The sequence below is a fragment of the Urtica dioica genome, chromosome 10 (genome assembly GCF_054948205.1).
Source record: "Urtica dioica subsp. dioica isolate 48M chromosome 10, U.dioica_male_clone48M_v1_H2, whole genome shotgun sequence".
NCBI lineage: Eukaryota > Viridiplantae > Streptophyta > Magnoliopsida > Rosales > Urticaceae > Urtica > Urtica dioica.
In genome coordinates, this window is record NC_142765.1 from 7,126,410 (window position 1) to 7,197,557 (window position 71,148).

General features: G+C 37.6%; 5 protein-coding genes and 1 long non-coding RNA gene across 7 annotated transcripts; 3 read left to right on the forward strand and 3 right to left on the reverse strand.

Annotated features, from left to right (window-relative positions):
• The first annotated feature begins 20,177 nt into the window (after positions 1-20,177).
• LOC149383331 (transcription factor GTE10-like) lies at positions 20,178-25,464 on the forward strand. The gene is made up of 11 exons (XM_089628397.1): positions 20,178-20,577; positions 20,988-22,360; positions 22,472-22,520; positions 22,648-22,806; positions 23,033-23,100; positions 23,180-23,354; positions 23,443-23,523; positions 23,614-23,729; positions 23,802-23,868; positions 23,985-24,115; positions 24,510-25,464. The coding sequence occupies exons 2-11, from the start codon at positions 21,128-21,130 to the stop codon at positions 24,804-24,806; spliced, it is 2,376 nt and encodes a 791-aa protein (XP_089484523.1). The 5' UTR covers positions 20,178-20,577; positions 20,988-21,127; the 3' UTR covers positions 24,807-25,464.
• Positions 25,465-29,166: 3,702 nt separating this feature from the next.
• PDE312 (Nucleic acid-binding, OB-fold-like protein) lies at positions 29,167-36,229 on the forward strand. The gene is made up of 13 exons (XM_089628862.1): positions 29,167-29,678; positions 30,228-30,537; positions 30,802-30,861; positions 30,968-30,997; positions 31,460-31,533; positions 31,884-31,965; positions 32,129-32,202; positions 32,354-32,417; positions 33,152-33,244; positions 33,621-33,797; positions 33,976-34,026; positions 34,668-34,822; positions 35,564-36,229. Exons 1-13 carry the CDS (start codon positions 29,215-29,217, stop codon positions 36,003-36,005), a joined length of 2,076 nt encoding a protein of 691 aa, XP_089484988.1. The 5' UTR covers positions 29,167-29,214; the 3' UTR covers positions 36,006-36,229.
• A 932-nt stretch (positions 36,230-37,161) lies between these two features.
• LOC149383333 (3-oxoacyl-[acyl-carrier-protein] reductase 4-like) lies at positions 37,162-40,032 on the reverse strand. Its single transcript, XM_089628977.1, has 11 exons — positions 39,758-40,032; positions 39,504-39,649; positions 38,874-38,927; positions 38,674-38,754; positions 38,545-38,590; positions 38,379-38,473; positions 38,244-38,276; positions 37,955-38,089; positions 37,771-37,864; positions 37,587-37,669; positions 37,162-37,490 (listed from the first exon to the last, which is right to left on the reverse strand). Exons 1-11 carry the CDS (start codon positions 39,900-39,902, stop codon positions 37,458-37,460), a joined length of 945 nt encoding a protein of 314 aa, XP_089485103.1. The 5' UTR covers positions 39,903-40,032; the 3' UTR covers positions 37,162-37,457.
• A 3,982-nt stretch (positions 40,033-44,014) lies between these two features.
• On the reverse strand, positions 44,015-47,787 carry LOC149383334 (3-oxoacyl-[acyl-carrier-protein] reductase, chloroplastic-like). The gene is made up of 8 exons (XM_089629128.1): positions 47,522-47,787; positions 47,279-47,412; positions 46,507-46,560; positions 46,255-46,332; positions 45,143-45,277; positions 44,933-45,011; positions 44,569-44,841; positions 44,015-44,493 (listed from the first exon to the last, which is right to left on the reverse strand). The coding sequence occupies exons 1-7, from the start codon at positions 47,646-47,648 to the stop codon at positions 44,813-44,815; spliced, it is 636 nt and encodes a 211-aa protein (XP_089485254.1). The 5' UTR covers positions 47,649-47,787; the 3' UTR covers positions 44,015-44,493; positions 44,569-44,812.
• A 606-nt stretch (positions 47,788-48,393) lies between these two features.
• Positions 48,394-56,124, reverse strand: LOC149383335 (uncharacterized). 2 transcript variants are annotated; one of them, XM_089629487.1, is made up of 8 exons: positions 55,270-56,124; positions 54,900-55,064; positions 54,596-54,694; positions 54,376-54,471; positions 54,166-54,285; positions 49,853-49,999; positions 49,391-49,723; positions 48,394-49,007 (listed from the first exon to the last, which is right to left on the reverse strand). In XM_089629487.1, exons 1-8 carry the CDS (start codon positions 55,822-55,824, stop codon positions 48,747-48,749), a joined length of 1,776 nt encoding a protein of 591 aa, XP_089485613.1. In that variant the 5' UTR covers positions 55,825-56,124; the 3' UTR covers positions 48,394-48,746. The 2 variants fall into 2 exon arrangements, with proteins under 2 accessions (XP_089485613.1, XP_089485612.1); XM_089629486.1 differs by having other exon boundaries at positions 48,399-49,007; positions 54,376-54,477.
• LOC149383336 (uncharacterized) lies at positions 50,980-53,655 on the forward strand. The gene is made up of 4 exons (XR_016301901.1): positions 50,980-51,207; positions 51,855-51,967; positions 52,335-52,428; positions 53,404-53,655. It is a non-coding gene; the product is annotated as an uncharacterized LOC149383336 (long non-coding RNA).
• Positions 56,125-71,148: the final 15,024 nt, after the last annotated feature.

Genomic DNA, 71,148 nt, shown 5'->3' on the forward strand with positions numbered 1-71,148 from the left:
AATTAGAATATAATATTATTAAAATTAGAAATTAATATTATTAGAATTATAATTAGAATTAGAAATTAATATTTCATATTAAAATATTTTTAATATACAAGCAACTAATACGAGTTTGTTCGCTAATATAAAAATATACAAGTGCAACTATTTTCGTTGTTGCATATAAAACTTATCTATAGAGGAATTTCCTCTTCCTCCAAATAAGTTGCCTCCGCGGCCACTACTGATGCTTCCTCCTCGGCCATTGCCGCTACCGCTAGGACGATCACGCTGAAACTCCGCAGAACCTGGCGTTTCATTATCAGCCATTGCCGCTGATGTCGGCGTAGGGGAAGCCTGAGTATGCATCTGTGTAAACGAAAGCAACTGTCGCTGCATCTCTTCCATCTGCATTTGTTGTGCCGCCATTTGAGCTTGTTGTGCTGCCAACTGAGCTTGCAACTCGGTATACAGTACTGGATCGACGCGTGACTGAGGTGACGAACCAGACGAGCTTCCATCTTGAGCTCGAGCCACACTCAAAGCTTTTAAAGTAAAACTAGTTTTTACTAACCTAGACAAGAGCATGTGCATGTAAATAAAAACTAATATGAGCTATAAAATTTACTAACCTTTCTTGAAGCTTGAACCTTGTAGAAGCTTTTGGAAAGTTGCAACGCTCGTCTCCACTCGCAGCACGTCTCTCTTTCTTTCCTCGGCAACTCGAGCAACCACGAAAGTTTCTATCACTAAATCACTCGAAAAGAAGGAATCAGTGAGTGGGCACTTTTAAACACTACGACTTAAGAACGAGTCTCAAAGTCGCAGAGCTAAAGACTAGGTCGAGTGAGGACCTAGGTGCCAAGACAAGAGAAAACCGAAAATAAACTAGAGAGAGAGAGAAGAGGACTTCGGCCAAGTTCTAGAGAGAGAGTCTCTCAAATCTCTTAAACTTGGATGAATCAAATGTGAGGAAATGAGGCTCCTATTTATAGGAGAGGTCTTACCTTCAATAAGGTAGTTTCCTCTTCTATAGAATATCACATATTCATGAGCAAAATAACCCTTATTTCTCATTCCTTTTGGGCGCCCAAGGCAGCCTTCTAGAAGGCTAGGATTTGTTTCCTTTTTTGTTCCTTGGCTTGCCTATATCTCTCTTGGCCGAAATACCTTGTGCATCCTTATGCAAATTTGTTTCCTCTTTTTCTTTTGGCAAGTATCTAAATACATTTATGCACAAAATAATTTCCCTTTCTCTTTGGGTAGTGTTGGGCGCCTATGGCTTCTAGAAAAGGCTTCTAGAATTTTCTTCACTTGTTCATGACAACACAAGAAAAAGCCCATTTAGAATTTTCAATAAAATTCTTATGAAATGAAATTAATTCACAAGGCCCAATGATCAAGTCTTGGCCGAGTGATATTAAGTCATCAAATGAACTTGTCAAAAAATTTATTGACATTCATTTCATCCTTTGTCTCAAAAGACAAATATACCCTTTTAACTATTTTCGTTCTTGTTTTGACTTAGCTTCCAGTTTAACTATTCCTATCGATGTGATTCGTGACAGTGACCTCATGGACCCAAATGAACAAAGCTTGAGCTAAACACTTGGACTCAAAAGTTCACAAACCTTTTCCAAGTTTAGCTTAATGCCAACTGACTCCACTAAAGAGCTGACACTGAAAATCTCTCGGTTCAAATGAATTTATTTTCTACTCAAGAATTCGACCTAATTATGATGAGCGGATCCACTGAATATTATCTATGTTTACCCTTCATGAATGTCATCAGCTAGTCGGGATTTACTAAATTACCATTTTACCCTTCTAGCTGTTATTTCCTCAACTCCTTTGTCGCTTGTGAATAAGTTAGAAACAATGTATTGACGAGGAGCTAACAAGTCACATTGTTTCATCCAAAAGAGTCAGGACTCAATTTGGACACTGGCCAGTTCATTTATTCACACTCCAAGGAACAAAGCATGAGGTGACATACATTGCATTTCAGCAATCTTGTACATGAATTCCATATCTATGAGAACTTCACAAAGTTACTCATGACAGACTCACAACTTAGTACTTCACCAATAGGCCTTGTTCGGAATCACATAGTGAGTCCGAACTTTGACTTTCTCAAATGAGAATACTAAGGTGTGAAATGGCATGTCTCATTTCAGGATTAAGGTAAGCATGATGCAATTCATACATAGTGACTTCGAGACATAAGAGGTTAAATGGTTTGTTCTTATATTGTCTCTAGAAGTGCACTGGTCAATTCAGTACCTTCGGAAGATACCTAGAAGAACTATAGAGTCCCCAACTCTCAATGCCTCATAACCAGACATCATAGATTCTTCTAACAATCATACTGAGGTCAATAGTCCTTTGACCCTAAGATTGCGAATATATCGTTTTAAGCAAACTACGAAGAGTTTGTTCATGCAAATCTACATTTGTCTCTTCGTAAGTTGTTAGGTTTGTTTATGGACTAAAAGACCAGGGTTTTATCATAAAGCTTCAGACAAGGAAGATTGAATGAACGTTTCAACTTTTTATTAATGAATAAGCAATTACAAGCAAGAGTCTTCGTAAGACTATATGACATCAAATGTACATAAATAGACACTACTACTCTTCTTGTGGGCACCATTGACAACAAACTCCCACTTGACTCAAAGAAGATGTGAGTAGTCCTACATGCCTAATCCCTCTAGAAGTTGGTCGAAGACCATGTTCGCTAGGGCCTTGGTGAATGGATCTGCCAGAGATCTACTTCACCTCCACGTCTCCGCGTTGCGCGATCTCTCGAATCAAATGGTATTTCCTCTCAATATGTTTAGAGCGCTTATGGCTTCTAGGTTCCTTTCAGTTAGCGACAGCCCCACTATTATCACAATAAAGGGTCATGGGCTTGTCGACGTTTGGAACAACTTCCAAATACTTAAGGAATTTTCTAAGCCATACAGCCTCTTTGGATGCTTCACAAATAGCCACATATTCTGCTTCCATTGTGGAGTCAGCAATGCAAGATTGCTTAATACTTCTCCACACAACAGCTCCACCATTAAGGATGAACACAGATCCCGAAGTGGATTTCCTGGAATCCTTATCCGCTTGAAAATCGGAGTCGGTATATCCCGTCATAGTCAGGTCAGTACCTGAGTATGTAAGCATCAAGTTCCTAGTTCTTCGAAGATACTTAAGAACATGCTTAACAGTAATCCAGTACTCGGGTCCAGGGTTTTATTGGAAACGGCTAACTACGCCAACGGCGAAACATATATCAGGTCTAGTGCAAAGCATAGCATACATGAGGCTTCCTACGGCAGAGGCGTAAGGAATCTTCCTCATGTCTTCAATCTCTTGTGCAGTCTTGGGAGACTGGTCCTTAGAGAGTGAAACTCCATGCCTAAAGGGTGTTTGACCCCTCTTGCAGTCTTGCATCGAGAAGCGATCCATCACCTTATCAATATAAGATGCTTGAGAGAGCGACAGGGTCCGGTTTTTCCTATCTCGAAAGATTTGGATTCCCAGAATGTACGCGGCTTCTCCTAGATCCTTCATATCGAATTGCTTTGCTAGCCAGACCTTAACCTCAGATAACTTACCCACGTCATTACCAATGAGTAGTATATCATCGACATATAGTACCAGAAACACAACTTTACCTTCGTGTATTAACTTGTAAACACAAGGCTCATCTATTGACTGTTCAAAGCCAAAGCTCTTTACAGTTTCATCGAATCTAATATTCCATGACCTAGATGCTTGCTTTAGTCCATAAATGGATTTAAGCAACTCACAAACCTTGGTCTCTTGACCTTTATCCACGAAACCGTCTGGTTGAGCCATGTAAATGCGCTCGTCAAGATTGCCATTCAGAAAGGCTGTCTTGACATCCATTTGCCAGATCTCATAGTCGAGAGCTGCAGCCATGTATAGGAGTATGCGGATGGATTTAAGCATCGCGACTGGCGAGAAGGTTTCTTCATAGTCAATCCCTTCTTGTTGGGTATAACCATTCGCCACAAGTCGTGCTTTGAACGTCTCGACGTTCCCATCAGGACCCCTTTTCTTCTTGTATATCCACTTACACCCTACGGGTTTAATCCCTTCAGGAAGGTCTACAAGTTTCCAGACTTTGTTGACATACATCGAGTGCATTTCAACTTTCATGGCGTCAAGCCAAAGGTTTGATTCAGAACAAGCCATCGCTTGGCTATAGGAAACAGGGTCATCCATGTCGGAGACGGCTACAAGAGAGTCTCCATAAGACATGTACCTGTCAGGCTTTTGAGTAGCCCTCCCACTACGTCTAAGTACTACTTGACGAGATTCTGATGAGTTAGGTTGTGTTTCAGTTGGGGTAAGAACAGTTCTTACAGATGAGGTAGAAGCTTCCTCACCCAACTTTTCTTCAAGCACAATTTTGCTTCTAGGTTTCGCATCCTTCATAAAGTCCTCCTCAAGGAAACGAGCATTCGTGCTAACGAAAGTCTTATCGTCCTCGGGACTATAGAAAGTAAAACCTTTGGTTTCCTTCGGATATCCTACAAACAGGCACAATTCTGACCTACTAGCCAACTTGCTAGTCTTTTGCCTCAGCACGTGTGCAGGGCAACCCCAAATTCGGATGCGGCCAAGATTCACTTTACGGCCAGTCCATCGTTCATAAGGAGTACCAGGAACCGTTTTGGACGGAACTTGGTTCAGAATGTAGGCGGCTGTTTCGAGGGCATATCCCCAAAAGGAAAGCGGGAGTGATGAGTAACTCATCATTGATCTAACCATCTCCATAAGAGTTCGGTTTCTTCTCTCTGACACTCCGTTTTGTTGAGGTGTGCCAGGTGCGGTAAGCTGAGAAGCGATACCTTCTTCTTTAAGAAAGTCATCGAACTCTCCAGACATATACTCACCACCTCGATCAGATCGAAGGGTTTTTGATCACTTTGCCAGTTTGCTTTTCCACTAAAGCCCTAAAGACCTTAAATACGTTAAAGGTCTCGGATTTGTGTTTAAGCAAATAGACAAACCCATATCTTGAGTAATCATCAGTGAAGGTAACGAAGTATTCGTATCCTCCACGTGCCTGTTGGTTGAGCGGACCACATACATCAGAATGTATTAGTTCCAGCAACTCAGTGGCTCTTCGACCCTTATCGGAGAAAGGTCGCTTAGTCATTTTTCCTTCTATGCAGGATTCACAAGTAGGTAGTGAACCTATTGCAGAGGCTTGGAGTGGACCATCCCTCACAAGCTCTTAATCCTATCTAGACTGATATGACCAAGTCTTAAGTGCCAGAGGTATGTTGATTTTGTTAGATCGGAGGATTCAGAAAGTTTGATCCTCTTTGGCTCCCTAATTAGATCGTTATCTATTTCGGTGTCTAAAAGAGAAGGTTGAGTGGGATAGATGTAGAAAAGAGCATTCTTCATACATGCATCAGTGACAAAAGAATTATCAGGAAACGAAATACGAATTCCATTCTTAATGAACTTTAAACAATAATCTTGCTCACGAAGACGAGCAACGTATATTAAGTTCTTCCCAAAGGTAGGAACAAAATAAACATTATTCAAGTTTAAAGTGCGGTCTTCAAAAGACAGCGTCACGGATCCCACAGCCTTCGCGGACACCAGGCTCCCATCACCCCATTTGAAACAGAACTCGCCTTCCTCTAAGCTTTTGGTTTTCTTGAAACCATTCAAGGAACAACAAATATGGTTAGTAGCAGCGGAGTCAAGAATCCACGTTGATACATTATCAGCTACTAAGCATGCTTCGGTAACTAGTACAATACTATGTTCCTTTGCTTTGAGATAGGCAGGACAGTTCCTTTTATTGGCTTAGTGAGGTCTCTTCTTAGTTCCAGAGGCGGAGGCTTTTTGCTCAGTAGCATGTGCCTCTCCTTGATTCCTCTTTCTCTTAGTGAGACCTACAGCAGTGTGAAGTTCCTTCATAAGCTTGGTAACAGTGTACTCTAGCTTGTTTATGGAGTAGTTCATCTTCGGAGGTATCAAGAGATGCGGGGAGAGTTTCTAAGATCATATCTATGATTTTCTTCCCATCAATCTCAGATCCTAGGATTTCCATTTTATTCAGAAAACTAATGATCAGTATCATGAAGTCTCCAACAGGAGTCCTAGCCTGCATATGACAGTTCATAAACTGTCGGACTGCTTGTAGCCTTGTTTGACGCCTTTGCCCTCCAAATATCTCAAGGAGATTGTAGAGCATTTCGGCGGCAGTCTCGATGTCACGATGTTGCTCTTTCAGCATATTGTTCATAGATGCCAAGATACAGCACCTCACAATCTCATCGGATCGAAGCCAGGCCGCTAAGGCGTCATTGTCCTCTTGAGTTGAATCATCATTCGACAGAGGAGGACACGGGGTGGTGAGTACCCATTTGTGCTTGTTAACGGTAGGTATTATGTCGAGGTTACGTTTCGAATCTATGTAGTTTTCGTTTTCGAGTTTGATCGAGGAAAGAAAGATTGAGAGATGTTTGCGGGACATAAAGCCTATTGAAGTTGAAACAAGATTATGATTAGTCTTTGGTTTAGGATTTAAGTTTTATTAAGACTTTTGTAAAATCCAAAGGTGTTATAAACCAAACGATAATTTACTCCCTCAAGAGAAGGCCGCAAAAAATCTCCTTTTATAAGTAAATGACACATCATTAATGCTAAGCCAAGATGTCAGTACATCATTTTGACTAGCCACCTTGTAAATTGGTTTGATCACTCACATCCTTTCGCAGAGCCTTAAGGAAGGATACTAGGGATTGAGCCTAAGTGTGCAACCAACCACTTAGTCCAAAAGATCAGCTTTGAAAAACAATCCCCCAAGGGGAGGCCTTGCCATCATTGCATCACTCTCGGACGTAGCTCATTGAGCAATGATCGAAGCAATAACGCCTTGGAGTACTCACATTTAAGTGAGGGTCGCAAGAGCGGCTCTTAGTCCCACGTTATTGCATCTTTCATTAGTGTTGGGGATCGCGGGTTACAAACAACGAGTATAACCCTCCCACTTAGTTTTTGGAGTTGGTTCATCGACTCTTATAAGTTCGGAAACAAATTTCCTAGTTAGAGAGTGACAGAGCGGACAACTAGAAGAGAATCCTAGATCGACATGTTCAGAGCAGTATTAGTGCATAAAGGCACAAGGGACATACTCGATCTTTTCCTATTTTCTATTTCGGGAAAGTGCGTGAGGGAAGTGTGAACTTCAACTCACTCGAACACTTGAAAGTTTGAGATTACACATCTTTTTATTTTTCGGTTTTGTCCACAAAGAGACCTCCCACTCAAAATTTCAAGAGCATATAGATTTTGAACATATGTGATATAGATATAGTTTTGAAAACATTTTGAAAACTGATTTGATTTGGATGACAAAATATTTTCAAGTTTGAAAGTGAAAACGGTTTTTCAAAATTCAAACTAGTTTTGTAAAAATTCAATTTCAATTAAACTTTCAAAAATCAAAACATTTTAATCTTACACATCATGTTTATAATCATATGAAAAACATTTTTGCTCAAGAAAGTTTTCTCATTAGAGTTCTATAACTCATGGTAGTGGGGTTTGAAAATCCGGATTTCTAAAAAACTGGAGTTTCAGACAGCCGCGCACCTCGGAGTAAAATCGCCATAACTGGCGGCTCCGATGTCCTTTTGAGCCGAAACCGGTGGCATTGGACAGAGGACAGACAGAGATTTAATTTGATTCAAGAATCATTAAATTTCGATTTCTGAGCAGAGAGTTATGCCGCTTTTAATGCGGGTTTACATTCCAGCTCGAAGAAAAAGAAATAAATTAAAGCTTTGTCCTTTTAGGTGCGAAAAAGAATCGAGTGTAACGGAACGTTTTATGAAGTTGTTTAAAGCTTTTATTTGTGTTTTATTAGCAGGGTAATAACATAGAATAAAAGAAAAAACAACATGCATAAAACGATTCAAGTAAATAAACGAAACTAGCAAGAAAATAAAACTAGTCACAAAATTTACTCGAAAAAACTCAAACCTTTAAAACACGTTTTTCAATATAAAAAATTAAAAACTTTTAGAACTGATTCTAATGTGTTTTAACATCATCCCAAACTCATAGAAAATCAACATGGTTTTTAATTTAAAGGCATGAGCAATAAATTAAAAAAAATCTAAGATTACAATTCTAACTTGTCACAAAATTAGTAAACTTTCGAAAACGATTTTCAAGCTCATAATTTAAAAACATGCACATGCATTCCTTTAACCTGGCTCTGATACCATTTGTTGGAATCGATCTAGGGTTTGAGAAAAAGTTTAACGCTTCGTTAAGCGGCGGAATTTTAAAAATTTTCTTTTAAAGTAAAACTAGTTTTTACTAACCTAGACAAGAGCATGTGCATGTAAATAAAAACTAATATGAGCTATAAAATTTACTAACCTTTCTTGAAGCTTGAACCTTGTAGAAGCTTTTGGAAAGTTGCAACGCTCGTCTCCACTCGCAGCACGTCTCTCTTTCTTTCCTCGGCAACTCGAGCAACCACGAAAGTTTCTATCACTAAATCACTCGAAAAGAAGGAATCAGTGAGTGGGCACTTTTAAACACTACGACTTAAGAACGAGTCTCAAAGTCGCAGAGCTAAAGACTAGGTCGAGTGAGGACCTAGGTGCCAAGACAAGAGAAAACCGAAAATAAACTAGAGAGAGAGAGAAGAGGACTTCGGCCAAGTTCTAGAGAGAGAGTCTCTCAAATCTCTTAAACTTGGATGAATCAAATGTGAGGAAATGAGGCTCCTATTTATAGGAGAGGTCTTACCTTCAATAAGGTAGTTTCCTCTTCTATAGAATATCACATATTCATGAGCAAAATAACCCTTATTTCTCATTCCTTTTGGGCGCCCAAGGCAGCCTTCTAGAAGGCTAGGATTTGTTTCCTTTTTTGTTCCTTGGCTTGCCTATATCTCTCTTGGCCGAAATACCTTGTGCATCCTTATGCAAATTTGTTTCCTCTTTTTCTTTTGGCAAGTATCTAAATACATTTATGCACAAAATAATTTCCCTTTCTCTTTGGGTAGTGTTGGGCGCCTATGGCTTCTAGAAAAGGCTTCTAGAATTTTCTTCACTTGTTCATGACAACACAAGAAAAAGCCCATTTAGAATTTTCAATAAAATTCTTATGAAATGAAATTAATTCACAAGGCCCAATGATCAAGTCTTGGCCGAGTGATATTAAGTCATCAAATGAACTTGTCAAAAAATTTATTGACATTCATTTCATCCTTTGTCTCAAAAGACAAATATACCCTTTTAACTATTTTCGTTCTTGTTTTGACTTAGCTTCCAGTTTAACTATTCCTATCGATGTGATTCGTGACAGTGACCTCATGGACCCAAATGAACAAAGCTTGAGCTAAACACTTGGACTCAAAAGTTCACAAACCTTTTCCAAGTTTAGCTTAATGCCAACTGACTCCACTAAAGAGCTGACACTGAAAATCTCTCGGTTCAAATGAATTTATTTTCTACTCAAGAATTCGACCTAATTATGATGAGCGGATCCACTGAATATTATCTATGTTTACCCTTCATGAATGTCATCAGCTAGTCGGGATTTACTAAATTACCATTTTACCCTTCTAGCTGTTATTTCCTCAACTCCTTTGTCGCTTGTGAATAAGTTAGAAACAATGTATTGACGAGGAGCTAACAAGTCACATTGTTTCATCCAAAAGAGTCAGGACTCAATTTGGACACTGGCCAGTTCATTTATTCACACTCCAAGGAACAAAGCATGAGGTGACATACATTGCATTTCAGCAATCTTGTACATGAATTCCATATCTATGAGAACTTCACAAAGTTACTCATGACAGACTCACAACTTAGTACTTCACCAATAGGCCTTGTTCGGAATCACATAGTGAGTCCGAACTTTGACTTTCTCAAATGAGAATACTAAGGTGTGAAATGGCATGTCTCATTTCAGGATTAAGGTAAGCATGATGCAATTCATACATAGTGACTTCGAGACATAAGAGGTTAAATGGTTTGTTCTTATATTGTCTCTAGAAGTGCACTGGTCAATTCAGTACCTTCGGAAGATACCTAGAAGAACTATAGAGTCCCCAACTCTCAATGCCTCATAACCAGACATCATAGATTCTTCTAACAATCATACTGAGGTCAATAGTCCTTTGACCCTAAGATTGCGAATATATCGTTTTAAGCAAACTACGAAGAGTTTGTTCATGCAAATCTACATTTGTCTCTTCGTAAGTTGTTAGGTTTGTTTATGGACTAAAAGACCAGGGTTTTATCATAAAGCTTCAGACAAGGAAGATTGAATGAACGTTTCAACTTTTTATTAATGAATAAGCAATTACAAGCAAGAGTCTTCGTAAGACTATATGACATCAAATGTACATAAATAGACACTACTACTCTTCTTGTGGGCACCATTGACAACAAACTCCCACTTGACTCAAAGAAGATGTGAGTAGTCCTACATGCCTAATCCCTCTAGAAGTTGGTCGAAGACCATGTTCGCTAGGGCCTTGGTGAATGGATCTGCCAGAGATCTACTTCACCTCCACGTCTCCGTGTTGCGCGATCTCTCGAATCAAATGGTATTTCCTCTCAATATGTTTAGAGCGCTTATGGCTTCTAGGTTCCTTTCAGTTAGCGACAGCCCCACTATTATCACAATAAAGGGTCATGGGCTTGTCGACGTTTGGAACAACTTCCAAATACTTAAGGAATTTTCTAAGCCATACAGCCTCTTTGGATGCTTCACAAATAGCCACATATTCTGCTTCCATTGTGGAGTCAGCAATGCAAGATTGCTTAATACTTCTCCACACAACAGCTCCACCATTAAGGATGAACACAGATCCCGAAGTGGATTTCCTGGAATCCTTATCCGCTTGAAAATCGGAGTCGGTATATCCCGTCATAGTCAGGTCAGTACCTGAGTATGTAAGCATCAAGTTCCTAGTTCTTCGAAGATACTTAAGAACATGCTTAACAGTAATCCAGTGCTCGGGTCCAGGGTTTTATTGGAAACGGCTAACTACGCCAACGGCGAAACATATATCAGGTCTAGTGCAAAGCATAGCATACATGAGGCTTCCTACGGCAGAGGCGTAAGGAATCTTCCTCATGTCTTCAATCTCTTGTGCAGTCTTGGGAGACTGGTCCTTAGAGAGTGAAACTCCATGCCTAAAGGGTGTTTGACCCCTCTTGCAGTCTTGCATCGAGAAGCGATCCATCACCTTATCAATATAAGATGCTAGAGAGAGCGACAGGGTCCGGTTTTTCCTATCTCGAAAGATTTGGATTCCCAGAATGTACGCGGCTTCTCCTAGATCCTTCATATCGAATTGCTTTGCTAGCCAGACCTTAACCTCAGATAACTTACCCACGTCATTACCAATGAGTAGTATATCATCGACATATAGTACCAGAAACACAACTTTACCTTCGTGTATTAACTTGTAAACACAAGGCTCATCTATTGACTGTTCAAAGCCAAAGCTCTTTACAGTTTCATCGAATCTAATATTCCATGACCTAGATGCTTGCTTTAGTCCATAAATGGATTTAAGCAACTCACAAACCTTGGTCTCTTGACCTTTATCCACGAAACCGTCTGGTTGAGCCATGTAAATGCGCTCGTCAAGATTGCCATTCAGAAAGGCTGTCTTGACATCCATTTGCCAGATCTCATAGTCGAGAGCTGCAGCCATGTATAGGAGTATGCGGATGGATTTAAGCATCGCGACTGGCGAGAAGGTTTCTTCATAGTCAATCCCTTCTTGTTGGGTATAACCATTCGCCACAAGTCGTGCTTTGAACGTCTCGACGTTCCCATCAGGACCCCTTTTCTTCTTGTATATCCACTTACACCCTACGGGTTTAATCCCTTCAGGAAGGTCTACAAGTTTCCAGACTTTGTTGACATACATCGAGTGCATTTCAACTTTCATGGCGTCAAGCCAAAGGTTTGATTCAGAACAAGCCATCGCTTGGCTATAGGAAACAGGGTCATCCATGTCGGAGACGGCTACAAGAGAGTCTCCATAAGACATGTACCTGTCAGGCTTTTGAGTAGCCCTCCCACTACGTCTAAGTACTACTTGACGAGATTCTGATGAGTTAGGTTGTGTTTCAGTTGGGGTAAGAACAGTTCTTACAGATGAGGTAGAAGCTTCCTCACCCAACTTTTCTTCAAGCACAATTTTGCTTCTAGGTTTCGCATCCTTCATAAAGTCCTCCTCAAGGAAACGAGCATTCGTGCTAACGAAAGTCTTATCGTCCTCGGGACTATAGAAAGTAAAACCTTTGGTTTCCTTCGGATATCCTACAAACAGGCACAATTCTGACATACTAGCCAACTTGCTAGTCTTTTGCCTCAGCACGTGTGCAGGGCAACCCCAAATTCGGATGCGGCCAAGATTCACTTTACGGCCAGTCCATCGTTCATAAGGAGTACCAGGAACCGTTTTGGACGGAACTTGGTTCAGAATGTAGGCGGCTGTTTCGAGGGCATATCCCCAAAAGGAAAGCGGGAGTGATGAGTAACTCATCATTGATCTAACCATCTCCATAAGAGTTCGGTTTCTTCTCTCTGACACTCCGTTTTGTTGAGGTGTGCCAGGTGCGGTAAGCTGAGAAGCGATACCTTCTTCTTTAAGAAAGTCATCGAACTCTCCAGACATATACTCACCACCTCGATCAGATCGAAGGGTTTTTGATCACTTTGCCAGTTTGCTTTTCCACTAAAGCCCTAAAGACCTTAAATACGTTAAAGGTCTCGGATTTGTGTTTAAGCAAATAGACAAACCCATATCTTGAGTAATCATCAGTGAAGGTAACGAAGTATTCGTATCCTCCACGTGCCTGTTGGTTGAGCGGACCACATACATCAGAATGTATTAGTTCCAGCAACTCAGTGGCTCTTCGACCCTTATCGGAGAAAGGTCGCTTAGTCATTTTTCCTTCTATGCAGGATTCACAAGTAGGTAGTGAACCTATTGCAGAGGCTTGGAGTGGACCATCCCTCACAAGCTCTTAATCCTATCTAGACTGATATGACCAAGTCTTAAGTGTCAGAGGTATGTTGATTTTGTTAGATCGGAGGATTCAGAAAGTTTGATCCTCTTTGGCTCCCTAATTAGATCGTTATCTATTTCGGTGTCTAAAAGAGAAGGTTGAGTGGGATAGATGTAGAAAAGAGCATTCTTCATACATGCATCAGTGACAAAAGAATTATCAGGAAACGAAATACGAATTCCATTCTTAATGAACTTTAAACAATAATCTTGCTCACGAAGACGAGCAACGTATATTAAGTTCTTCCCAAAGGTAGGAACAAAATAAACATTATTCAAGTTTAAAGTGCGGTCTTCAAAAGACAGCGTCACGGATCCCACAGCCTTCGCGGACACCAGGCTCCCATCACCCCATTTGAAACAGAACTCGCCTTCCTCTAAGCTTTTGGTTTTCTTGAAACCATTCAAGGAACAACAAATATGGTTAGTAGCAGCGGAGTCAAGAATCCACGTTGATACATTATCAGCTACTAAGCATGCTTCGGTAACTAGTACAATACTATGTTCCTTTGCTTTGAGATAGGCAGGACAGTTCCTTTTATTGGCTTAGTGAGGTCTCTTCTTAGTTCCAGAGGCGGAGGCTTTTTGCTCAGTAGCATGTGCCTCTCCTTGATTCCTCTTTCTCTTAGTGAGACCTACAGCAGTGTGAAGTTCCTTCATAAGCTTGGTATTTCCTCAACTCCTTTGTCGCTTGTGAATAAGTTAGAAACAATGTATTGACGAGGAGCTAACAAGTCACATTGTTTCATCCAAAAGAGTCAGGACTCAATTTGGACACTGGCCAGTTCATTTATTCACACTCCAAGGAACAAAGCATGAGGTGACATACATTGCATTTCAGCAATCTTGTACATGAATTCCATATCTATGAGAACTTCACAAAGTTACTCATGACAGACTCACAACTTAGTACTTCACCAATAGGCCTTGTTCGGAATCACATAGTGAGTCCGAACTTTGACTTTCTCAAATGAGAATACTAAGGTGTGAAATGACATGTCTCATTTCAGGATTAAGGTAAGCACGATGCAATTCATACGTAGTGACTTCGAGACATAAGAGATTAAATGGTTTGTTCTTATATTGTCTCTAGAAGTGCACTGGTCAATTCAGTACCTTCGGAAGATACCTAGAAGAACTATAGAGTCCCCAACTCTCAATGCCTCATAACCAGACATCATAGATTCTTCTAACAATCATACTGAGGTCAATAGTCCTTTGACCCTAAGATTGCGAATATATCGTTTTAAGCAAACTACGAAGAGTTTGTTCATGCAAATCTACATTTGTCTCTTCGTAAGTTGTTAGGTTTGTTTATGGACTAAAAGACCAGGGTTTTATCATAAAGCTTCAGACAAGGAAGATTGAATGAACGTTTCAACTTTTTATTAATGAATAAGCAATTACAAGCAAGAGTCTTCGTAAGACTATATGACATCAAATGTACATAAATAGACACTACTACTCTTCTTGTGGGCACCATTGACAACAATCCCGACATCCCAATCACGGCGTGGCCCGAGAACGTCATGCATCGCATACTCCTCTACGCGTTCGAGGCTCACCTCTTCGCCTCCCTCCTCCGCTTGTCGCAAAATATCTGCCACTTGGGCGTTGATTCGCGCCTTTACAAAAAACCAAATAAAATTATTATATAATTATTATTAAGTAATTAAATAAAGTAACTTACAAATTGTTGACTCCTGAAAGGCGTTGTCCAGTTGCCGTTAATATCTTGATGTTTTTTCTCCCACGTCGCTAATGCGGAGGACAATGTCCCATCCTCCTTCCTATGCAAATTTTAATCATCAAAATAAGACTAATGTGTCTAATGTTAATAAAAATTAAGCAACTTACGCTCTTCTATCGATGAGCGAAAAAAGGTATCGACCCTTGTCTGGCCTTTGTCAGCTTCTTCTTCGCATTTTGTCGGTTGCAGTCAGCCTTTGCCTGCGAGACATAAATTCATTTAATTCGATTCGATGAGAAAAAAAAATCATGTTCAACTCATACCTTATGTTCCAGTGTGTTGAACACCTCTATTGCCTTCAACCAAGCCTCGTGCGTATAGCCCTTTGGTGTTTCTTCTCTGGCGAGCTCTATTTACCCGCAAAACTTGTTGAAGAATCTAGATGATAACTTTGACTTTTGGTTGCGTCGCAACCGCTTCATTTCGCGAATGATAGTAGACTCTATTTCGTTGCGAATGCAATCAGCTGGCACTCTCTCGCCAGTTGCAGGATCCTCGTACACAAAACGGTACTCGTTATGGATTGCGATCATAACGGCCGTCACATGCTGAGGCTCGACTTCATTCCAGTCATTTGTGTGTGCTTGAAACGTCGCCTTGATCAAGTTTCCAAGATGGTTCGAGAAGGTGCCGATCAAGGGATTTTGCTCCCTGATGTCCTGGTAGAACATCATGTGTCGCCGATCGTAGCGAACTACATTCGCACCAGGAGTCCCTACCCCTGCTCTCGCTGACACGAGACCCTTCGTTGGTCCACGTGTGTTCTTCGATCCGGAGGATCCCGGCGTCTGTGGTGGATCCTCGCCTCCACCTGCTCCAGTCGACATCCTATAAGAAGAAAACAAAATTAGAAAACAAAGAAACGTGGACGACACCACGAAATTTTATTACAATGCCCTCACATATGACGGAGGAAAACCGTGGTTACATATTAGATAAATATTACTCATTCATCATCATCACTGCCTATAATGTTAGTATCTTCTATATCTACATCAACATCTTCTCCCTAAAAAACGATGTGTGCCTCATTATCCTCATCAAATTCTTGATCATCGTCAACGATACTGACTAGCTCAATTTCAGCGGTTTCGTGTCGATGATTCAGACCTTCGATGTTTGACAATTCTATTGTCAATGGGACCAAGGCTGATGTGGTAGGGTCAACTTTGGGAATGTCCCAAATCCCTCGATGATTGCATTCCTGAACAGTTTCCCAATCGCCACCTTTAACAAGATCTTGGATGTAGAACACTTGTTTCGCCTGAGTCGCGAGTACGAACGGCTCATTTGTAAACCACTCTTTAGCGGTATAAGAACTCGTCGCTCCAGTAATCTTATCAATATGCACTATTCGCCCTGTATTGTACTTGTCACCATACCAAATGCATTTGAATAATACGACACGATAGTTATGTCTATAGTTAAGCACGATGACATCTTCCATTCGTCCGTAGAAATTGTACTCATCCACGGGCACACATACACCACTGTTTTAAGTTATTCGTTGATTATCAGGACGACGAGTGATGAACTTCACGCCGTTAACAAAACAGCTCGGATATTGATGGGCGATTTCCAATGAACCGACAGACAATGCGTAGAGCTCTTCAGACACGTCAGAGCCACTAATTTTTATGTCATAAATCTGGTTCAAAACAAAGGAATTCTTAGCACTTTTAACTCTTTGAATTATTTGGTTTAAGGTTTAGGGTTTACCTTTTTTGCAAACCAGTCTTTGAATTCTTTTCTATGCGTTGCTTCGAGTTCATCATCTTTTCTATGTGCATCAACGAAACCAAGAACGACAAAGACGAAAACTCTTTGCATCCAGGGTACAATTCCGCTTCCAACTCGGCAAATAAGTCTTCCACTTGCTCCTCCGCACGCACCTCGCTCGGGGTCGGATCCGCAAAGTCGTCGAAATCCTCGTGGTCCATGATATCATGCAGGGCGTCGTGCAATCCTCCTACTCCTCTCTGATCAGTTCCAATGGGGTCTTCACCATGAGTAAGGACAAGGCGCTCGCCGTGATGATACCATTCTGTGTAGCCTGGGGTAAATCCATTGTCCAGGAGGTGATGCCTTACGACTCCGATGGCGTGCCATCTCACGTTGTTGCAAGACTTGCAAGGACAACGATATTGGCCATTTTTGTTCGGTTGTCTGCTTGCAATGCGGATAAACTCGTTAACCCCTGTTTTATACTGCAAGCTCAACCTCTCGTTCTCGGTAACCCAATCTCTACTTGGATTAGACATTGATTTCGCTGAACGAGAAAGACAACGAGAATTATTAATCAGCATTGAAAGTCCGATCTTACTAAAGGACCGAGAGCGAATTTAGAAGGAATGAGAGAGAGATTGTGAAAGGTATCTTATTTTTTTAAATTGGATTGTAGAAATTGTGGGAAAGATACTAAAGCGCCTCAAAATCCTGGAAACAATCCTGGAAAATGGATTGTTTTTTAAAATGGACTGTTTCTAGTGGATTTCGATTCTAATTGGTTCAAAACTCTACCGAAATTTTGGCAGAGTTTCCCCTATAATATTGTTAAACCAAAAACCTGCAAACTACTTTAAAAACATTTAAAATCTATCCAGAAACTATCATATTAATTAACTAAGTCCTAAACCGAGCCTCCGTGGTTCGGTCACAACATTTTATCAATATCTATAAAACAATCACTCAGTAATTAATTAATTACAATATCATAAACAACTAAACTAACAACTTATTAAACAATTTGATTTCCATTACAATTTCAATTTCAAAATAATATTTAATCTAAACTTTTACAATTACAATTAATTTCAACTAAACATTAACCTAAGCATATTACTAAACTAATTATAAACACTATATATATTAACAATTATAATTACATTAATTAATACATGTTACTAAACTAATTATAAATACTATATATATTAAACACATATATAGAATTTGAAACTAAACACACTAAATTACTAATTAAAACTAATTAATAATTATTAACACTAATTATATATGGTAATTAAAACATACTAATTACTAATTAAAACATAATAAACCATTTAAATTTTGTTTTTCTAATTAAAACTAATTAATAATTATTAACACTAATTATATATGCTAATTAAAACATACTAATTACTAATTAACACTAATTATATATATAATACTAATTATTAATATATATATATACACAAAAAAAATATTATACCTTAGGCGGCGGAGGAGATCGGACCGGCGCGGAGGAGCGAAGGCGGAGGAGAGGACCGGCGCGGAGAAGCGGCGCGGAGGAGCGAAGGTGGAGGAGAGGACCGGCGCGGAAGAGAGGACCGACGAGGACCGGCTGCGGAGGACCGGCCGGCGCGGAGGAGATGGCCGGCGCGGAGGAGCGGCTGCGGAGGAAAGGACCGACGGAGGAGGAGAAGACCGGTCTGAGAAGAGCGGCGCGCGGACTTGGACGTCGGAGAAGACTCGGAGAAGAGAGAGGGAGAGAGGGAGCGAGGTCGCAGAGGGAGGGAGAGAGGGAGGGAGAGTCGCAGAGGGAGGGAGAGAGGGAGGGAGAGTCGCAGAGGGAGAGAGAGAGAGAGAGGGAGGGAGAGTCGCAGAGGGAGAGAGAGAGAGGGAGGGAGAGTCGCAGAGGGGCCGTTGGGGCTGTTGTGAAGAAGATGAAGAAGACGCAGCTGTTTTAAAACTAACCCTAGTAATCATGTGCGACAAAGTCGCACCTGATACTCAAGTAGGTGCGACTAGTCGCACCTAAAAAAGATAATAGGTGCGACTAGTCGCACCTGAAAGTAAAAGAAAATTGATCAATTTTTATCACAAAGTTAAATACTTGATGGTGACTGAACGACATACTTCTCAAATTTTTTTAAACTTCTATAAATACTTTAAAATGACTGTGAAACGACCGTAAAGACCCAAATAATAACTTGAGATTTCATAAGGAAGTGATGGTGATCTCGACGACTCGGATGTAAAGATCATGTTGCACGTGAACATAGACTTTAAGGTCACTATTACATAAAAGCCTTTAAACGGAGTTCTGCACGAACAACGTTGTTATTAGCTAAATTCGGCTAAATACACTTATTTTTTTTAAAAATAGATAAATTAAAAAACTTTATCTTGTGGATGCAACTTAGTTGAAGAAATTAAACCTATGGATCTGACAATAACGAAGTGTTAATGAGTTATGCGGAGAAAAAAAATGGAATATAGTTATTCATAGCAATTGAAGAGAGAGAGAGAGAGAGAGAGAGAGAGAGAGAGAGCTATAAGAGGAAGAAGAGCTGGAGAGAGGGAATGAAGGCGAAAAATTAAAGTAAAGAGAAACAAATAAAAAAGGAAGAAATCACGAGAAGGGTAAAAAAAATATCTCACACGGCTCGTTTCAATATAGTGCCTTGATTACGGTTTTGGTTGGTTTTAGTTAACATATCCATTTACTAATATTTGCGTCCATTTCGCTTCTTTTTTTTTTAAATGGAAAATGACATAAACACTAATTTTTGTACCTTTTTTTTTCAAGTATAGCGTGTCTAACGTTTTTAATGCGAAAATAACATTCATAAATTTAAAACAATTTTCTTCTTTCTTGATGATTACAGTTTTTTTTTTTTTAAATTGATTTACTGTTTTGGGCTCCATTAACTTTAGTTGCGTTTTACAATTTCATTTAAAAGAAAAAAAAAAAACTATTTACCTTTTTTAAAAAATGCTATTTTTGAAAGAATTAAAAATAGCCACTCTTTTGAAAATGCTATGCTTAGAAAACGTTAGATTTGTAAGTTTCCGTTTTCTACAATGACGTAGCTCCCGTACGATGCTCCGAGCCCAACTCAATTTTGATCCAGGAAGGCCCATCTTGAGTTCTATTAAAAAAAAGGGTATTGTGTCCGTCCTTGCTGGCATTTATTGAAATTTAACACGTGTGAATCAAGCGTAATTCGTCCATGTCACATGTTTTTTTCCAAAGTCAAAGGCACGGGATTTGGTCGGCATTGCCCAGTAACTTCCTCTAATTTTCCATGAAATCTGTCTTTTCATTTTTCCAACGCGCTGAGCCACGCGCTCTAGTTTTAATCCACGTGTTATATATAAAGCTTCTATTTCTCATTCGGTTACGCGCGCGCGTGGGTAAGTAGTCCCGGATCTCAGTGATTGCGAGTTCATACTAATCTCCGAACCGCATCGAGCCGTCTGATCTGAACCACACGCGAAGGTTGAGATTTAATGTTGACCGTCGGATAGAACAGATCTCGAAATGAAAGGTCAAGATGGCTTTATGCGAGTCCCAGCCATGCCTATAAATATAGAACCGAGATATTACTTCGTGGCTTAACAATTCGGGGTTTTTAGTAATTTTCTTCGCATTATATTTTTCTTCTTTCTTGTTTTCTCTTTTCTCTTTCCTCTGTTCGACGCCTGAAAAGGGTTTTCTAGGGTTAGCAAGGATAGCCATTTCCAAACGGCTCACAGAGCTCGAAGAGATCCAGGGTTTTTTTTTTAATTTGGGTTTCTTGTGGCTGAAGGCTTTCTGGGGCTCAGAGCTTATCTCCACAGCGAGGTTGTGTTTTCTTGTTCTTGGGCGCGATTGGTTGTTCGAGCTTCGATCCTGAATCGCGATCTTCTGCTCTTGTTCTTCGTCTGTATCGGAGCTTCGTGTCGTCGCAATTATCGGATTAATCGATTCTCAGGGGGTTGAATTCGGTGGCAATACGTTTGTAATTGTTTGCCAATCGTAAGTACTTGAATTTTCCCTCTTTGGTTTCTTCATGGTGGTTTTATCTGAAAGTTGGATCTTGAGTGGTCGAGGGTTGTTCTAAGTAAGTTCGCTTGAGCTTGGTGGTTGAATTCAAGCTTATGCATTGGTTGGAAAGGATCTTAGAACTTATTTATATTATATGGGAGTTTCATAGCTATAAAAATTAGGTATTTATCGAGAGGGTAAGTAAGAGTCTTGCTCTTAGCTAAAATCTTGAAGTTTGGACACGTTTGCTAGACCCGGACATTTTGGAGGGAATTGAATAAGGGTGTTTCGGTATTCAAATAGAATAATTTGTGACGTACACTAAACTTGTTAGAGAGTAAGTTTTTTTTTTGGGTATTATTGGAATTTAAACATACTCTGAACCAAGATTTTGGCATCAGGGTGTTTTGATAATCTCGAGACGAAAGATTGAAGTTTTGGCCGGGCTATTTATAGTTTAGAAAATTGGTATGCCCATTGGATAAGGGTTTTCGGGTGAAGAGGAATCAAGGAAGTGGTACACTTTACAGTAGTTTCACAAATGATGGGAAAGTCGTGGAAGTACTCTAAAGGCCATTCTTCTGGTTTTGTACCCGATTACCGGCACGCTGTCGAAACCATGGGGGAATCAGAAGGATTTGGAAGTCTGGCCAGGACAGACGTGCAAGTGACAGCCTCCGAAGCTTCATATGCAAGCAATAAGAGGAAAAGCATCAGTTTAAATGTGGATGGTTATGATGGTTTGAGCGTTCCGATGCAAGTTCTGACCCTTTCAAGGATGTCGCGGTCGGAGAAGAAGAGTCTGGAATCGAAGCTGAAAATGGAGCTCGAGCAAGTTCGCGGTCTTCAGAAGAAGATCGATACTCTGGCTTTGGACGCGGTCGTTGTGTCGCCCTCTAGTGAAATAAGGAGTTGCAGCGACGGGCCGAGAAAGCCTCCTTTCGAGAATTCAAACAGGTTATCCGAAGTCTCGGCCCCCGGAAAGAAACGGGTCCCCCCTCAGATGAAGAAAAGCGTGTCCGGGCGTTTTCAACCGGCGAAACCCGCGGCTCCGACAAATACTTCCAATGCGATGGTGATGAAGTCGTGCGAGAACTTGCTTGGCCGTTTGATGATACACCAGTATGGTTGGGTTTTTAACGAACCGGTCGATATAGTGAAGCTGAATATTCCGGACTATTTCACCGTTATCAAGCATCCGATGGATCTGGGTACGATCAAGAGGAAGCTAGCTACGGGCGAGTACTCTAGTCCCTTGGACTTCGCAGCTGACGTTCGGCTCACCTTTTCGAATGCATTGACTTACAATCCAGCGGGAAATGATGTCCATCTTATGGCTGAAGCGCTTAGAAAGTTTTTCGAAGTGAGATGGAAATCTATAGTTAAGAAGATCCAAGCGGTGCAGGATGTTCAAACCAAGCCCAGTGGTCTTCATTTGGAGACTGAAATCATAACCCCCGTTCCCCCATTAAAGAAGAAGAAAGTCGCACCAAGTGATGTGAGTCTTCTCAAGCCGGAGCCGGTTAGGCAATTCATTGGTGCAGAGGAGAAGCAGAAGCTCGGGTTGCAGTTGGAAGACCTGCTCGCGGAACTGCCTGAAAGCATACTCTATTTTCTAAAGGAGCATAGTGAAGGGCAGGGCAATGAGGAAGAAATTGAGATTGACATGGATGCTCTGAGTGATGATACATTTCTTACCTTAAGGAAGCTTGTCAACGACTATTTACAAGAGAAGGAGAAAAGCCAGTCGAAAGCAGAACCCTGTGAAATCGAGGTATACCTTAACCTGGTTCTTGTATTCGTGATTATATATGCTATGGTGATGTTATCTTCTGCCGCATAGTTTCTGATTGTTTTTTTTTTCTTAATTTTTTTTCTGCGGCAGCTCCGTAACGAGTCTGGATTCAGTACTTGTTCTGTGCAGCCGTGTAAAGGTATTTCTTTTCTAAAAGTTTCAAATCAGTTTATGTGCCTAGCTTCTCATTCAATGAAGTCATTTTTTTTCTCTGCCCCAAGACAATATATTATTCATACGGGTACTGATTTTGTCTGTATTATCAGGCAATGAACCAGTTGAAGAGGACGTTGATATCATGGGCGGTAACAACCCGCCTTTTTCAAGCTTCCCTCCTGTGGAGATCGAAAAAGACACAGCTCATAAAAACAGTAAACGCGGTAGCCCTAGTAGTTCCAGTAGTGAATCAGGCTCTTCATCTAGCGGTTCGTCTTACTATACATTTTTATTTTAGAACTGTTTGGAATTTTGTCTTCTGGACCATGTAACTTTGGATTTCTCTGGTACTGTTGTCTGAATTTCTTTTAAAAATACCATCAGAAAAATCGGAGTGACGTAAGACTTGAACTGCTAGTTCTGTTGTGTCAGCCTAAACTACAATCTTTCTGATGTTCATTTTGAAAATGAATCATTCTTTTAATATGTCTACAGATTCTGACTCATCGTCGGACAGTGAAGTTGACTCGCCAAAAGCCTCTGTTCCTCCTAGTGCTCCGGAGGTAATATCTTGAATGCCGGATCAACAGTGACAATGCTGTCTGAGGTATAGTCTGTTTCTCATCCCTCTTTCCATGGCAGAAAAATGAAATTTCAGCATCAAGTCCGGAATTGAAGAGGAGTGCTCCTCCCGGTGATTCAGAAGCGCTGGTAAACATCGGCGATGATCGTCAAACGGGAATTCACGGAGACTCTGAAATGGGAAATCGCGGAGATTCCGAAACGGGAAATCTGGACGATTCCGATATGGGAAATGGTGAGTATAGATTTCCTTTCTTTGTGTTTTAACTTAATCCCTTGAGGAGTAGTTCATGACTTATGTTTCTCTCGTACCCTCTTTGTAGCTTCTGTTGCCGAAGTACCCCAAGCTCAGCAGAGCTCACAATCCCAGCCAATGTCCGCTTGTGGGGACGATCGTCAAGATGGTAAGACTGAAATGAAACTATAGTGAGGGAAAAACTGTGGTGTTAGTTTAAAGGGCATCGTCTCATCTCTCATGGTACACAAATATATAGGGGAGAGTGCTCCATCTGAGCGGCCAGTCTCCCCCGAAAAGCAGTATCGTGCAGCTTTATTGAGGAATCGCTTTGCAGACACAATACTCAAAGCCCGAGAAAAGGCTCTTGAAAAGGTTGGTTTCAAAATGTTCATCATATTGCGCACTTAGAAGCTGTGATCATAATTATATTGGTATCTGGTCAAGGGTGAGAAACAAGATCCTGAAAAGCTCCAGAAAGAGAAAGAGGAGCTTGAACGACGGAAAAAAGAAGGTTTGTTTCTTTATCCTTAATGAAAACCTTGGAATACAGAGACTGTTGTGTCGATATATTGCTTCTCTGTAGTTTCAGGTTGTAACGATATGGATTTACTCTTTTTATGTCATTAGAAAAAGCCCGGCTACAAGCGGAAGCAATGGCCGCCGAAGAGGCTCGAAGAAAGGCTGAGCAAGAAGCTGCAGCGGAGGCTAAAAAGAAGAGAGAGCTTGAGAGAGAAGCTGCACGTCAAGCCTTGCAAATGGTAAGGCCGAGAGATCTGGTTATACTAAGGATCGCCGAAATTCCACTTTTACGGTACAGGAAACCACTTTTTCTGTTTCGTCGTTGGTATTCATCGCGAATTCAGGCGAACCAAAATTTGTCGATAAACCTGCGACTTGCGGCGATTATTAAATACAGAAACACATCTATGTATGGAATTTTCGTGGAATGTCCACAAGTAACCTGTGAAATTCCATAGAAAACCGACACTTTTGAAATAAAATACAAACAATATGACGCATTCCCGTAAATGGAACCACTGGCCAATGATCGGCAATCAGGATTATAGTCAATTGGGTTTAACCAACTTAAAAGCAACGTTCTCTCCAATCTTCTATAATCTGACAGTTTGTGGGTTATTTTTTTTTTCTTAGATGGAAAAGACTGTTGATATTAACGAGAACAGTCGGTTTCTGGAAGACCTGGAAATGCTTAGGACTGCTGCGGACGGAGTCGAATCGCCGAACTTCGAAGAAGAGGCAAGTCCCGAGCTTTCCCAGAATGGCTTGGGTAGTTTCAAATTACAGGGTAATGCCTTGGAGCAACTTGGGCTGTACATGAAGATGGATGATGATTTCGAGGAAGAGGAACCCGAACCCGAGCCTGAACCCAAACCGGCACAGGAAATTCCAGAACAGCCCAAGGATGTAGAGGAAGGTGAAATCGACTGATCGAGAACTGAAATATCTGGAATGGCTCGAGGAATCGGAGAAAGAGAGAAAGAGGGTTTGCGCTGGAAACAGTTATTGTTCTTCTGTGTTGATGATTATATGGGCAAAAAAGCATGTATTATGCCGAAGCTAGCCTTGCAAATAGAATGAAGAAACTGAACTTGTTGGCAAAAGAGGAGAGCTCTTCATGGAAGCCATGGTAGTTGATTGAACTGAACCGCGCTTCGCCTTCATCGGGAATTGTTTTTCTTTATGTTTGGTTTCGGATTTGGGGTGTTCTTAGTTTGGAAAATAAGAAAAAAAAAAAAGGGTATGTAAGAAAAAGCATCTCAATCACAAAGGTAATTGGATTGCTTTTTGGGTGGAAGTAAAAAAAAAAAGTTGTATTCAAAATTTTGCCAATGATGAACAGAAAGAAAGTGTTTGTGTAGACGGACCTTTTTTTTTAATTATTAATACCGGTGATGTAACCATTATTATAGCCATGATTTATTATCCTGAGAAGTGTTCAATTTGTACTTTCTCAAGGCTGCCTTGAGAGTAATTCTTCAGATGAAGTAGCTCCTTCTTGGTCTGTAAAATGCATTTAAACTAAGTTCTCTGGTAAGTTAGGTTTCTATACATTTTGATGAAAATAGAGCTCTCTTGTTTTATATAATTTTTTCATGTTGTCTGTTTCTCTCTCTCTCTCTCTCTCTCTTTTTTCAGCTGTTTTAAAATTATTTGTTATTGATGACGATAACAGACTAAATAGTTACTGAATTGTTTTCATGTTGTTTACTAATATTTATTATAGTTGAATTTATTCACTATGTTTAAGATATTTCATTTCATATTAAATACGTAGAATTAGAGGAATATTAGAGGAATCATTTGAAACTTTTGATTGTTTTTGGTTCGCTAATAATCATCGGACTGATAATCAAGTCTAAATTTCGTAAACTAAACAATCACTTATGTGGTTCATTAAAATTGACATTCAGTTTCAAAACGAAATTAATTTGGTAATCCATTTTTTGAATCCAAGTCTAATTTTGAAATTGGTTAGCTAGTTTCAAAGTTGGTTAACCAGCTTAAACTAGTTTTCATGCATATAAAATTATTGGTTCGTATGTTCCAATAATTTAAAACAGGCATCTAGTTTAAAAAGTCTAATTTAAAATTTGATGGTCAAGAAACTAAATTAAAAATTTGGCTAAACGAGTTTCATAATGGTTATCTGTTTGAATTAATTTTCACTAAAATTGTTTAAATAATTGATAACTAAATTTTAGAAAATATATAACCGATCAAATATTATAAATTAGGGAGAAATTACACGAGATAAGCCACTTGAAACAGGGCACTTGCAAACTAGCCCACGTTTGAACATAGTTTCAAATATAGGCACTTTAGATGACGTGGTAATTAAATCAATTTTTTTCTTCCAATTTTACCATTTTTTTGCTTTAAACAATTTCTTAAATAATAAGAAATTAATAAAAATATTTGTCTCATTAAAACACATTTATTCTCTCTCTCTCTCTCTCTCTCTCTCTCTCTCTCTCTCTCTCTCTCTCTCTCTCTCATTAAAAAGGCTGAATGGATGTGAATGCTAATTATATATGGCATTGACTTTTTTCTTCCTTAATATATTTGCAATGAGATCAACCATAACTGCTTAATATTTTCATGAGATTTTGTTACTCTCACTCTCTTCATATATATAATATATAATTGTATAATATTATATATAAAAGACTTTGACGTACACACTTTTGCACAAAGATCTAAATTAAGAAGACATATATTAATCCTTGCCTTTATATCATATTCTTATATTCATTTATCTTGTTGGTTGAGAAAAGAAGACTTCTCTAAGCCATATTTGCACCATGATCTTTGCAGGCCGCGGAAGACCGACGACAATTTCCTGGTGGATAATTCGACTTTAATCTTTCTCAATCCAAGGGGTCATGGAGGAATTGTCCACAGATTGAGCAACAGAGATGGAAAAAAGCATGAGGTGATATACATTGCATTTCAGCAATCTTGTACATGAATTTCATATCTATGAGAACTTCACAAAGTTACTCATGACATATTCACAACTAAGTACTTCACCAATAGGTCCTGTTCAGAATCACATAGTGAGTCCGAACTCTGACTTTCTCAAATGAGAATACGTAAGCTGTGAAATGACATGTCTCATTTCAGGATTAAGGTAAGCACGATGCAATTCATACGTAGTGACTTCGAGACATAAGAGGTTAAATGGTTTGTTCTTATTTTATCTCTAGAAGTGCACTGGTCAATTCAGTACCTTCGGAAGATACCTAGAAGAACTATAGAGTCTCCAACTCTCAATGCCCCATAACCAGACATCATAGATTCTCATAACAATCGTACTGAGGTCAATAGTCCTTCGACCCTTAGATTGCGAATATATCGTGGTTGTGTAAATTTATGTTAATTTCAACATATTTTATAGAGACGGTTAGTTGATTTTGGGTGAATATCAATTATGTTGAATATTTTTGTTTATTGTAAATTTTTGTGTATATTCCTCCTCGTCGTTTGAGGCTCAGACCCACCAAACTCAATCTCTCTCTACAACTTTCCCATATTCAAGTTTATGTGTGAATTTTCAGTTTATTTTGGTTTAATTTCTGTTTATTTATGTTAATTTCAGTAAATTTTTTAAATAGAAACGGAGCTGAATTGGTCACAAGTCGAGCAACAAAAATGTCAAAGGTTGAGAGATTGATAATGGTGAAGCTTTCATGGCCGGATGCAGTGAAGATTTATTTTGTAATTTATTTCCAGTTATAATGTTGAGTGTTATTTTGTTGTCATTTATTTCTATTTTATTTTATTTATTTATTTATGTACAGTAATTGTTTATTTAATGAAGGGTAATTTTGTATTTTAATATCCGTAAATTTCAAAAATTGGCTAGATCTCAAAATTAACCAAAACGCGGGCTAGATCTCAAAATCCACGTTTCAATTTGGCTACGTTGCTTGTTTGCCCTAAATTAAGTTGGTTAGTCGAAGTGAATTTTTTATGGATTTTTTTGTACGAAATAGTCAATTCAAATTAAGTGTTTAGTAAAATAGCCAATTTTTCATAAGTTAGTGCATTATAACTATTTATAATATAAAAAAAAATACTAATATACTCTAAATGTTTGGGTGATCCTGTTTTTTCAGGATTTAAAAAATAGTTAATTTAGGTGTCCAAAATTTTAATCCACTATTTTTATACTACACTTTCTATGTATACTAAATAGCTTCAAAATTAGTTTCATGTCAAAACTAAACAACAAATTTTTCAAAAAATTTAATTTTGTCTTCAATTTCGTTAATCTAGTTTCAAAACACACAAACAAGTTACATGATTTCAGTCAAGATATATGATTTCAAAAAATTTAATCGTGCCTTCAAAACATTTAATCCACAATCTAAACTAGCAACAAAATGTTTGAAGTTTAATAATATGCAATGAGAATGCAATGAAGTATCAAAATATTTAATTTTGCTTTAGAATATTTAATATACTCTTCTATCAACCAGAAAAAAAAAACAACATCAAGAAGAAGAAGACAATGATGGTGGTGGTGATAACGATCGACAACAACGATGATGGAGATCAAGGTCCGAAGCCGTCTCAGGCGCCTTTCGCGAAAGCTCTGACGCCATCGCCGTCGTCGTCTGTTGAATACGACATGAGGACGATGACAAAAACGACGACGATTCTGGCGCTTTCAGAGGATTCCGACGACGAACAGATTTCGACGCTTTGCTCGACGAATTTTGATAGAATTTTGGAGTCCACGATGAACGTGGAGGATTGCGTTCTGGTGCGGAGGTGGAAGTGACCAAGGAAGAAAGCGGCAGCGGTGATGGCGGTGCAAGATGTCTGGACGAGAATCGAAGGTTTAAGGCTAGGGTTCAGGGACGACGAAACTATGACCAAAAGATTCTGATTTGTAACGGGTTGAGCAATCGGACGAAGAAAAATTTTAAGCGTCTATTGATGGTGAAAGATAATTTTAGGATTTTTAAATTTTAGATTATTTTGTATCAATTTTGAAAAATTGGATTATTGTGCTGAACTCAGACTAAATGCGACTTATTTTTTATTCACTTATGTGACACTGATATTTGAATTTTAAATGTTTTTTTTGTTAAGAGGATGAATTTTAAATGTTTGATTGGCAATTCAACAAAATTTCGGTAAATTTTTTGCATAACAAGACGTGAGAGGAAATGGATAGCAAATTAAAGGGAGATGAGAGATATTTTAGTCGTGTCTCAATTTACACGGACAAAAAAAAAAGATTATTTATTTATTATTTTTCATTTGTAATCTTATCTATCAATAATTTTATGAAACAAAAAAAGGTCTCACTCGTTCCCTCACTGTTATGGTTTCTCTTACAATGCAACTTCTTCATTGCTATCATCCAAATCAACCTTTCCTCTTCTCTTTCCCCAAAACCCCAAACCCAAACCCTAACTCCTTCCGAAATCATTACTCTCACACTCTCCCATGGCGTCCTCTCGTCATCTCCGGCAGCAACGGTCCTCCGCCGCCGAACTGCTTCCCCTCCGACGAGTTTCCGGTGGACGAGACGTTCATGGATAGCTTTGGACCGAAGAACAAGGAGACCGAGGACGAGGCAAGGTATAAGAACTGGACCGAGCGGGGATGGGCTCCGTGGGAGGAGGTTCTCACTCCCGAGGCCGATTTCGCGCGCAAAAGCTTGAACGAGGGCTCCGAAGTGGCTCTCAAGTCGCCGGAAGCCATTGAAGCTTTCAAGATGCTGAAACCGAGCTACAGGAAGAAGAAGATGGAGGAGATGGGACTCACCGAGGAGGATTATTACAGGCGAGCTCGGTTTTCAGAATTTTATCTTCAAATTTGATCGCAATATATTTGAAAATATATGAATTTTTGCGTATCATATCATTTCAAGATGTATTATGGATATCAGGAATTTTTTGGATTGAGATATGTTATCTGAAATTTACCTCCAATCATTTTTTTGTCAACACGGCTGAGAATGGCTGTTTGTGTGAAACTAATAGACGTTTTAACGATTAGAGAAAAATATATAGATTTTTCTATTATGGCATAATTCAATTTCTGTTTGATAACCTTGGGAGTGATAAAGCTGGGATAAGGATAAAGCAATGTGGTTTATAAATATGAAAGTGGTTCTCTAAATTTACAGGCAAGCATGGGAATTCCTTGATTTGCTTGATATTTTTATTGAGACATTAGCTTTTTAATGAAAATATTTTTGCTATTGTTACTTTAGATACCACTGCAAAATAGGGTACACTGGTACATATTCTTATTATATATATATATGTATATATACATTGATGTTTTAGATTTATCTAATAATGAGCATTGTTTTGGATTGGATTACAGGAAGCAGTTTGAGGTTAAAAATATTCCGGAGCCTCTGGAGACTCTGTGGCTGTCGCCGCTGGTGGTGCGACACTTGCCGCCGCGGGATTGGCCGCCGAGGGGTTGGGAGGTTGATAGAGAGGAGTTGGAGTTCATAAGAGAGGCTCATAAATTGCAGGCGGAGAGGGTGAATATCGACGATTTGGAAAGCAGATCGAGAACAGTGGAAGGGTCCGATGAAATGTGTTTGGATCGCTACAAGATGTTCTTGAAGCAGTACAATGAGTGGGTTGCTGCCAATAAGGACCGGTTGGAAGAAGAGTCTTACAAGGTTTTGTTCTTTTTATGTATATATACATATAAGAAACTGAAATTTATTAGAAGAAAAAAGGAAAAATAAGGGAAAGAATTGGGGTAGCCAAAGCTAGATACAATCTAAATCGAACTGGACATTCTCGAATGAGAACTGTCGAAGAGAATAAACTGAATTCCGAAACTAGAGGGGACAGCCAAAGATCAGTAGAGCGTTTAATTGAAAGTTTGGTTAGAACTTTGGAGAATAAGTCGACTAATTGTCTTTCCTCTGGCCTTGTAGGAAGACCAAGATTACTACCCTGGTAGAAGGAAGAGGGGAAAGGATTATGTGGAAGGCATGGTATGATGTTGTCAATCTTCTCCTTTTCTATCTTTGTTTCATTTGTCAAATGGAGTAGTTTGTGCAAAGTATATAACCTTAATCTTTATTTTTTCTTTGGTTGCAGTATGAACTTCCATTCTATTATCCGGGACAAGTAAGTTACTTATTCTTATAGCTTTCTGACCATGTAGTTCTTTTATCATCTTAGTTTAGTTTCTAAGGCATATTCATACGATCCTGTTTTTAGCTCTCTATTTATGCTGGTTAAGAAATTAAACTTTTTCCCTGTGCTAACTTAGGGCAAGAAATTGTCTGTGCTCTCAGTCTTTGGATGATAACGTAATAATTTATATACAAAATATTAAAATTACAAACATAGATCTTAGAGTTTGTCTCTAGTGCTGGAATCTCAAAATTTTAACTCTAAAAGATTGGAGTGAAGTAGTGATTCGTGCTTGTTTATCCATGCATCACGGAGATCCACTACCTTAAGTACTGGAATTTTATATATTTCCCATCTCTTTTGTTATTGGTAAATCGCCTTATGGATAAGATATTTCTGGACACCTCAATGCTCTGGACTGGTTATGAAGGGGTAGAAATTTTCTTTCTGCAGATTTGTATAGGGGAAGTGACTACAGTGCACCTATATCAAGGAGCATTTGTTGATATCGGAGGCGTGCATGATGGGTAATTAGTAATTTTTTTTTTCATGGGCTGTTTATATTCTGTCAAGTTTGTTAGGAATGGCTTAACTTTTTGAACGCTGCAAAAGTTTGGACAGAAGTTACTAACGTACAGTGATAGGACATTGTTAAAATAACAGAATAGATTTAATCTTGGCACTTGATTAGTAAAGAAAGGAGGTTAACTATGTTACAAGGCAACAATATAACCATTCTCAATAAGCTGGCAATATCATTTTTTAAGTTTTAAGATATCTTATAATGTTGAATATATAATATATAAAAATAAAATAAGCCTAATTTGAAATGCTCTGATTCAATTCATATAAATTCATCCATGCTAATCTATTTCAGGTGGGTCCCCATAAAATATAATGATTGGTACTGGATTCGTCACCATGTAAAAGTTGGCATGCAAGTCACTGTTGAAATTGTGGTTAGTACCTTGCTATATGTTGTTATTCCAGTCAGCAGTTATTGTGCATTCTGCACATGTTTTTTTAATAATAATAACAATAATAAATAAATAAAAAAGATCCAACAAACTCTTACTTACAAGTGATTGTTGCCTTTTACTTTATTTTTATTTTTTTGAGTAGGCAAAGAGAGATCCGTATCGCTTCAGATTCCCTATTGAAATGCGCCTTCTCGACCCTAACATTGACCATCTCATGTATGCTGTTCCTTAACTCTATCGTCAAACACTTTTTATTTAGTTGGTGCTGATAATGATACATTTTACGAATTCTTCTCGATCTAGTGATATATTAGTGGCTTTCGGTTGCTTATTGGCTTTTAAATATTGGATTCGTTATTTATTGCAGCTTTAATAGATCTGAGCCACCAATATTTCACCGCGAGGGAGACACAAATTTAGATGAATTACGGGTATGTATATATTTATGCCTATTTTCCTTCAACACCCAACTATTTATCATTTCCAATGCAACTTTATCATACATTATATATAGGGTCTTTTAGCTATATAGCCATTTGACTTATAGCGTTTTGTATAATAGTCAATATATTGTAAATTTTATGTAAATAGCCACCTCAACTTATTTACGGCACTCAGAATGACATAAAAACTCAAAATAGGCGGGAATGTTTTTTGGTATTTTTGTCTTTTTGAGTGCCGTAAATAAGTTGAGGTGGCTATTTACAAAAAAGTTACAAAAGGTTGGCTATCTAGCAATTTTTAGACTTTCTGTGGCTTATTTGGCTGTTTTTTTGTTATATATATTATAAATTCATTCATCATTGACTTTAATGTCGATACTAATACTACTATTTGGTCACTTGGTTCAAAATAATATGACGTTTTCAATCTTCAATTCTTTTAATTTTTCATTTTACTTCTGCATAAGGTCGGCAAATTTACATCACGTTAAATGTGAAATTAAGGTCAAATTGTATTATGTTCTTTGATTGGCCATTCACACTGTTGGTTTGACATACATTTTAGGGAGTTGTAAGACTATGAGTCCTTGGTAGCATGGTTATACCTATGATTTTAAATCCGTAATTTGTTGGTATCAAGTAGATTTTGGAAGCACTTTTGTAAGAGCAGAAACCCTTGGTAGCATGATTATGCCTATGATTTTTTCCGTTCGTTGTTGCAGCGTGATTGTGGAAGATTTCCTGTTCCTCGAAAAATGCCAGGCGACAATCCAGCTGAGGAACCTTTATTATCAAATCACCCTTATGTTGAAAAGGTGGGTTTTTGACGTACGATAAGCCATCATTCTTTTTAGTTCTGTAAACACTTGCTAAGGCGTAGTTGGTATGTGATACGTCGATGTAGATTTTTGTGTTTTCAGGATGTTATTTTTGATTTTTTTGTAATTATTTAAATTCCTTGAGATTTTTGTTTGTCTAACAGCGAGCTGTGTGAAATTTTGTTTAATAGATTTTACGTTGTACTTAGCTGATTAATCCACTCAAAAGAAAAACAAAACCGTTCTTGATTCAATAAGTGTATGATACCTTTTAAGTTAATAAAGGTCTAATTTAGTCACTTCTTGACACCAACCCAGATAATGATGATGTTCATTTGTATTATTAATATTGAACTATTGTTTTGCCTTGCAGTTGTGGCAGATACATGTTGCTGAGCAGATGATAATGGATGACTTGGAGTTGAATCCCGAGAAATACGAAGGAAAAAAATTATCAGAATTATCCGACGAGGAAGAATTCGATGAAGAAAACAGTATCGAGTATTCTGAAGCTCCTTATAAGAAAACAGTTATTCCAAAAGTTACTCTGGTAAGCTCTTTGTTTTTTTACATCTGGAATTTAAGACTACTAGTACATCTACTTGCCGTCGTTGATTCTTATTAAAGTTCACTCTGGTGGGTTTTTCTCCTGTTTCACGTCTGATTGTGTATGGCCTATATTTACTTACTGTCATTGATTTTTTTTCTTTTCCTTATTTGTGTGACAGAAAACCAGTGTTAAGGAGCTTGATTTGGAGGCAGCCCTTGCTGAGCGTGAGGTCAGTTTCTAGGAACATTATCTACAATCTTCAAACTTCTAGTTGTGCAAAGAACTCGGAGACAAAGTTATGGCTTTCGAAATAATCTAGCTATCACACACGGCATGTGAATTGACTCTGATAATGGACTTGTCATGACTTACAATATGCATACGTATTTAATTTGGTTTTCTTAGAACTGCGATAAATAACTATTTTGGGCCATATTAACTGTTGTGTTTTATATTATTTTTAGTAGTACGAGTAGTTGGACGTCATCATATGCTATTCTTAATTGCAAAGACCTTAAAAAGTGGGTTATCTGGCTGGTTGGTTGGTTTGTTTGTTTTTCCAAACTTTCAACCTTTCGTTTGGTAGTTTTCGCAAAGAATCAGCACATCTCTACTTGATACAAAAACTTTGCTGTTGGAGGTCATATGTGTTACTTTTTTTAGCTGATATCTGGGAAAGCTTTGACCTTGAGTGAAGCTACTTCCATTTTCTACTTTTGACACTATTATGAGTTTCGAGTATGGTGAATAACTTTTTAACTTTTTTCTGAGAATTTTAGAGCTTCTATGTTTTCCCTAACTTGTGATCGTTTCACATTCTTCAACTCTTGTCAGTTGATTTTGAAAATCTTTTGTCATGTATATTAACAGAGTCGCGACAGAGAACGAAGGGAAGTTGAAGCAAGAGGAGAGAAGTACAACAAAGGGACTAAGATGAGACGAAATAATGAAATGGATGAGTATGACTTGATTCATTGGCAACGATCCCACGAGGAGCGTCAAGCTCTCATCAGAGACATTGCTTGGTAATCTCTTTCACATCATATTGCAAACTTTGTTATTTTGACTGTCTAGGGTATATTTATGCATCAATTTCTTCTTGGCTGGTATAGAAGTTTAGCTCTCTGATTGTGCGTCATTAAATCAGTAACTTGATATCTAATATAACGTCACCAAATATATATATATATATATATATATATATATATATATATATATGTGTGTGTATATTGCATGTTCAAAGCTCACTGTAGATTGTGCATTGACGTTTGCTTCCGAAACACATAAAATACAATTTATTTCCATAATCCTTCTGATTGCACGCTAACTGTATTTAACCATCCTAAATACTGCAAACAACAAAACTGCCATTCCTCTAAATAACAGAAGAATTATCTCTATCCTAAGAATAAATAACCGAAATAAACTCAAGTGAAAGAACATAATTTTCGAAGGCATGTTTCGGGAACTCGGGGTCATTCGAAAGACCCTTGGACTCTTAACATAATCCAAATCTAAATATTAAAATCCCTTTCTCTAATAATTCTCCCGTATTATAGATAGACAAGTACAAATACTAGATATTCTATTTTTCTATAAACTAGGCTTCAGTCCCTTGGAATACAACAATTGCTAGGTGGGTACCTTTAGAGATGCTTGAACCAGTGACCTCTTGGGACATAAGCCAAAGATCTTTTAGATATTCGATTTGAACACACTAATTATCTACTAATTATCGTAAAGATGTTATTATGACATCGTTGCAGCCGTCGAGCTTTGGGACTTCCGCTGGAAGAGCCGGGAAGGTACGAAGAAGACAGCTACTTTGGAAAAGACCAATACGACCCTGACAGCCCTCTGTACCGTTACGACTACTGGGGAGAGCCGAAGAACTCGGAGAAGAGCAAGCAGGAGCGAATGACCGAAGCCCACAACAAGTCCATCGTGGGAAAGGGCACGGTGTGGTACGAGACCTCGTACGAGGATTGCATCAGAGAGCGAGAGGAGAGAGAGGCCAAGGGAATCAAGCCCAGGACCGGCGAGGACGACGACTTGGAAGTCAACCTCGACACCGACGACGACGAGGACGATTTCGACTACACTTTCAGCTTCCTCAAGGAGAGTAACGCCGCGGACGAGGAAGAGACGCCACTTGTGAACGGGACCGAGTCTTCTAGAATTTCAGATGAAGGCATGTTCGAGGCATAATAATAGGTAAATAAACTCAGCTTTGTTGGGTTGACCCATTTTTGATGATGAGAAAGCAGACCATGAATGTGTGTAATCTTTGAATCGTTTTTGTAGAATGGTATCACTTGGTTAAATTTTATCAGTATAATTAATCTGTTTCGGGCTATATATATAGCACAGATTTTTTGTTTATTTTTTTTTCTTTCATAAATCTATACTGAAAACGGTAATTTGTTCTCAAATACGCAATTGGTTATCCATTAGGAAAATAGCCAACTTAAACGTTTGACATTGCTAAATAACCAACGTTAAGTAAATCTTTGGTAAATAGCTACTTTCAGACGTAAATTTTAAGTAAATAGTCATTTTCATATACCAAATGTTGATTATTTATTTAAGATTTTGTTGTATTTGAACTCAACATTAGACGCGTGTAAGCTAAGGCTAGGATAAAAACTGATAAAACAGTTTTTATCGCAGGTGATCGTTGGATCATAATCCAATGGTGACGTGAGATTTAAGTCATCGTCTAATGGCTTTAAATAGGACGTGTTGGGTTGGAAAATCATTAGAGAAACATTCTTCCGAGTCTGAATTAGAGAGAGAAAGTGAGAATTAGAGAGAAAAATCACGTTGATCTCAGAATCGTGATTTGGGGGTAATTCTAGGGTTTTCTTTCTTGTAATTTCAATTACTCGTTTGTAAGCTGTAATCCGTTGATAGTGAAGATCGGAGGCTAGATTATGTCGTTAGTGACTGAACCAGGGTAAAAACACTGCGTCTTCTTCTTCCTTTCTCTCTGACGACGTCGACGAGTCCGATCACTGGTTTCTTGCGTTTGAGGCATCTCAATTTCGAGAGCTCAAACCAGGATTTGGCGTAACAGATTTATATCTGAAAGTGATTATTTACCTAAGATTTTTCAAACGTTGACTATTTAGCAATGTCAAACATTTAAATTGACTGTTTTTTTTTTAATTTTCTTTTTTTTTAACCGTAGTTTATTTTTATAGAAAATTTTCATTTTGTAGACATAAGTAACAAAATTTTAATTTTAAGATCGGACTTGTTATGTTCATACTAGAATCACCATTTGACTTGAGTTTAGTCGTCCACACCCATTTATTAGTGATAAACCAGCCTTGGACCAATATAATAAAATTACAATATGCAATAACCAAAAAAAAAAAAAAAGCATAAAAATCAGCAAATAGTTTTTTACAAAATACTTTTTGTCTGATTTCTGACCATTCTCTCAACATCTCACTTCAACATAGTCATATTACAACGTAAAAAGCTGTGTTATTGAATTTTGAACTCGTAAATCTCGATCAAAGAGACAAGTAAACTAACAAAACCAGAAACCCAAAATCTATCAAAATCTTTATACTATCTTTTTGAGCATCAAGTGCCGATTGAGAATGTTATCAAGTTCTATGGAGAATTCCTCTAAACATCGACTCGAGCATTTTACATCACCATCCCTCCATCGATCGTAATGACCTAAAATAAGTTTACGTTCACACATTTCAGCTTGTTAATCCAATGTTCTTCGTTTTATGTAAAAATATTTACCGAATATAATGTTTAATTAAGTACCTGTCCGGTGATATAACTTGCAGCAGGATGAAGAGCCAAGAACTCAACTAATGCAGCTACTTCCTCGGGCTGGCCGTATCGTCCTGAAAGAGTAATATAGATATTTAAATCATTTAACGCTATACAAAAACCTTCAAGTAAACTAAAAATGCTTCGAGAAAATCAAAGAACTCCAATCTTATACCTAAGGGAATGGTTGCTAAGATCTTCTTTTCAATATCTTCCCCAAGCTTTGCAGTCATATCGGATGCGATGAAGCCAGGAGCAACAGCATTGACCTACGGAAAATAGAAAAACAAAACGAAAAAAAGAATGTCCATGAAAGCTAAGGTAAGATTACAGTTTTAGGGTTGAATCATGAGTCTTACATTAATGTTTCTGCTCGAGTATTCTTTTGCAACACTCTTTGTAAAGCCGATTACTCCAGCTTTTGCGGCGCTGTAGTTCGCTTGGCCAACATTTCCGACCAGACCAACGACAGACGCTATGTTGATGATTCTCCCCTGAATATAAAAGCAAAGGGCTTAAGAATAACGTAGAAACGAAAACAGAATTGGAATCCCAATTAAGCTGGTCTATAGTAGTTGCTCTCTTTTTCATACGGTAGAAATATATAGAGATTAAAAGATTAGGAAAGCCAAGTTAATGATTGGTCACCTTTCTCTTTTTACCCATAATCTTTGTGGCAGCCTGAAAAAAAGAGGGTGAAAAATGACGAGGATATAATCAGTACCCACATTTCTAGAGCGAAAAAGAAATATGGAATGAACTCGAGTTGCATTTGGAACAGACCTGTGTGCAGAGAAACACACCAGTGAGGTTCAAATCAATGACTTCTTGCCATTGGGTTTTCTTCATTCTCATCAACAATCCATCTCTCGTTATACCTAAACACATTTGTAAATCACGTTACGCTGAATTTAGACAGAAAAAAGTGGACCGTGATATGTTTCTATACCTGCATTATTGATCAAAACATCAACTGTTCCCCATTCATCAACAGCCTGTGAAAATTAACACTAATCAATTCGCAATGCAATCACATTGCAAAGAAAATTAAGTACAAGCGAATTCAAGTTCTTCTTACGGCTTTCATCATTGACTCAACATCCTCTTCCTTTGACACATCACCTCCAAAAGTAATAGCTTGACCACCATATTCCTTAATCTACAACATTCAAGAGTTTCATATTCTATGCACAGAAAATAAGAAATGAATGATGTTGCTGGGTAAAAAAGTAAAAATAAATAATCAAAGCAGTCGGAACATCAGATTTGGTTACGCACCTCCTTGGAAACTTCATTGGCTTCCTCTGATGACCTTGCATAATTTACTAACACCTGGAATAACAACCACATCTCTTAAACCAAAAGAACTAAATACAAATGTTACAACATGTTCAACCAAGGTAAAAAGCTGCAACTGATTCATCAGAAATATGTTTTTTTTTTTTAAGTTTTCATCAGGAGAAAATTGCGAGACATCAAGCACCAATATATCTTATTGACACGATTAATATGTTGCAACTATAACTAACCTAAGTTAATCTAGTAACAAGAAACAGTTGTTTTTTATTTTTATTTTTGAGCCAACAGGAAAACAGAATGATTATAATATACATTTATGAAAACTATGGACAATGCAAGGCAAGGAAAAAAAACAGCTCTGAACATTGCGCTAGATTGATAGAAGCAATGACAAATGATTAGTCTGGAAAATAAATCCCATCTAAAGAAAGCACAGACAGAAACACCTCAGGTTTCGAATTAGAACAATTCTCTTGATGCCAAAATAAAATATACATTGGAACTTAATTTCAAACACATACAAGTTCGAATAAACCACATTTAGTGCAAAGATAGGATCAGTAACAAAAAACAGATCAGAACAAGTTGAAGAAATGAACAGAGAGAGACCTTACAACCGGATTTGCCAAGACCGACAGCAATAGCTCTTCCGATCCCTCTGGAAGCTCCGGTGACCACAACAACCGGAGATTCAACGCTCTTCGCCGTCACGACGGCGCTCGATTGCTCTACCGAGGCAATCTGAGCTCGAATCCCTGAAAAATCATCCAAAACAGCGACAAAAAACACAAAACGTTTAACTAACCGAAGCCGATCCGTAGAATAACGATAAGCGAAAACCAAAACGCGGCGCTTAATTTTACCGGTGGAGGAGAACGCTACGGAGTTCGCGCGGCGGAGGATTCCGGCGGGGAAGAGCGGAGAGTGGAGGCTGCGGATTGGAGAGAATTTGGCGCAGAGTTTCGTCGGAGCTCCGACGGAGGAGAAGGCGAAAGTTACGGCGGCCATTGATGATCGGAGAGGGAAAAGAGCGAAGGAGAGAGAGATCGCCAGAAGGGAAGGAGAGAGTGGGTGAGTGAGTGAACTGTATTGGCGGGCGGAGGTTTCTGTGTTTAAGCTATTAACTTTGTTTGTTTGTTTTTTTTTTTTTTTTTGGGATCCGTATTCATATTTTAATGTTGGAAAATTTATAGCAGCAATAACATTTATTTGCCGTTTACCAAATATCAACCATCAAATATTGACACATTTAGTATCAAATCTGTCACAAATTGCAATCTGTTCGTGATCAATGTGTCACGAAATCAACTCAGTTCATAACCGATTTGGTACTAGATGTGTCAATATTTGAGTTTTGATTGATTTTTGGTAAGTGACAAACAATTGATATTATTATTGTCAATTTCCTTTTAACGTTTTGATTATAAATTTATATGATAGCCAAAATTGTCATACCAAAATAAGAAAAATATTTGCAAAAAATAAAGAGAGTTATACGCTATTACACGCCACAAAAGATGCGCGAAAATAAATTAATGAGATTAATTGTAGTAGAGGCTCACGAACTTCTATATTTTCATCAAATAATTTAAAATGAGAAAATATCAATAGTATCTCATGTGTTCAATCGAAATGCGCGATTTATCTCATCGATTTCTAAAATATCATACATCTCCCTACAGTTTAATATAAATGACACATATTTTATCTAAAAATATGTTATATAGAAAATATCACTTTTTCGATTATTTTTTACAATTTCTTTTTGAACTCTCCAAAATACTTTTAATAAAATAACTCTTTATATTTTATTTTATATACAAAAAAAATTAAAATAAAATATTTTTTTATAAAAAGTTAAGAATTTTTTTAATAAAAAATGGTTTTGATTTTTTTAAAATATTATAGTAAATAAATATTTATTTTATTAAGGGCAGTTTGGGGGGTTCAACATTTTTTTTGAAAAAAATAAACGAGAAGTATGGTATTTGCGATATAACATATTTTTAAGGGAGATATGTATAATTTATATTAAACTGAAGGGAGATGTGTGATATTTTTAGAAATTGAAAAGATAAATTGCGCATTTTGATTAAAGACAGGGATATCGTAAATATTTTTTCCCATTCAAAATCAACTTAGGGACTAAATAATGAGTGAAAATAAATTTTACATGTTAAAGCTCTCACGCTAGCTGATCTCTCTCCTTATATTTAGATTTATTTCTCTTTCGTGATAGTTTAGTTATTGACCAAAGTTGATTTATGCTAGACTTTTTGCTCGGATCAATGGATTGATCAAACAATTGTTATATTTTTGTTATTATTTTGCGGTAATAATATTTTAGACGTCTTTTAGATCAAGCATCATTGAGGCTAGAAATCTACATGGGTCACAATTCTAAAAGACTATTCCAACAAAGAAAAAATTTATAGCTAAAGTTGATTTGCATACACAAAAAATATATAGGTTTCGAATTAGAGCATCTGATATTTAGCCGCGTGCGGACGCACCAGCGGTACCTAAAGATATGACCTCACTTTACGTGAGTTCATCAGTGATGTCAGCTTGCTGATACATATCATTTTTGTTCGAATTATGTTTTATGCTTATGATGATTGATTGAGTTAAAAAGAAGCGATATTAGCTAAAGAAAGAGCCAAAATTAATTCAAAATTAAAAATGTAAAAAAAATTACCAGTAAATAAAAATGATGAACGTTTAATAGAGCGAAAATAAGAAATGATATTCTTATCAACAAATTATGCTCACCTTTCTTCTCCTTGAGCAAAATATATTAGAAGAAATTGATGAAACATAGAAATAGATTGAATAGTAAGAAACCAAGCTTCTATTCTTACAAGAAAAATTTCTCATGAATGACAAGTTGAGCGACTCATAAATTGAAGAAAAAATGCACGAACATAACGCATAGACATCTTGAGAGAGAGAGAGAGAGAGATAGAGAGAGAAAGAGAGTCAATTGCACCATGGTAGAAAAGAGAAAAGACATCGCTATGAAAAAAAAACCACTTGCCTTATTGTCCCTTAGAAACTGTTGTCGATGCGAATTGAACAACTATATATTTAAAGCTTCGGACAGTTCGACCCAAGGCCAGACCAAGTGGCCGCACTCGAACCAACTGGGGGAAACTCGAAAGTCACGAGTCTTCGCTCCTCTAGCTCGAAGGCGTTCTTCGCTTGTCACGGAAATCTGAGAATAAGAAAAAGAGAGATCAAACTTAGAGAGGCGCATGAGCAGTGTCTCTGGAGCGCGTTACGACGCTCAACATTAGTATGATTTCTAAGTGAGGTGGGGGTCAATATTCGTTAATGAATATTTAGGAAGATCAAGCTTATTGAGAGAATAGAAGTCTGTGTATCTGTCCTCTCTGAGGTGGGGTATTTATAGTCTTGGGAGGCTGATGAGGTGCATCTGGTTGTTTGGCATGTGGGGCGTGGCGTAATTTGGTGAGCGTGCGAGTCGCGCTAGGTAATCAACGCGGCGCGCGCGCTTGATTTTTTAGGCGCGCACGATGTGCTTGCGAAGCGCGCGAGGATCGGTCCTCGACGCAATGGCGTGACGCACTAAGAGGGAGGCGCGACGCACCTAGCCTTTCGCGCGTCGCGTGCGAGTGCTCTTCTTCGAGGATGAGCTTGAGCTTGGATTTTGGGCCCGTTTCAGATGGGCTTTGGCTTCTTTTGGGTCTTGATGGGCATTTTAGCGGCGGTCCGTTGGGATTAGGATTTGAAATTTGACGCGAGTTGCGCTGAATTTAATGTCTCAAGTTTTCCGAGAACGACTGACAACAAAACTTATGCCAATCAAGTTATACATGAATGATAAGTCTCACATTATTCATATATAGATCTGGAATGCTTGTAGAAAAACAAAAAGAACCCCAAATAGCTCTTTATTTTTTCATAAAGAATGGTTTCATGGTGTATTCTTGACTTTAATGATAATTTATTTGTCGACCAAATATCTATATGAATAATACAATACTAGAGAACCATTGACGCTGTCAACCGTACTAACTAGGGTCTAATATGGGGGAAGCATCGAAGTACCCCAATACCACATTCACCTTGCCCCAAAGATGTATTAGAAATGATTCATTGGGATTATTGAAGTAGGAAAGTCTCACATTGATTGTGTGTGTGAATGGACATGTGTTTATATATTAGTTGGACCTCTCCACTTGACACCAATTGGTTTCAAGATGAAATTCAACATTGTATCAGAGCCTTGTACATTCACACAACTTGAATTTGGCTCGGCCCACACGAAGCGTGAAGGGGGATTGTTACTCGGCCTGGTCACGTTATGCGTGAGAGGGAATATTGAAGTGGAAAAGTCTCACATTGGTTGTGTGTGTGAATGAACATGTGTTTATATATTAGTTGGATCTCTCCACTTGACACCAACTGGTTTTAAGATGGAATTCAACAGGGATAAGTGTAAAGCTAAGCAAATTGCTTATACTCCAAGGACAAAGAATTGTGTAACTTGTAAAAGATGTGAATCTACCCATCCAAAAAATTTATTGGGTTTTCGCATTGCAAAACACATTTTTAAAGTTATTAATTTATATAATTAATAACACGTAAAATTAAGATTTGTCAATGTAAACTCTCTTTTTCTTAAAAAATGAAATGCAATATTTTTTTTTATTAAAACTTCTGAAATATTACATCATGAAAGAGCCTCCGCTATTTTCGACCAATATCATTTAAACCGATTTCCTTTTATCGAGGTATTGAATATGAAAATGTTTACACTTTTTATATTAATAGCCTTATCGGAAATTCTGTCTCCGATAACCTCAGATTTCTGATTTTATCGATCGGAAGCTTCCGATTCCGATATGTCTCGGAAGCCACACTAACAATGCCGGTAATTCCATGAACTTCCGATGCTCAGAATTAATAATAGGAGGCGGTGTTAATAGCATGCAACTTTTTATAAGATGAGAAAAATGTAAACGTAAGCAAATAAAATGCATATAAAGTAAAAGTCAGAGATGTAGTTCAACTAAATGTATAAGTAAATGTTATAAAAAGGATTGCATTTAACAAATAGGGATCAGCGTAAATCTCTGCTAAAAAGATCTTGCAAAATCTCAAAAAACAAATGCACCGAAATATTAGTTTTTTAAATGTATATAATTAAAAAAAACTACAAGACTGATAAACAAGTAAAATGTAAGGGCAATAAATACCTAAAAACGTGAGAATGACTGTTACTTTAACAAAAAGAAAAAAGAAAATAAAAAACTTTGGTTATTCCTGATTGGAATAGTTTCTCAAGTGACTTATATCGAGTGATTTCTCAAAAAATAATGCATTGAGCTACAAAGCAGCAAAGTCCCAGAACCGATTCTATTTGTTTCCCCTATCTTTCATAGATAATCTTCACCACGTACCCTTACCCTTAAGAATACGTTACTCATCCATATCACAAACAATAATGTTCATCAACGCGCTGATTCGCTGATGACATAATAAAAGTGAGCCCCACCATTAGCGCGATGATGAAAATCAATTTTCTATCCCCAAATGCTTTGTTAATAGTGCTTAATCCATCAATTGTCATGACCTGTAATAAATTCACGATCACACATTTTTTTTGAAGTGTAATAAAAATTACCAACTTTAATGTTTGACCAAGTACCTGTCCGGCAGTGACGGAGCCAGAGAAGTTCACCAGTTGAGACTAATTGAAAAGAACAGTTCCAGGAGGGCTAATTTGAAAATTTTCAGGATTAAAATATAAATATTTTAAAAAATGGGCTAAAAGTGTAAATTCTCAGTTAAAAAATGGCAAAAGTGTAGAATAATTTTTTTTGTCCCTGCTGTCCGGTGATATAGCTTGCAGTGGGATTAAGAGCCAAACAACTCAGCCAAATCCAATAAATCTAATAGTTCTTTGGGCTGATCGTATCCCCTGAAACAGTTGTTTAGATGTTTAGTTTATAAACATCATACAATATTCCCTCAAGTAACCTACAAATACTAAGAATATCCAAAAACTCTACCTGAGATCTGTTTTTCACTATCCTCCCCGAGTTTTGCAGTCTCATCAGATGCCATGGAGCCAGGAGCAAAAGCATTGGTCTATGCCAAATAAGACGAAAAAAAAGATAGTTCATGAGGTGCTAAGATAAGATAAAAGTTCATTTTAGTTTTTTTTTTTTTAAAAGGGAACAGCTAATTTTAGGCTTGTATCATCATAGAGTGAGTCTTACATAAATTTTTCTGAACGACAATTCTTTTGCAACGCTCTTTGTAAAGACAATTACTCCAGCATTTGCTTTACTGTAGTACACTTGGCCAACAATTCCAAACATACCAGCGAGAAATGCTGTGTTTATCACTGTCCCCTGAATAATCATAAAAAGGTATGTCATAATTAGATTCCTGAAACCAAAATGGAGTCTTATTCTTCTAGAATAAGAATAGATTGAAAGATTATGAAATGGTGAAAATGACTAGGATATAATCAGTAACCACGTTTCTAGAGCGTGAATGAACTGATCTTTATCTGGTATGTCCTAAGATAGGAATATTTATATAATCTTTTAGGCAGTTTCGGGAATACTTTATGCAGTAATTGCTCTCTTTTTGGTACGGTGGATATTTAAAAAGATTAAAAAAGCCAATTTAACGACTGGTCACCTTTCTCTTTCATTTAATTTTAATTGAGTTACTAAACCACTAAAATTTGAAGATTTGTTAAATAATCGACATTTTGTAAATTTCAAATAAATAGCTATTATAATGACGTGGCATTGTTTGAATGTTTTTAGCATTTCATTTATGCCCTTGGAGTCTGATGTTTATTTACAATTAGTAACGAATATTTACAACTATTAATGTCTTTTTAACTTTGTTAATAAAATTTCGTGGCTATTTATTTGAAATTTACCAAATGTTGGCTATATGGCAAAACTCGAGTTTTCATATGGCTATAAATCTAGAGAGTCCTTCTCTTTTTACCCTTTCTCCTTGTGATAGCCTGAAAAAAAAAAGGTGAAAAATGACGAAGATATAATCAAAGGCCGGTTTAACAAAATTAGAGGCCTAAAACGAAATTACAAATTAAGGCTTTTTTTGAAACACACAAAAAGTAATAATATACCTTGTTCGATTCTGTTGAATGGAATCACTTTCTATCATGTCTTTCCACAAAATGACTGGAATTATCATCTTTTGAAAATAATATAACATTTACTCTAATAAAACATTTTTCGACCAATCAATCTTTCAAAGTATGATCTATATTTTTTTAGTTAGAGGGTCAAAATATGAATAGAAATTGGATTAAATTAAAGTACATGAAATTACAAGGTATTCTTACGGTTTTCATCATTGACTCAACATGCTCTTCTGATACATCACCTCCAAAAGTAAGAGCTTGACCATCATGTGCCTCAATCTACAACATTCAACAATTTCATATTCTATATATATAGTATATACACAGTAAATAATAAATAATTTTTTTTTTGCCAGGCAACAAAAAAAATTAATTAAAGGTTGGAACATCAGATTCGAAAGAAAAAAAAAAGCTAGAACCAGTGGGCAGAATATCCAATTTTCTTATACGCACCTCATTGGAAATTTCTTCGGCTTCCTTTGATGATCTTGAATAATTCACTAGCATCTGCAATAACAAGCACATCGCACATCTCTTGAATCAAAAGAACAAATGAAACAAGCCTTAGAATTGAAAGGGAATTAAAAGAGAAATTATGACTATTAGACTTCTATACAATTTATGAGTTGAAGAGATTATGTAAGCATTAAATTAATGCTACTTCTCAAAAGTTATAGTTTAATCATTAATCTGATTATCTGAACTATTAATAACAGATGTATTCAATTGTAATAACAATTGTATTAACAAGAAATAAATTAGGATTGAAATTAAAAAGAATTCTAAAAGCAATTGACGATGGAAATAAAACTGGTTTCAAATTTTTTTTTTTTTAAATTGTAAAATAAATTCTGCAAAAGAGTGGGTCTCTTCTGGAATCGACCTTGGGCAGATCAGCTGCCAAGCATTTACCGCCAGGCTAAAAATCGATATGTTTTGTTACTGTTACTGCACAACATAAACATTATTAAAAGGTTCAACGCACTAGTGTGGGTCTGTGTAGTAATGAGAAATGAATAATGACTACGCTTTATGGATAGAAAGCAATGGCAAATGATTAGTTAGGTAAGAAAAAAAAAACCTCGTGTTTCGAATAAGAACAACTCACTCGATGCCAAAATAAAATCTACATTGGAACTTAATTTTGAACACATTCAAGTTCATATAAACCAAATTTAGATAAAAATAAGATCAGAACAAGTTGAAGAAATGAACAGAGAGAGACCTTACAACCGGATTTTCCAGGACCGACATCAATAGCCCTTCCAATCCATCTGGAAGCTCCGGCGACCACAACCACCGGAGATAGAACGCTCTTCGCCGCCGCGACGGCGCTCAAGGGAGCCTGAGCGCGAATCCCTGCAAGATTATCCAAAACGGCAACGAAAACACAAAATGTTCGACAAATCGAAACCGATTTTGGAGAATAGTGATAAGCGAAAACAAAAACGCTGCGTTTTATTTTTACCAGAGGCGAAGGAGACGGAGTTCCTGCGGCGGAGGATTCCGGCGTGGAGGCCGCGAATTGAAGAGAAATTGGCGCGGAGCTTCGCCGGAGCTCCGTGGGAGGTGAAAGCGATTGATGTGGCGGCCATTGATGATCGGAGAGGAAAAAGAGCGAAAAATAGTAGGTGACTCTATTTGTGGAAGGAAATTTCTAGAACCTAAACTTGTAGCGCAAGAACAACCAAATTCGTATTAACGACAACGATATTCGGTTGTCGGAACAAAGTTTTAAAAAAAATACAAATTGACAAGTCGTTGCTATTTTGTCACATGTGCCAAAACTGATGACACATGCCAACCGTACAGTGTGTGTGTGTGTGTGTGTTTTTTTTTTTGAAATGTGGTTCGCAGCTTCGCTAGACCACCAGCAAGAAATTACAACATATTAAAAATTTGACTTTTGTTACATCTTTGAACAATAATGTCGTTCCTAACACTCTCTCTCTTACTTCTCTACCATTCTAGCTATCTCGATTCTCACTCTTCCAATGATCTTCGATAACCTCCGACTAACACGTGTGAAATTAAAAAGAGTTGATGTTTCTCTTAATGCCGATGAAGTTGAATATGTTCTTTAATGATAGAATTCAAAATGAAAACAGAATTACTTTTCTAAATATTGGTTCCGCCCGTATTTATCTACGATTGTCAGAAAAGTGAAAATTAATAGAGTTAGAGAAAATCAATAGAGTTAGAGATCGAGAAGTGAGAGAAAGTTTTTGGAGGAGATTTTTGTCCAATCATATTACCAGTCTAATTTTGATATGTTGTACATGGCAAGTCTTGATTTTTTTTTTTTTTTTTTTGGTTATTAATCGGTCTAGATATTATTTATTTATTCTCTTTTGGAGACTCAATTTTCCCGGTTATCTAATGTATTCATCAATCTAGAGTAATATCAACAATTTTTTTTGTTTGTAAACCATGAATCAGAAACATGATTTACACAACTGTGTACAATAAATAAAGCAATTGAGAACTAGTTTTAGATTGTTTTTTAGGGGAGATTTTGGTGTACTTCATTTTCATCTCTCGGACTCAATTTTCTTGAGGAATAATTTCAAGGCACAGTTTCTCTTCTTGATAAACTATCAGCATCTTAAATAATCAACAAAGACAAGGCAGATTGCCCTATAAGAGAAATGTACCTATACAGCCAGTCAGCAACTAAGAAAACTTTAAAATGCTTAAAAATAATGCATCGAGCTACAAAGCAGCATAGTGCCTGAATCAATTCTATTCTGTTGCCTATACCTTTCAAAGATAAGATCTTCATCGCGTTGAAGATTACGATACTCATCCATATCAAACTGCGTTGATTTTGCTCCATCGCCAATCCCCGAGCCTTGCACGATGTGGCTCGGAAGAGAATCGATTATCCCGTGACTGCAACTTCCGCGGCTACTCGCAGAGAGATTAACTCGATCGTGAACCGTATTAGTCCCTTCCTGCAAATGAATAGGGTAAACTACAAATGAATCCTTCCTCGGTTTGTTCAGCAAAATAATACCTTTACTATCTGACTGTGCAAATTTATACCTTCTCCTATAATTTTACTACATATGATATAATAATATTATTTGTAATGAGCTGATAACTATTAGACTGTAAACGTTAATTGCCTTGTAAGGGTGTTATGCTTCATGTAGTAAAATTATTGAATAGGGTATAAATTTGCAGAAATTTATTGATCTGGACAATTAAAAAGCAAGAGGGTATTATTTGCGGTAATTCAAAATATTAGGGGATTTTTCTGCACAATTATAAAATAGAGGTTATTATTTTGCAGTTTACCCAAATAATAATAACAATAATAATTATATTTTATTACCGCGTCAGCAGAATCGAATAACATAGTTTTCGGAGTCGATGGTGGCTTGGTGTTACTGATGCAAAGTGTTGGTGTAGGTGTGGCGTCGGTGCTTGTTTCCCACTTCAACCAAGGGAATGAAATCTCGTCCATCTCAACGGGTAGAGGTAAAGGAGTAGCGGGACTCGGCGCAGTTCGAGCCTTCATTATTCCTCCTATACTCGAGCTCGTGTCACTTCTGTCATCGTCGATCGACGATATATCTGTGTCCTCAATGCTCGAAATGAAGTCTTCGATGTATTTCTCGGCTTCCTCAGACAATCTCTCTGACATGCTGCTTCTGTCGGTACTCCTCTGGTAAATGAACCAAACAATTACTTGACCGAGAACATAAAAAAGGTGTTGATGTAATTAAGCCAACCAGTATTTTTCAGTGTCTGAAAATGAAGGGCATGAAGAGGGGAAAAAAAGAGAGAAGAATACTTTTCCGGGTCCGATTCGCGATGGCTTATCATGCTCATCGTCGTTTTTTGGGTTGGGAAGCATTTGCTTCACAATCATAGAGAGCTCCTTGCTGCGTTGTCCCTCCAATACGATTTCTGACATCAGATCTTGTTTACGCTTCTCAGACTGTAATTTGAAAACAAGAATAGCACCAAGTAAGAGGAGAGAGTCTTTAAGTCAATGACAAGTATCCGAAATCAAACAGTATACTTAGCAATGTAAGCGAATTCCATGATATTTTAAGTGACTTTTAACTAAGGCGAGGAATCGGGCCATAGATACCCGAGCTATGTACATGTAATGTATAAACTTTTGTAACCGCTCTACTTGTGAATTTGAATAAAATGGACGAGTTTTAATTCAAATTCTTGTTGCATATGAGACGTCCTTAAATTTTAAATATCTTGGAATATGATAATATTTAAGGTCGATGAAATTTCGGAATGAGAATATTCGAGTAATCCAATATTATTATTCGAAACATACTCGGAGATTTAAAAATCTCAAGAGTAAAAATAAATTCCGGAATCCATTAAATATATTCAAGATAACGGGAAATAATAATAATTTTCTCGGTTATTTTTCAAGATTATTTTTAATTAATTAAGGACAAGATTGTGAGGTTTTATTTTAAAAGGACTTATGTGCAACATTTTGAAGGACGAGATTGAAAGAAAAGAGGGAAAAAAGGTCGTTTTAAGAGAATCGTGTCTAAGCTTGAGTGGACCGCTTGTACCGCGTGGCGTAACGTGAGAGTGCCACATAGCTTCTTGATTCCACTCTCCTTCTCTCTTTCTCGGCCACATCACCTCCCTCACTCTCTTTCCTTCTCTCATTCTCGTTCTCTCTCTCTTCTCTCCATCTTCTTCCTCTCACCACTCGGCCAAAAGAACCAGACAAGGAAAAAAAAATTCCCAGCCCTGAGTCCCACGAGACCGAGCTCCATCTTCACCGTCACCAAGCCTCGTCATCACCGCCATCCTCTCTCACTCTTCTCCTTCCTTTCCTCTTCTTCGCGCACCACCCAGCCCCGAGCCACCGTGCGCGCCTCGACCGAGCAAAGCAACTCCGCCGCGAGCTCGCCGTGACCACCGCCCGAGTCCCACGAGACCGAGCTCCATCTTCACCGTCACCAAGCCTCGTCATCACCGCCATCCTCTCTCACTCTTCTCCTTCCTTTCCTCTTCTTCGCGCACCACCCAGCCCCGAGCCACCGTGCGCGCCTCGACCGAGCAAAGCAACTCCGCCGCGAGCTCGCCGTGACCACCGCCCGAGGAAGAGACGCCGGGAAAGAGTGTTAGCACGCCGAGGAGTCCAAATTCACGAGAAACCTGGTAAGGAAATCAAACCCGAATGGATTTGTTTGAAGCTAGGGTTCATGAGTTTTTTTTTTGGGGTTTTTGATTTTCGAGTGAAATATGAGAAATTGATTGAGTTGAGTTGTTCTTTGAGCTCGAGTTTTGATGTTGATGACTTGAGTTTGTCAATTGATTTCGGATTTCTTGTTTTGGACTCAATTTGGCCGAAAATCATGATGAACTAGGATTGGATTTGGGGCTTTTGATCTCTGCGTGTTTAGTAATGATCTTGAGTTGTTTCTGAGATTGTTTAAAGCTTAGGTGATGATTAGAGGGCCTGTTTTAATTTTATGAGAATTTTTGGACGAATTTTCATTGAAATTGTTATCTTGGCCGTGTGTTGTTGTGACCGTGTGTTGTTGTTGGTTGAATGATTCATTTTGATGTTTGGCCGTGAGCTATGGTTTTGGCTGATTCAGTCTGTTTGTATTATGGGTTTTTTCTGAGCCTCTGTTTGAGTTTTTGTGATCGTTGTTGTGTTAGGACGGTTCCGGTTAATTGGATTTGTGTTGAGTTCGTTTGATTTGGTTATGGGTTCGGGTTTTGTGTTGTGATATCGGGATTTGGATTGTGAAACTGATAAGAGTTGGAATTTAAGATATTAACTCGTTATCGGGTTCCAGGTTTGAATTACAGATCTTGACGGACGAACGGGAACCAGACGAGTCAAGAGCGACGAGATCAGTTTCTGAAGATATCAAGTGGAAGAGTTATCGAAATAAAGCTCGATTAACTCGTGAGTTTTAAATTGCTTATAGCGTTTAAATACTCTTAGATATGTACTCTCAGTATTTAAATAAATAATTTATAAATTATTTATTTAATGATGCTTATGAATTTAATTTAATTATTCATTTGGAATTCTCGGTTATATTAATTTCGGATTATTTAATTTATTTAAGACTCGTGATTATTCGTTGAACATTATTTCGTATCACTCTCGATACGAGAATACGTGAGTCTTGAATAAACTTCCGAAAAAACCGAGGAATAATAAATTAAATTCCTGATTTTCGAACCAACTCTAATCCCGACAACGAACCCTATCCTTTTCAAGTAAACTCGAATCCATTAACTAACAGATGTTCAACTCCGGATGTTAGTTCTCTCGACGTTCGACAAGTGCCAAGTGTCTCGAAGAACGTGTGAAGCAAGACATCTTCGGGAATCGTCAAGCTTTCTGTCGAACAATTCCGGGTAAGTGTGGAGACATAAGTCAACTACTTACCAAGGGTATAACCCTGTTTGTTTGTGCATTTGCTTGCTAGTAAACAAGAGTAGGTAAAAGCCTAAAAATGAATAAACTCGAAAGTTAAGGTTTCGGCCACTCTTGCTTGAAAACTTAGTTCGGGTACGCCCGTTAGGTTCAAACGCTAACTTGAACCAGCCACGTTTGCTTTGTGTGTGGTTAGACTTCTCTTCTAACTCTAGGAAGTAGGTTAGAATCGAGAGGACGGAAGAGCGATAGACTCTCAAATTCAATCGAGAGTAGAGAGTTCGAAAGTCACATTTCGAGCTTTCAACTTAAAACACTAAACGAGCTTCAAAGGGAAATAATAATTTCTTTCGGGGTTTATCCCGTCACGCTCTTTCGTATATAAGTTTAACGTGTACGCTGCTAGCTGCAGTGACCAAACTTTAAACTCGTGTCGGTGGTACTCACAAGTCCCTGACTTGTGCTTGGCGGGCCATGCCGGTCCGTGCGCCGGGTACTCGAAGCAATGGGTGAAGGTCGCGCATCGCGAGCTCATTGCTAGCTGGAAGACTCACCGGAAGCTGCCTTGAGCACACCGGGGCTTAGTGGGTGAAGGTCGCGGTTCGCGAGCTCACTATGCCAGAGACCAGTGGCGCTGACGTCATGATGAAGGAAGTACCACTAGTGGATCCCAGACATGTGTTAAAACTTAGATCAGTTGACGACTGCTGCTCGAAGTTGGAAACTGGTCTCTAGTTGGACCGGAGGTTATAGCAGTGAGGAGTGTATAACCTTGCGGGACGGCTAGTATTCTAGGATGCGCGCTCATTAGTCACTTTTAGGTGATAGCTGCATCCTGCATTCTTGTTTGCTTGTTCGCAAGTCACATGCTTTGCATTAGCTGCTTTTCTTTCATAGGCTAGACTCTCGCTTGCTGAGTCATTCGACTCATAGTTTTATGTCCCCTGGTAATGTAGATAAGGGCAAGGCGGCAATGTAGACGATCGAGAAGGAAACTGAGACGGGACACGTATCTCTTGACCTACGGGCTATGGGTTCTGGCTCGTGAAGTAGACCTCTATATATATAATGTTTTGAATAATATCGACTCTTCCTTAAATAATATCCCGTGTATATATGTAAAGTCGGGAGCTTCTATGTACATATATATATATGTATGTATAAGGATCGATATACGACTTCTAGTTCTGAAAGAAAAACGAAAAATTTCCCGAGATTTCCGATAACCACTTTTGTTGTAAACGTTTCCGCACTTTTAATAATATTGTATTTAGTATATTATATGTTTCATAAATTATATATTTACTTTAAATGTCTTGTTTACATTTCATTATTCATATATGATATGCTCCCGCTACGTGATGTTGGTTCCGTCGAGTCGCGGCTTGCGGGCGAGGTGACGACGCTCGCGGGTCGTGACAGTACAAGAGGCATCGAACAAGACATAAATTCACAAGAATCACAAACAAATGTATGCACGGGTCGGTTCAATGATAGGATGGACCGACATGAAGATGAAGATGGAGAGTTGTTATAGGGTATAGCTTTAGTTCTATAATGTTGACGTTAGTTCTAGCTCGATAAAGATCTTGGAATCAGAACTGGATGTTGAATTAACAGAGAGCTCTTTAAGAGTTCAAATGCAAGAGACTCCTATCATGAAACATCTTCTGATAAACACCATTTACGAACAAAGTATGGATAGTGAACAACAATACCTCTTCCAATCTGGATGAATAGTTCCTCATGATTGAAGAAACAGTCTGAAGGACATCAGGGCCGTTTGATAGCAAGCTATCACCATTTGTTGACACCCTCGGTTTTTCTTTTCCCCTCACCTTGAACAAGTTCAGAGGAGCCGCTATCAGTTATTTTTCAACAAATTTAAACATCGGAAAGCAAATATATTCGTAAACTAGAGCACAGACATTTTCAAACTCTGATTTGATCTCTGCCACGGCGTGTCTAAGTTCTGTGCGCAGTGCATCATATAAATCACCATTCACATTATCCTCAGTCGGGTGCTGTCCCTAAATAGTGTTCCAAATGAATATTTATATATAAAAAATAAATAAAAAATAAAAATTAATGTTCCAACCCAGGCCAATGCTGAGAATAATAATAATAAGAAAAGCACACCAAATAAACCTTATTCTGTGCATATACTGCTCTTATGGTCCTTTCATTTCCGAATTTAGAGGAATGAGCATCCTTCCCTTCTTCGTCGGTTAGAATTGAAGACTGGCTCTGAAATGTCCAAACACATCACTTTCAGCGTAAAAAACAATTCTTCAATATCCATTCCTTATACAAAATCAACGTGACACAATGAAAGTAAAGAACTTTTATTTAATAACGAGACACACACACACACACACACAAAAATAAAAAACAAAACAAAAAACAAAAAACAAAAAACAGCAATGTGTAACTAGAAACAAACAACACTCACAGAATATCCATCACAGGGCCTCAAATCTCTTTGGCTAAAGGACCTTCTCAGACCCTGCCTACTATTTGAAGCTTTTGGCTTGTGAGCCTGGCGTGACTCGTTGTTTCCACTGCCAAAGCTCTTTGTTTTAGCGTCAATATTGCTCCGTGGATGCTCTAGATCACTCTGTAACGCCGCCAAGGAGACAAAACCAGACAGATAGAATAAGTCGAGAGAAAATCACTGAGAAAATTTCTCTACACTTTGCATTCCAAGAATTTGCTTTTAATTGTCTGAATTGCACAAAGTAGAGATTTCATTAAGCTTCAATTTTTTTTTAATCTAAACAGATTGCAAAAAAGCTAAACATTGAGAAGAGTTCAATGGTTACCTCCGAATCACTGATCTGATACCGAACAACCGAAACCGATCTCCGCCTCCGATCAGAACCTAATCTTCCCCCGCCATTACTGTGGATTTCCTTCACGCCGCCATTACTAACGCCATTACTGTCGATTCCCTTCCCACCGACGCCATTACTCAACCTCGACCCATGCCTCGACACAGACCTCCCTCGCCTCTGCGACACGCCGGAGCCGCCACTTCCGCCGCTCTTCGCCGCCGTAACACTCCCGGAGTTCCTAGACACCGAGCGGCCTCGGTCGCCGCTGCTATCGCCGGAACCAAAAAACTCGACGGCGAGGTCATCGAGGCTGATCTCCGGGAATCCGGAGCCTCTCACGGTGTTGACGAACCTCCCTCTCGGAGCCGGAACTTCGTCGGAGAATTCGCCCTCCACCGGAGCAGACGAAATCCGGTGCGAGAATCGACTGAGGCTCCGAGAGCGCCGGTGAGCCGAGCTCGTCCTGGTGGAAGAGGAGGACGCCGAGCCGTCGGCTCCGATCGGCGACCGCTTGGTGGTGGACTTGAACGCCGAGGTCGCCATTCTAATGGCGTCGTGTGTTCTCTAAAGCTCTGAGAAATTTAGGGCTTTGAGAAGAAGCATTTTTTTAGGCGTGATTTGAAATCACCGAAGATAAGAGATTTTGAATTTCGCACAATGCTTCAGACAGAGAATTTATAATAATAATAAAACGATGAAGAAGAAGAAGAACTATTTGGCAGAGAGACCGAATATAAAATTTGAATGAGAAACACAAGAGAACTGTGAAATGTAAGTACGCGCGTGTTCTTTGATCTTTTTACTTACAGGTCCCATGACTTCAGACATTGCATTTTTTTTTTTTTTTTTTTGGCCCGTTTTGACTTAAAAGAGTTCAGAGTCTGATTATTCCTTTTCTTTAGGTGCAATAGTTTCGGTATTTATTATTTATTATTGCGGTAGCGTTTAAATCCTCTCCATTAATTGCCGAATTTAAAAAAAAAATTAAATACACAAACGACAACGACATGTTGTTTATTATTGAGGAAATGTCGTAAAAAGTCTATATACTTACAAATAATTGGCTGCGTAGCCATCTTAAACACTAGCAATTTTTATTTAGTCAACATTTCCTTAATTTCCTGTAAATAGTCATATTGCTTACGTGACAGCTTATTAATTAAATTAGGTTTACACTTTTGCCCTTATTTAATTCGCAGATTTTTTTAATTAGGCAGTTTTTTTTTCAAATTTCGAATCAAATAATGAAACCGAATAGAGAAGTTTTCAAATTTGAAATTTGAAATTTCCTGCAGATTTTGAAAGTTAATAGCCCATTTATTGTTATGTATTTGGAAGTTTTCAGCGTTGACTTTAGGTAATTAGTATCTATTTTCGTGGCAATTTATATGGATAAAATCTGTAAATATATTATTCATTTATTGATATTATTTTGTCTTCAATATATTCATAATTTCCAGATTTTTCGTGCCCAAAATATTTCCAGAATTTTTTTCAGTTTATTTACATGAATATACTGTAAATATGCTTTGTATTTACAGTGAATATACTGTAAATATGCTTTGTATTTACGATGAATATACTGTAAATATGTTTCGTATTTACACGAATATACTGTAAATATGTTTTCTATTTACACGAACATATTGTAACTGTAATCCAACAACAACACTGTCACTGTAATCCAACATTTATCTCAAGCCAAGCCAACCTAAACCGAAGCTTAAATCAAAATGTGAGAACCAACCAAAAAAAAAAACTGTTCTTCGCGGAGTCCATGGTTCTGATCGGGACCTTTGGACGCAGATCACGGAGAGGAGGACGAAGTGAGAGGCGCCGGAGTTTTTCCCGGCGACGAGGCTGTTCTTCGTGGTAGATCTGCTTCTTTGCGTGGACGACAGGCGGACCCGCGCGAAGTTCCAAGCCGGCGCCCATATTTCTCGTGGAACGTCGAGAAGAGGACGAAGAACGAGACGATGACAAAAGCGAGGTTCCAGATCACGTCCAGGACCATGATCGGCTGCGAGTACGCGCAACTCTCTCCTCCGCCGGAGATTTGTTCTTCTCCGTCGTCTTCGTCATCGTCGTCAGCGAGGATGGCGGCGGCGAGGACGCGGAGAGAGAAGGAGGAGGGTGTTGATGGAGTGGTGTGGTGGCTTCGGAGGGGAGGGTGGGTTGTGGAGAGAGTGATCGATGCTTAGGGTTTCTGCATTTTTTTTCCTTTTGGATTGTGTTTCGTTCGGTTACATGTGGTGGTTTTAATTTGGTTTAAATGAATATCTCTCGAAATCTGCGCGAATAGTTAATGCCGAAGTCTGATTTATTTTTTTAATTAAATGAATATATTTCTTGGGCGGGAAACTGCTGGACATATGCGTCATTTCGTCTGCTGTAAATAAATGACACTGGCTTTTTACAGCATATTAACGAAAGGTGGGCTAAAAAAATTGCTTATTTTTTGGAGGCCATTTAACTTAATTACCCATATACTTAACTATCTGTTTAGGAGTTTGGACATAGTTGTCCCATTTATTTAGCTGTCATTCCAAGTTTGTTTCTAAATTTAATATCAATTTATAGTGTAAAATATCATTAGGAAAAAAACATAAAAAGTTATATCAATTTAAAAAGAATATTGTTACGCGTTAGCGCACGGTGATGTTTCAACGCATACACATCTATAGAACTCACATATCAAGTTGAAAAAAAAAATGGTAATGAATAAGAGTGAAACATATGTGTGAGTCCCTCAGGGCATGTTTGGTTCAAAACTAAAATTTGAATGGTAATGAGAATGATAATGGGAATAAGAATGTAATGGAATTCAAAACTTATTACCTTATTTGATTTGATTTGATTTATTTATTTAAAAAAGGAATGGAATACCGTTGAAGTTACCAAAATAGCCTTCTTCTTACAACTTCGTCTTCCCCAAATCTTCTATTCCTCAACAACTTTTTTTTTTCAAGTTTTAAAGAAAAAAAATTTAAGAAACCAAAATTTAAGGACTTCCGTTGACTTCCTCCTCGAGCACCTGAGGAAGCTCGTCTCGGCGATCTTCGTGAAGAGGATCTTCATCGACAAGCTCGCCGCGCTCGATTCACAGACCGTTGAGGCCCAACGGGCCTTCGACGCGCAAAGGCAAAGCTCGACGGGCTTAAGAAACTCGTTCAGCGGTGGTTGCGCGGGCCAACGTGTCCACCGGAAAAGCTCCTTCGTAATCGTGTTTCATGGATCTTTGTTTGGACGAGGTAATACATCAAACTTTTGACGGGCGATGCGAAAATTAGGTGCAGCAGATGTTGGAGTAAAATCGATAGCCACGGTGGCGACCGACGTAGCCACGGCGGCGACCGACATAACCATGACGGCGACATAACTTCGACACGTTTGGCGACGGTGTGATGTTCTGAAGTTTCAAAATGAGTTTTACTCTTTCAAACACAACAACTAAAATTATTATTTTTAAAGGGTTAATATGGGAAAAAAGAGAAACGGTCTAAAGAATGCTCGTTTTTCTCATTGTGTGATGGAATGAAAATGGAGCAATGAATATTCTCTGGAATGATACAGAATGATGATTACAGCCTCATAAAAATGAACCAAACACCAGAATAAATATTTTTGGAATCGATTCCATTCCATTCCCGCCTTATTCCATCAAACCAAACATAGTAACATACCATCAGTGCTATCAAAGCGTTGACAAATATCATTAGTGTTTTAAAAATTGGACCAATTAATTCATTTTTAGTCGTCAAATTATCCAATAATAACATGGAAAAGGCTTCATATATATATATATATATAAATTCAATTTTCTATATTACATACGAAATATATATATATATATATATATATATATATACATATTTTTGGAAAGTAAACGTAAATGCTCCCTTTTTATGAGCGGTAAACAGATATGCACCATTTTATTCGAAGTTTGTTTCTAAATTAATGTCCAATTTGAATATAAAATTATATGAAAATATGAGACATTACTAAGAGAAAAATATTGAGAAAAAAAAAGTTGTCACTTTTCTATAGTATTTAGGATGATGTAAGGAAAATAATTTGAGATGTACCATTTACGGAATAGGCCATGGTTATGGTCCGTGTAAAAGCAGTTGCACGGTTGTGTTATGACATAAAACGGGTATAAATTCCAAAATAGTTTCTTCTTCGGTCTTAGTGTTGTTGGTAGTTGGTACAACTCTTCAAAACTCTTGAAAGCAAAACCACCATCATGATTGGTAATAGGACCAACGGACCATTTTTAAAAAGCCCATTCCTCAACCGAATTGGTAATTAAGAGCAAATTAAACATTACTTCTTATGATCACTTCATAAAGGTCAAAGAAAAAGAGGAAAAAGTCTCACAATTGTTTGAATTTTGTGTTTGTAAGTCTTTGTAATAGACCACCAAATGAGGGTTGAATTAATGATATCATCGCAATTAGTTTAAACTTTTTTATTTGGCAGTTTACAGTTCATTAAGTTTAATTTTTCCTTGTTCGTAATTTTATAAAGATTAAAGGTAAAATTTCTGGAAATTGGAAAAATATTTATGAAAGATTAAAAAATGTGAAATAATTTTAGTAATTACCATTATTTGTAAAAAAAAAAAAAAAAAAAATGAAAGTTGTGATAGATCTCCCTTCAAGCCGTAGCTACTGTACATATGACTTTCCTCGAATACGGTTTCCACATAATTCTATATGAATTTATAAGATCGATTATGTAATTCTGTTTACTCAATTTAGATATCCATGTTCATTCCCTTTTTATTCCATCCGTTGAAGTCACTGGGTTTTAAAAATAGGTTTTTAAAAAAGTGCTTTCGAATGATTGCTATTTGACTTGGACCTTTGAGGTATTTTAAATTGTTTGTTGAACTTTCCGTTAATTTTCAAGTTGTTTATTGCTCTCCCAACCAAGAAACCCACGAATCCTAAAAAACTTTCGAAACACGTTTCTCATCAAACACCAACAAAAAATCATCAGCATAAGACACATGCAGCGCCGCGTCAGAGTCAACGAGCGGGTTATGAAGGCGGCTCATGTGACGAAAAAATTGACGATGACGAAGAAGAGAAAGCCCTCTCAGCGCCGCCAAATTATTCTGCCAAACGGCAAAAGACAAAGAAAACCGAGGACCCTGGATCGTCTTTCTCCTCCGAGTTTGACGTCGCCGCATTCGTCATAGTCCCGTGTAGAATAGAACCACACCGGAAGGTTAGGTTTTGTAATTAGGTCTGGATTTTTTGTGTGTTTCCCATGAATTTTGATGGAGATTTTGTGGTTTTCATGGATGTGGGTTGTCTAATTTCGTGACTATTTTATAAAAATATGTTGATTGAAAATTGTTAGAAATGTGTTGTATTTCAGGAATTCAAATCACGAATTTTTTCACTTTGCTAATATCCTAAACATTGATGTTTTATTTTGTAGAAATGTTGATTGATAAACTACATTTTTGAGTTAAAATATGTCTAGTTTTTGTTGGTTAGAATGCAGGTTAAAATGTTGCTCTAGTTTGTGTATTTTTCGTTAGTTTTCATTGATTTCGTGATCATTGTTGTCACGAAATCTGGTGATTGTACTAATTTCGTGACACAACATCGTTGGTATAGTAAACTACTTCATAATTTCGTGACAACATCGTTTCGTGACAACATCGTTCCGTGACTATATTGTAACCAAATTCAAATTTTTCTTGACAGGATTGCCGCGAATCAATTATTTTTGTGACAACGTTGTCACTAAATTTATCTGGTTCCGTGATGTGTTAATAATTTAGTGACCTTATTTATATGATTTAATTGTAGGGTTGGAACCGACGTCGTGACATGTGACAATATAATATATCAAGAAGTAAATTAGTATATCTTCAAGGGATTATAGGTCTAGTATTTTTCCACCCACGTTATATGACTCTAAGTTATAGTTTTAGAAAATATCATAGCATCCCTATCTATTTCTAGGTCCAGGCTTTTGGTTTCTATTTATTTATTTTTGTCTCGTATCCTATTAATTAGTGAAACCTCAAAAAGTTGTCAAAGGTGAGGACGATCCAAGAAGGGAAGACAAATTGTGTCTCTTTCATAGAGCCTTCACAGATTGCAAAAGATATTGGAACATCTAGTCAAAGGTCGACATGTATTACCAAAAAGATGGAAGTTTTACTAGAGAGACAATTATTATACATCCCTTTGAACACCGGGTAAGTCTTTATCAAGTGATTTGTTATTTTTCCTTTCTTAGTTGGTCAATCAATGGTCTATGCTCAATGGTCCATGCTGTGGAGTAATTGAATATGAAAGTCCTCAACAAAAATTGGTAAGAGAGAAAAGAAAAGGAGATCAACTTGGGAAACAGAATGTACAACATCAAAATCAACATCCACAGTTTAGCTTATTTTCTACTCAATGGTAGAGTAAGGTTTGTTGGGTTTCATGATTATATTGCACTTAAATAATTCAAGGAACAAGCTACTATTTTTAAAAACATTCTCTCTTTATATATATAATATATTAAATGACACATGATATTATGAAGCTCACCTTACCACTAACATACACAATCTCTCGCACTTCGTCTTTCATGAAGGAAGTGAATAAAATATTGTGAGATGAAACGAATACCACCGTTTTCTGACATTGTTATTTACGTTTTTTGTCATGTAGATGTCATTGGACATTAGTTGTGATTGATGCTTCAGCTAAGATGGCTTATTACTTTGACCCGCTGAGACAAACTATGAGTAAAGACACTTATGATATACTTGATGAGTAAGTGTTTTTCTTCATTTCTTATTACACTTATTAGCGACGATGCATACATTTATTTCTCACGTGATATATAATCATGCTAGAGCCATGATGAAGTTTGCATTGCTCAAATGAATGCGCAAAGTACAGCCAAAAAGTTTGTATTTCAATTTAACACATTGCAATGTAAGTATAGCTGACTTTTTCTTCTTATAAACCTTTAATTTGTTATTGATCTCTGCCCTGCTTTGTAAGTAAAAAAATTGTAGTAGTTCTGCATGTTTTTTAACATACTTTTTGCTTTCATTTTAGTGCCCAAGACAACCGTCGACTTTCGAATGTGGCTTTTATGTACTGAGATTCATGCATGACGTTATAATTGCACGTGACTTTTACACTGTTGTTGATTCACTTATATATATATATATATATATATATATATATATATATTAAGCTGCATTTACGCACATTTTCTGCACTTCAGTGCACTACCAGGTATATTTGAGTGCTAGTCTATCTCAGAGGTACCGTTAAGAAATGTGATTTCTTTCATACAGGTTTCTACCATAAAATAAAAATGAAATTAGCTAGTTTCTACCAGGTTTCTAACAGTTATACAATAAGATTGCCAATAATCTTCCCTTTTCAGTTATAAATTTAGTTTATATGTATTATTATTGATATAATCTTTCTTGACCCTTTTTTGTTATTTTGAAAATGTAGTTTGATAAAAGATCATTATATACGGCCGCTGAAATCAACGAAGTTCGAGCTATTTGGGCGGAATGTGTAATTGAAGGATTACAACTTAAAGTCTAACTAGAAGTTATGCAAGAAAAATGAATGCAGCTTCTTCCCAAGGCATGCTCTTTTTACACTATTTCCATTTGAATCCAATACTATAGTTTTTGTTGTCACTACATTTATGCTATATTGCACTATTGCACTTTGGATTAATATATTGCATTTTGGATTGTTGATGCCAATTTGAGACTATAAATGATTTTTTTTTGTTATGCTATTTGTAATTATAGATAAGGTGTTGAAAATATTATGAAAATATGATCAGGTATTAAATATATTATGAAAATATTTGAATTTCTCAAAATTAATAAATTGGCGCATCCACGTAAGCATCCCAAATTGACTAATAAAAACGCCTTCTAAATTGTACCCATTTAAAAATAATGTTTTCTTTATTAAAAAATAAATAATAACGTCTTCTTAATATAATTCCACGTCAGCGATATGCAATTAAGACATAAGAAAAATGTCTTAAAAATGAGTACATGTCAGCAACATTGATTATGTCAACGTTTATTACGTCGTTTTTTAAAGAATTATAAAGACTCTTATAAAACGTCTTCATAACTTGTCCACGTCATCTTTTATTGATGACATGGAACCATTTCAAGTTTTTTTATAAAGAGATTTAAGTCATTTTTTAAAATTCTACAAAGACATATAAAAAATGTCTTTAAAGACACCTCCACGTCAGTATTTCTTTGCCTACGTGGACACTTTTCTAAGTCGTTCTATTCAAATATTAAGTCATTTTTTAAGGTGATTTAAAGACATTTAAAAAAACGTCTTAAAAACTATAGACTTTTTAAGTCACTCACCTAGATGTCGTTTTCTGGTACGACTCGGAAGGTATTTTAAGTCACCATTTTGATGTCTTAAAATGTGCTTTATGTAGTAGTGGACATATAGAAGAACATGATATCAAAGAGGGATATCCTTTCATCTTCCATGGAAACCTGAATGGTTTCGTGAAAGAGACGGGCATGACATCTCCCTAAAGAGTTCTATTCCGGAAATCTTGTTTCAGGCAATTCCTAGACATGCCTATACTCACCAAGTCTTCCAGGATTATTAGTCACCTAGTACTATGAGCTGGGTATTTTGACGGGGCTGGCACGTCCAATGACTTATTGTTCATAGAGATCGGTGGATGACCGAGGTCGTTAACGAAGGAGCATTTTGCTAAGATCACGGGATTGAGGTTTGATCCCGCCTACGGAGTGCAGGAAAAGTATGAGAATGTGGTTGATAAAGGGTTGTATCATGACACGTTCTGCATGGGCGTTCTCGGCCAAAAAATATGGCAACATTGTTGCAGTTGCGATGGGAGGTCAACGAGCAATGGAGTGACGAGAAAAGAGTGAGACTTCTACTCCTACAGTTTCTGTACAACGTCCTCCTCGCAAATGAGAAGACTATCAAACTGTCTACCTTGAGCTACATCAAGATGGTGGACGACCCTGAGGTGTTTGACACCTATCCATGAGGAAATGTCGTATAGGACTACTTTCTGGACTCGGTGAACTCCTTCGTCGAGAAGGCAAAGAACATATCCGCCGGAAAGAACCCGAAACTCCATCTTCCGGGTTTCTTGATCCCGCTCCAGATTTGGAGTTACGAGTCTATCCCCAAATTTATGGAACTTCAGTTTGCTCGAGTGTTGAATGCCAATGTAACACAATTGATTAAAAGATGGACTACTGCCGAAGGAAGGGTCTTCGAATCCCATCTATAAAGGATTCGCTTTAAAGAGGTAACAATTTGTCAATTATATAGAACTTTTAGTGTTATACTAACTTGTTAATTGTTTTCCAGATCGACTTCAGGCCAATCGGCAGTGAGGTTGAATCAGTGTTGCCAGTGGTTTGAGCCCCCCAATTAGGGAAGAAGAGGAAGGATCAAGACTACGCCACCTCATCGTCAAATAACGAGGTAAAGTCACTGAACTGTAATAACATCGTGACAACATAGTCACGTAATTCGGTGTACCGGAATACGTGACTACTTTGTCACTAATTATCATACTTATTTCTTTTTTTTACAGGTCGATGTACAAGGAAAAAGACGAAAAGTTGGATCCTCCATTCAACTATATTGTGGCCGAAATAACTAGCAAGACTTGGTTTTGGACTTTAGGGAGGCAGAACAGTAGCTGACTGGAGAGGTATGTCAAGAACAATTGGTTTTTTTTAGCACGAAGGACAACAAACACCGATATATCCGTCCAGTTATTGTGTGCATGTAAACTAGGAATGATATGTTTGTTATGATGGCTTTTTCGTGACTATGGTTCATGTTGTGGCATCTTTGGTTTTGCTGAAGTCCATGGAAGCAAACAATAATAACACCTTTTTTTGTGTGTGTGTTTGTTTGTATCATCATCAATGAAAAATAATGATGTGCTAGTTTATTGTTTATTTTTTTATGACTTTAATATAATACAAATAATCCTAGTTTTTTTATATGGTTTTTAATGCGACAAAAACACAGTATTTAGTGACATAAATGTCACTGATTTGTGTTACACAATATTCAATTTCTAAGTGGTTACTGATTATTTTGACACTGGAATTTGTGACTACATTATCACTAAGTGCACATATTAATTTCCTTTTTCTTAATGCATTCTCTCTTAACATATCAACATCTTTCCTTAATGCAGCACATTAACATCGCCTTCTACTTCTTAAGGAAGAAGGGTAGTTATGGGAAAGTTGCACAAAAGTTTACGACAACTGACTCGTACTTTTATAACTTTCTCATGGGCATGAAAAAAATGGGATAAAGCGGCCGACAAGGAAAGCTATAATTGGTCGAAGCATATCGATGTTATGGACTACATTACGGCCGATGCCAAAACTGAGTTCTCTGATACACCATGGGTGGAAGTAGACAATATTTATATCCCCGTCAATGTGCCAAGCCACTAGATCTTTATTGTTGTAAACGTGAAGGAAAGCCGTATAACGATGTATGACTCTTTGCATACGACTTTTTCTCTATCTTATCGGAAATGAGAAAAGAAGTGTCATAATTTTTGCCGATTTTTCTCAATGTCCTAGATCTTGCTGAGGGCAACTCTGAGCCATTTAATATATACAAAGGGAGCATGCCACAACAATCCTCCGGTTAAGATTTGCTGTCTTATTAAGTAGTATACATTGTATTGGTGTGAAAACTCTAATGTTAACAAGTATTTTAGGGGCGATTATGGTATGTTTTGCATAAAGGGTGCCGAATTCTTGATCCACAGAGTTTTGCTTTCTAATTTGAAGCAACAAGACATGGTCATGTATAGAAACAAGATGGCACTTGAGCTGTTAAAGCACGGGACATTAAAGGTCATAAACTAATGATACTCGGTTTAAAATAGAATGTTCTAATATTGTTTAGGTAATATGGTATGATATTTTTTGTGTGACAACAATGTCACAAATACAATTATGGCAAGTAACTAAGGTTATGTATGTAAGTAACACCTCCTCGTCTCCGACCTTGAAAATGCTACATGTTTTTTGCCAAGTCGATCGGGTAAAAATTTGAAAAAAAAATATAATTCTCGTGACTAGGTCAGAACGAATCTGGGTTTGCATCAGTCCATGAATACCACTCCTGTTCCACTACATATATTTCAGATTTATGTTTAGAAAGAGAGAATTCTTGTGTGTGTGCGTTTTCAAAGAAAAATGAAATTCTATATTTTAACCAAATCTCATTAACCATTGCTATTAAATATTCTATTAGAAAAATGATGTTAGGTAAGAATATTTAAAACATATTTCATTATATTCTGAAAGTTAGGTAAAGATAATTAACATCAATGAATTGGAATTAAATGCTAGTTTTTTTTAACCAGACCCTTTATTAATTTCGCTACCAGGATGTCACTAAATCAACATGATACGTGATGACTGGTAGTCGGTTTCGTGATGATATGATCACTAAACCATGCAATTACGTAACATAGTGGTCACAAAATTTAAACTTCGTGACATTGTAATCACAAAACGTAAAAGCTTCGTTACTGAAGTTTGGTTAGGATATTTAAAAACATATTTAATTCTATGAAAGTTAGGTAATGATATTAAAGAGGAATTAATTGCAATTTTTTTTTATATTATATTGAACCATTGTCACTCTCAAATCCTTGGATTATCGATCATTCACACCCACGAAACGATTGCAATCTCCAATTGAAGCTAAAACTCCGAGGACAAAGGGAAGCGGTTTGTTGCACAAAGTGGCTGTGGTGGAGGACATGAAGGAGATAGTTACAGGAAGTGCGAATTCGGCAGAAGGGAAATCCTTGGGCTCTGCTTCATCTTCGATCCAAGGAGATATAACAACTGGTGGGATCTCAAAGAGGCTGAATTCAACGATTACGTGGAGAATCATTCCAGTGGGGATGGACATCGCCCTATACTGATCGAAGGCTCCATGCTACCAATCTTGTTCGGCGAGACATGGAAGGCCGATTCGAAAGCAGCAAGAGCTATTGTGGAAGTCACAGGTGGAGCGAGAGTTTTTGTTGCGAACGAGCTACTATCGGCGGTCAGCCAGAAGCGGGGTGATGGTGTGCCATGGCATCAAGATTGAGTTTTTGTAATTGCTTTGGTGGTCACCTAGATTGCTAACTGGTGGTTTTTGTAATGTCATTTATTCTAATGCCAATGTGTTTATTTTATAATGGTTTTGGTTTTCTAATTCCAGTGTATTCTTCTAATAGCAATGTGCTTTTAGATTTTGTGACTGGGATGTCACGAATGAGGACACTTCATGACGAGGAAGTACCTGTTTCATGGTGCTTTTGTTACGAAGCTAGGTAACGAACCTCTAAATTCCGTGAGCAAGCACTTTGAAGAGTCATTACAAGCATGTGCATAAAATAATCTTTTGAGTTATACAACTATTATCATACATCGCTATTAAAAAAATATAAACCAACTTAATATTACCCGATTTATTCTTTCCATATTTGCTTCTCCAAATTATCAACTCCCTTTTTCCCACAGCGAACTACATTATAGTATCCCAGATTCAAGTCAGGTTTAACTCCAATGCCTCGGCTTGCTAAGAAACCTACTAAACATGGAAAGCCAAGGCGTTGGAATTGAACAATGACTTGAATTCGGAACAACAATGCACACCAGGTTCTCAGTAGCATGATGAGTTTTAATGTTCTTCTGTGCTTCTTCTCTTCACAGATCTTATAACAAAGAAACCAGGTGTGATAAATGTTTGGTAGTTGACACATAAGTAGTTGAAATTCATTAATATGTGAGAGACGTTAGCTAAGGATATTTAAAATCATATTTAATTATAGTCTGAAAGTTATGTAAGGACATTAAAAGCAACTAATTGGACACCTCCTCGTCTCCGGACTTGAAATCGCTACATTTTTTTCAGTCAGTCGATCCGATCTAAAAGTGAAAAAAAATTATGTAACTAGAATTTTAACATAAATATTATATTTAAAACTTATTTTTGAAAAATTATATTTGTGGACAAAATAATACATGTCACTATCTCACGATCTCTTACAATGTTGGCTTATATGGTCCATATACACACAATTTTTTTTCCTTAAAACCTCATCGTCTCCAACCATGGAACTGCTACATTTTTTCCAGTCAAGTTGATCCGGTCGAAAATTGAAAAAAAAAGATAATTTACGTGACTAGGTCGGCACGAAATATGGGTTCTTCGTGACAAATAAATGCGTTTTTCGTGACTACGTGATCACGAATGTTCGGAATTTACGACGACATGTGGTCACGAAAGTCCAAAAAGATAAATTTCCTGACTTTAGTGGTCACAAACTTTGTTCTCCTCTTAGATATTAAACCAAAACTTATTTTTTTCACTGAAGAACAGTGGTATATCAAGAATCATTTGGACTATAATTTACGTGACTAGGTCGGCACGAAATCGAAAATTGAAAAAAAAAAGATAATTTACGTGACTAGGTCGGGACGAAATATAGGTTCTTCGTGACAAATAAATGCGTTTTTCGTGACTACGTGATCACGAATGTTCGGAATTTATGACGACATGTGGTCACGAAAGTCCAAAAAGATAAATTTCCTGACTTTAGTGGTCACAAACTTTTGTTCTCCTCTTAGATATTAAACTAGGACTGTACATCGGGTTGGGTTATTCGGGTTAGTACGTTTCATGAACCCAACCCGAAATTTTCGGGTTGTCATTTTCAAAACCCAAACCAAACCGTTTGTCGTACCGAACCCAAACCAACCCGAACCGCTAAGAATCGGGTTGGGTTGGGTTGGTTTAGTTTGATTTATTTGGGGTGACTAGTGTCGGTTTGGGTTAATTCGTAATTTTTTTTTATTTTCTTTGTTATCAACTCACTAAAACCGGCTCTGAAAAATGATTGTTCCAAGTTTTTCATTATAGCTGATTACCTGCATTAGAAAAAAAAATTGATATTGCCAATAAAATAGTAAGTTAGACAAAGTTTAATGACTGGAGATAAATCTCCATGCGAATAATTTAAGAAAATAACTTGTTTCTGATTTTTTAAATAAACATAGTGTTATACTCATGAGTGTAAAACAAAAGTGACAATTTAAGGCTAGTTTGTCAAAAAAAGATGACCCACGTACACATCCACCTTCTTATCTAAACAATCATTCAAGTACAGAAACATAGTTGAATGATTAATGAATTACAGCAACAAACAATCACCACCAAACACTGAAGAAAATGAGTATGAATAGAATAATTTATGAATTACCTTAGACAAACATAGTATGAATAAAGGCAGAGGAAACAAACAACAATGAGGAAACAACGATTTGATCTCTTCACGAAACCAGCAATGTTCCACACTTCAAACAGACCTCACATCTAACACACAGAGCTCTTCAAACTTATAAAAGTATACTAATTTTTCTCAGAAACACATGGCCATTATATCGATCACATAGAGGTCAAAAAATTTACTACTTGTTTTTAAAAAAATACAGAGTCATTACATCAAAGACATAGAGCTCAAAAAATATATTTATTACACAAAGATAACCATCGACTAATTTTGGTCGGTAGAGGTTAGACAAGAGCAACAGCGACAGAAGTTGGGCTGTGTGTTTACACCGAGATCAAAACGATTGACTTGTAGAAACAAGCAAAAAGCGTTTGGGCATCCAAAGTCAGAGAAGTGCGACACCTATTGTATTGCAGTGGTGATGAAACGGAAAACGTAAAAAAAAGTCTTAGGCTTCATTACGGGTTGGGTCGGTTGGACCCGCTGCTCTGTCGATGATAACCGAAACCGTCCGATGATCTCTGGCGGTTTGGTTCGGTGCAACCCGAAACTAGTCGGGTCTTTGCGGGTCAACTTTTCCGAGTCAACGGATCGGTACGGATGACCGGTTTCCTCGGATCGCCGGTTTCGGGTTACAGCCCTATATTAAACCAAAACTTATTTTTTTCACTGAAGAACAGTGGTATATCAAGAATCATTTGGACTATAATTTACGTGACTTGGTCGGCACGAAATATGGGTTCTTCGTGACAAATAAATGCGTTTTTCGTGACTACATGATCACGAATGTTCGGAATTTGTGACAAAATCTGGTCACAAAAGTCCAAAAAGATAAATTTCCTGACTTTAGTGGTCACAAACTTTGTTCTCCTCTTAGATATTAAACCAAAACTTATTTTTTTTTTACTGAAGAACAGTGGTATATCAAGAATAATTTGGACTTGTGTGTACATAGAAAAAAAAACATTACACCACATAAACCATATTCACATTGTGATCTAGAGATGACACTCTTTTGTTGCTTAAATTAAGAAAAAAACATACATCTTCTGAAGTATACTCTTTTTTTTTTATATATATAACTAGAATTTTAACCTAAATATTATATCTAAAACTCATTTTTGAAAAATTATACTTGTTGTCGTACGAAAATGAACAACTATTGAAAACTTCGGGTGGTTCGACCCAAGGCCGGACCAAGTGGCCGCACCCGAGCCAAAGGTGTGAACTCGAAAGTCTCGAGCTGGTTTTTCTCCAGTCAACGCGCTTCCCTGAGGGGAGAAGAGGTGAATAGGAGGAGTGACCGTGCCTTTTTGTGTAGGCTGCCTACGTACCCGTTTGTGGGATCAGGTCAGAACGCAGTTCAAGGGCGTATGTGACGCCGTATGAGGCGCGGAGCCTAGAGGGCGTTCTCGACGAAGGAGACGGAGCGCGGAGGAGTCCTCGGCGACGTCTCAGAACTCCGTGGGACGCGTAGGCGATTTTCTGTCGAAAATCGTGCGGACGCGT

Coding starts and splice junctions, on each gene's coding strand:
- LOC149383335 (XM_089629486.1), bottom strand. CDS start 55,824: ATGGCGACCTCGGCGTTCAAGTCCACCACCAAGCGGTCGCCGATCGGA. Junction 49,724..49,852: donor CGCGAATCGGACCCGGAAAA/GTATTCTTCTCT, acceptor TTCATTTACCAG/AGGAGTACCGACAGAAGCAG. Junction 49,008..49,390: donor TATTCGATTCTGCTGACGCG/GTAATAAAATAT, acceptor ATTCATTTGCAG/GAAGGGACTAATACGGTTCA.
- PDE312 (XM_089628862.1), top strand. CDS start 29,215: ATGGTTTCTCTTACAATGCAACTTCTTCATTGCTATCATCCAAATCAA. Junction 31,534..31,883: donor ATCGGAGGCGTGCATGATGG/GTAATTAGTAAT, acceptor AATCTATTTCAG/GTGGGTCCCCATAAAATATA. Junction 32,203..32,353: donor CCTAACATTGACCATCTCAT/GTATGCTGTTCC, acceptor TATTTATTGCAG/CTTTAATAGATCTGAGCCAC.
- LOC149383334 (XM_089629128.1), bottom strand. CDS start 47,648: ATGGCCGCCACATCAATCGCTTTCACCTCCCACGGAGCTCCGGCGAAG. Junction 46,333..46,506: donor CCGAAGAAATTTCCAATGAG/GTGCGTATAAGA, acceptor TGAATGTTGTAG/ATTGAGGCACATGATGGTCA. Junction 45,278..46,254: donor TTGAGTCAATGATGAAAACC/GTAAGAATACCT, acceptor ATGATTATTCAG/GGGACAGTGATAAACACAGC.
- LOC149383333 (XM_089628977.1), bottom strand. CDS start 39,902: ATGGCCGCCGTAACTTTCGCCTTCTCCTCCGTCGGAGCTCCGACGAAA. Junction 38,591..38,673: donor TTGAGTCAATGATGAAAGCC/GTAAGAAGAACT, acceptor TAATTTTCACAG/GCTGTTGATGAATGGGGAAC. Junction 37,865..37,954: donor ACTCGAGCAGAAACATTAAT/GTAAGACTCATG, acceptor TATTTTCCGTAG/GTCAATGCTGTTGCTCCTGG.
- LOC149383331 (XM_089628397.1), top strand. CDS start 21,128: ATGATGGGAAAGTCGTGGAAGTACTCTAAAGGCCATTCTTCTGGTTTT. Junction 23,730..23,801: donor GAGAAAAGGCTCTTGAAAAG/GTTGGTTTCAAA, acceptor TATCTGGTCAAG/GGTGAGAAACAAGATCCTGA. Junction 23,869..23,984: donor TGAACGACGGAAAAAAGAAG/GTTTGTTTCTTT, acceptor TTATGTCATTAG/AAAAAGCCCGGCTACAAGCG.